General features: G+C 39.1%; 6 protein-coding genes, 1 long non-coding RNA gene and 2 pseudogenes across 12 annotated transcripts; 4 read left to right on the top strand and 5 right to left on the bottom strand.

Moving 5' to 3' along the window:
• Positions 1-168: 168 nt before the first annotated feature.
• On the top strand, positions 169-3,331 carry LOC137726691 (BTB/POZ domain-containing protein At1g63850). The gene is made up of 2 exons (XM_068465628.2): positions 169-1,476; positions 2,623-3,331. The coding sequence occupies exons 1-2, from the start codon at positions 235-237 to the stop codon at positions 2,902-2,904; spliced, it is 1,524 nt and encodes a 507-aa protein (XP_068321729.2). The 5' UTR covers positions 169-234; the 3' UTR covers positions 2,905-3,331.
• Positions 3,332-3,419: 88 nt separating this feature from the next.
• LOC137726692 (uncharacterized protein At1g01500-like) lies at positions 3,420-6,599 on the bottom strand. Of its 5 annotated transcripts, XR_015963027.1 has the most exons (4): positions 5,887-6,599; positions 4,670-5,457; positions 3,916-4,203; positions 3,420-3,732 (listed from the first exon to the last, which is right to left on the bottom strand). XR_015963027.1 is itself a non-coding variant. In XM_088694821.1 (3 exons), exons 2-3 carry the CDS (start codon positions 5,339-5,341, stop codon positions 3,508-3,510), a joined length of 897 nt encoding a protein of 298 aa, XP_088550947.1. In that variant the 5' UTR covers positions 5,342-5,457; positions 5,887-6,599; the 3' UTR covers positions 3,420-3,507. The 5 variants fall into 5 exon arrangements, 4 of the variants coding, with proteins under 4 accessions (XP_088550947.1, XP_088550948.1, XP_088550949.1 ...); XM_088694821.1 differs by lacking the exon at positions 3,916-4,203; XM_088694822.1 differs by lacking the exon at positions 3,916-4,203 and having other exon boundaries at positions 6,218-6,417.
• Positions 6,600-9,373: 2,774 nt separating this feature from the next.
• LOC137724996 (uncharacterized) lies at positions 9,374-13,449 on the bottom strand. Its single transcript, XM_088693296.1, has 3 exons — positions 13,206-13,449; positions 12,981-13,099; positions 9,374-9,874 (listed from the first exon to the last, which is right to left on the bottom strand). The coding sequence occupies exons 1-3, from the start codon at positions 13,355-13,357 to the stop codon at positions 9,855-9,857; spliced, it is 291 nt and encodes a 96-aa protein (XP_088549422.1). The 5' UTR covers positions 13,358-13,449; the 3' UTR covers positions 9,374-9,854.
• A 1,861-nt stretch (positions 13,450-15,310) lies between these two features.
• On the top strand, positions 15,311-19,293 carry LOC137725377 (NADH dehydrogenase [ubiquinone] iron-sulfur protein 8, mitochondrial). The gene is made up of 8 exons (XM_068464038.2): positions 15,311-15,497; positions 16,973-17,051; positions 17,196-17,249; positions 17,363-17,454; positions 17,538-17,651; positions 18,500-18,567; positions 18,647-18,758; positions 18,872-19,293. The coding sequence occupies exons 1-8, from the start codon at positions 15,444-15,446 to the stop codon at positions 18,965-18,967; spliced, it is 669 nt and encodes a 222-aa protein (XP_068320139.2). The 5' UTR covers positions 15,311-15,443; the 3' UTR covers positions 18,968-19,293.
• A 5,488-nt stretch (positions 19,294-24,781) lies between these two features.
• Positions 24,782-25,754, bottom strand: LOC148697061 (uncharacterized; annotated as a pseudogene).
• A 2,014-nt stretch (positions 25,755-27,768) lies between these two features.
• Positions 27,769-31,010, top strand: LOC148697062 (phenylalanine--tRNA ligase alpha subunit, cytoplasmic-like; annotated as a pseudogene). Its single transcript, XR_015963028.1, has 6 exons — positions 27,769-28,124; positions 28,408-28,529; positions 28,677-28,769; positions 29,764-29,820; positions 30,273-30,328; positions 30,460-31,010. The product of XR_015963028.1 is annotated as a phenylalanine--tRNA ligase alpha subunit, cytoplasmic-like (transcript).
• A 2,285-nt stretch (positions 31,011-33,295) lies between these two features.
• Positions 33,296-34,535, top strand: LOC148697063 (phenylalanine--tRNA ligase alpha subunit, cytoplasmic-like). The gene is made up of 6 exons (XM_088694824.1): positions 33,296-33,308; positions 33,518-33,589; positions 33,697-33,761; positions 33,848-33,975; positions 34,164-34,218; positions 34,305-34,535. Exons 3-6 carry the CDS (start codon positions 33,699-33,701, stop codon positions 34,353-34,355), a joined length of 297 nt encoding a protein of 98 aa, XP_088550950.1. The 5' UTR covers positions 33,296-33,308; positions 33,518-33,589; positions 33,697-33,698; the 3' UTR covers positions 34,356-34,535.
• A 16,464-nt stretch (positions 34,536-50,999) lies between these two features.
• LOC137736642 (uncharacterized) lies at positions 51,000-52,693 on the bottom strand. The gene is made up of 6 exons (XR_015963029.1): positions 52,590-52,693; positions 52,163-52,246; positions 51,958-52,025; positions 51,667-51,871; positions 51,488-51,566; positions 51,000-51,397 (listed from the first exon to the last, which is right to left on the bottom strand). It is a non-coding gene; the product is annotated as an uncharacterized LOC137736642 (long non-coding RNA).
• Positions 52,694-53,532: 839 nt separating this feature from the next.
• LOC148697064 (uncharacterized) lies at positions 53,533-55,863 on the bottom strand. Its single transcript, XM_088693438.1, has 4 exons — positions 55,387-55,863; positions 55,003-55,254; positions 54,375-54,707; positions 53,533-53,829 (listed from the first exon to the last, which is right to left on the bottom strand). Exons 1-4 carry the CDS (start codon positions 55,861-55,863, stop codon positions 53,533-53,535), a joined length of 1,359 nt encoding a protein of 452 aa, XP_088549564.1.
• Between the last annotated feature and the right edge of the window lie 14,333 nt (positions 55,864-70,196).

Here is a 70,196-nt window from a genome sequence, read left to right on the forward strand (position 1 = left end):
AAAAAAACAAACACGCGTACTATTAAAATTATTAATTGTACATTGGCATTTGGCAATGAAAGTAAAAAGAAAATAAAAAAAAAAAAACCAAATTAATTGATTTTAAAAACCATTTGTCATGTAAAATAAATTCTATTAAAATCTTCCAAAATCCAAATTAAGTACATCCAAAAAATTCACGGAATTCCACGTGTGCCGCGCCCATCCTTATCCTCCATTTCCTTCGCCCTAAGAATGAGAAATCTAGACTCTCGCTCCCAATTCTCGAATCACCCAAATCCCGATATGGTCACCGGCACCGGCTCCAAAAAACGGCATCGCGCCGTACACCCCGCCAGCTCCGCCACCGCCAGCAGCTCCAGCCGTCCTTGCGTCGCCGTCATCATCGACTCCCATGCCAGAAGACCCACCCATCCCGATCCCAACCCCATCCCGAGCCCGACTCTGAAACCCAACCCCACCACCCCCTACTCCTTCGACGACCCTTCCTCCGCCGACGTCATTCTCCGCCTCTTCGTCGATCCCTCACCCTTAGACCCCTCTGCGACGTCGTTATCTCTATCCCCCGCCACCACCGAGCCTCAGGACGATGTCGTTCTCCACCTCCACGCCCACGCCCTCCGCCGCTGCAAGTATTTCGCCGCCCTCTTATCCGACCGATGGCACCACCCCCACGCCCAAGACGACGCCGTCCGCCACATCAGCCTGCGGGTCCCGCCGACCCCGGGCGCCATGGATGCTCGCATTTCCCTCCTCCAACTCCTCTACACCCCCGACCTCGCCTCGGCCATAACCACCGTGTCGACGGCGCTCGACCTCCTCCCGGTTGCTTCGGAGCTTATCTTCGAGGATTGCGTTCGATTCTGCCTCCGATTCCTGGAGGCCGTCCCCTGGAACCAAGACGATGAAGCTCGAGTGCTCGCCCTAATCCCTCACCTGAGCGAAGACGAAGCCAAAGATCTCATCGCTAGGGTTTCTGGAACCCCCGATTCGAGCGAGGAGATGCTGTACGGTCTCATCCTCGCATTGACTCACAACCCGAGCATGGCGTTCGTCAAGGCCTTCGTCGCAAAGCTGCTGCGGGAGTTTGGGTCCAGAGACCTGGTGGAGCGAGTTCTGGATCGGGCATTTCAGACCACCTTCAAGGTCGTCAAGGAGTCCATGGAGGAGTACACGAGTCCTGGAGTCCGCGGCGACCATGACGAGACCGAGGCCATCCAGAGGCTCAACCTCCACACCGCAATGACCAATGGGAAGCACCTGGTGTGGCTCGTGGAGAGGATGATCGAGCTCCGAGTTGCGGACTCGGCCGTAAGGGAGTGGAGTGAGCAGCCTGCTTTCGCTGCCGATTTGCAGAGGGCTTTTCGCGATGATGCATGGAGAAATATTGTGCCAGGGCTACCTAGCATCCTGCTTCGCTGCACTTCGAGGCTTGCAAATGCCGTCGCTGCTGGAACCATTTTGGTCGATGCTCAGGTACTATTCCCATGTCATCTTTCCTGTTAGAGTAGCTGCATATCTAGTAATTGAAGTTCTTTGTTGGAATATAGAGGTGGTTCTGTTAGTTCTACATTAGGTTATTGATTGGTCCATATGGTGCATTGCTCGATTAGAGTATTTTAAGCCACAATTTTTATGGGGTCTGTTCCTCATTTGAGCTTTTCTGTTTACGTTTTCGCGGTAGTTTTCAAATTACTGGTAAGTTGAACAACGTTGGCAATTTAGAACAGAAGAGAAGCTGAGCGGTAGTTTCCAAATTAGATTATCACGACAGACGGGAGCTAATGAACTCTGATGTTGGTTTTCTTCAAACATTTGGAAAGTGGGATTATTGAGTGCAATTTCAGTGCTCTGTGAGTATTTCTGCTGAACACCTGAACTGTGAATCTTTTAGTATTGACAGAACCAGCAGCAAACAATAGTCTATAAACGGTTATATAAACTTGTAATCTTATGTTCGGATTGAGGGAAATAGAAAGGAAGAAGAAAGGTGGAGGGAAGCTTGAATTTTTTTCCTTTCCGTTTGGATGGTTAAATGTGGAGAGAAATGGAGAGTTTAGAAGAGTCTTAAAGCCTTGATTTGGGGTCATTTTTCACTTGTAAAGGAGATTTTATGTGTTGTTCGATTTTAAATTTTTCACAGATGCCAGCAGTTGTCTTGAAGGTTTTCTCTCCATTTATGTCCTAGTTCCTATCCAGCCAAAAAAAAAAAAAAAGAACAATTGAATAACACACTCATCTGCTTTCTCTCATATTTGTTCTTTTCTCTTCTAGCGTAAAATACATTGTAAGTTGCCTCGTACTGAAGTGTGTATGGGCAAGAACTTTGCTGTATTGTTTTCATGTGCGAGTGGTTATCCCCAAATGGAGCTGCAGTTATGTTTTCCTTTGATTTATCTTTTCCAAATGCTTTATACAAACGTGTTTCCAATTTTTGAACATCCTATTACTTGGATAATGCTGCTTGGTTAACAACACAATGTAACTGATCTTACTCTCATTCTTGTTTGTTAGGTGCCCAGGGGATTAGACAAAACAATTTATTTTTCCTTTACTGTTACAAAACTCATGGCCCGGACAGATGAGGTAACCTAAGGCTGATATTTATAATGTGTTTTTCAGGTTCGGAAGAAGCTTGTCAAAGATTGGCTTCCAGTTCTGATTGTTTGTAAAGATACCAATACTTCCCCTCTGACATCTAGTAACAAACCACTGTACTTGGATCTGGAAGAGATATTTCTCAGAATAATCTCGACACTGCCCATGTCAGATTCACAGGAGTTGCTGCAGCAGTGCCTCAGCTTCTCTACCAGGAATGTGGAGGACTGTCCTCACCTGGTCACGGCATTCAACACCTGGTTCCGCCGTGCGACTCATCCCCCTCAACTTCAGAATCTTTGTTAGAATCACGTGGCAGAATCAAGTACCTCTCAAGCTCAGAATCTTCTGTTAGAATCATGAGGGGTTTGTCTTTTGTTAATAGATGAACTAGTGCCGCGTTGGACTCTTGCCCTTGTGGATGTTTAGCTGTATCTAGCATTGTGCATATTAGCTTTTCCCGGTAAGCCAAAACTTCGCACTAAGTATATATTACTGCTTTTGATAGATTAACGGTGATCAGAGTTCGAGTGGATGTATATCTGGATCCTGAAAAAACATACGAACCGAATCTGGTTGTTATGAACTTACTACAATCTGATGTGTATACGGAATTATGGATTTCAGAATTTTCGGACTAACCAACATAACGAAGCCTAAAACGCTTCAGTGTTGCTTATGTGTGTCGATACCGTTTTGTTTCTTCTGTATATAAGGATGTTTTTGTATTCAATCCTACGTTGCTGCAGTCGTTTTTTTTCCCTGGAGAAGCCATATGTCAGAAGTATTTACGGGACAGAAAACCAGATAGGCTGGACACCTTGTATCGACAACGATATTACTCGTTACTTCTTCCTTCATGGTAGCTTGTATATTTACAATCAGGGGAAATGAAATATTAGAGTAGAATTAGAGAGGCCGGCGTCGAAAGTTGCGGGTGGTGCCTTGGTAGGTTCGGACCAGCAACCCGACTCCAATCCCTACGCCGACGCAGATGCTCAAGCTGATCCCGACACCGACTCTCACACCAGCATTGAACCATGAAAGCTCTCCGTCTTCAACTTCTAAATATGCCGTCCTAGGGTACATGTGATTTTCTCCATTCTCCGGTTTGTAGTCTGAGTACTCCGACTCCTGCCAGTTCAAACAAAACGAAATATGCTCAGACGAAGAAATTTTGAAATAAATAACCATCCAGATTGGCAGCTAAAACCAAATTAGACCAAATTAATTAATCAACTGACCAAATAACCTGACTACACAGTAATTGAAGCGAAGAAAAGGTGTGTAAAATGCTAATATCTCATCATCAAATACCCTTAGGTCTTGTTTGGTGTCGATGATTGGATTGGAATAGATAACTCGTACATTTAATGTATGCTGAATGAGAAAATGGATGCATTCAGTGTATGACAAATCCATCTTCTAACTTCAACGCATACAACATTTGGAGGGTGGAATCCATTTCTTAACTTTTTTACACACACTGAATCGGGTTAGTAATCCATTCCAGTTGAATCCTAGACACCAAAGGAGGCCTTAAAACAAGAGCACGCCATGTGGGAGGTCTGTTGATGATTTGCACCATATAATAGCAAATAAACACTGCTGCACAGAAATGTTACGCATAATATGCAATATGGCCTCAAAAGATAAGTAGACAAGAGATGATTTTATTTCGTCAACATAGTAGCGGTTCCCTTTTGATCAATTATTGATTCACCAGCGAATTTTGGGTTCGGATAATCTGCTGAAAGCCAAAAACGCAGGAGTATCATATGTACATATCTCTACCATAAGCAACTCAAGAACATGTAACATGATAAAAATGAGTTTTGTTCTGTTGACCTGCAGCTTCACAACATGAGCCTGCGCCACTGCAAGAATCGTATTTTCTAGCCAGCGGATCTAACATGGAACAATGTATATACTTTTTCGGTCATTTTGCAATAAGAAAGTTTCACAGGTGAAGCGCAGGATCACCGAGCAATATGCAACAGAGAGCAAGGCAACTCAAACTCAAATTTGAAAATACATAAAGCATGAAAAACACTCGATCGGAAGTAGGTACCTGAAAAGCAAACCTAGGAGGAGGTTTGTTTTTCTGGTCTTCGGTTGCCTCATACTCTGGTATGGAATCCAACAACCCTTTCCTCGCATGCTTCTTCCAAAGACCGAGCTGCAAAGTCTTCGTCAAAATTATTGGAGTGCCCGAGAAGGACCCTGCGATGTATACCTCAATCGAAGGTGAAGTAGACTCTGGCCCCATGAATTGCCTTCCTTTAAAGAAGCCAGTGCTTGCAACTACATCTGATTCACATCTCATGCTCCATCTCTGACCATGACGATCTGTTTCCCCAACAAAACCATTACTATCACATAGTTCTAGAACCCCAGATAGCACGACAACATCCTTGTCGAAAACCTCAAACTTCACACTTCCAGTCATCCTTATGCTGTCAGTGCTCACAAAAGTGGCTTCTTCAGACTTCTTATCTAAGCGATCCCTTCGGAGAAGGGTTGTCGCCCCATCTGAATAGATGCTAGTTCTAACACCATTAACTTCAAGAAGCGTATCAGGATCCAATGGAAAGTGATTTACTGTGAGGAACTCGGGAGCAGAATCATCGATCTCACATTTGCTAATTCTAACATAAAAGACTCTTACATCAAGCCAGGGTAGTGACACCTTGGATTGTCTCGCAACTATGTGGCCGTTTGAAGCCTCATACAGATTACCCATGATCCTCAACGTTTCAATTTTCCTCGATCAAATCCTCCTTCCACCTCCCTACCGCAGTCGAGCTGATGAATGAAGATAGCCCATATAGATGTAATAAACTTCTGAGCATAAAGAACCTGCATGCATATCAATGAAATCAAATTAAACCGATAAGAACAGATACTACACTAGAAATCTAATTAGCCGAAAGTCCGAGAAAGGTAAAATGAAATCAAATCAAAGCAAAATAAGAACAGAACCATCCTAAAAGCAAGTTTTTCTGCAAGAACTCAACTGAGGATCAAGCAGCTATTGATTACAGAGCAAGAGGAGCAGGAATAAGAAAACAAACCAAACCGAAAACGAAAGGATAAAATCATAAGAGAAAGGATAAGATGGGGAAAATATATTGGAAAAAATAAGAAGAAAAAACCACGAGTCTTGAAAATATTAGAGAAAATGTTGAAATTCTTTGGATCTCAGGTTAGTTAAAAATCACATCGAAATCAAAACGAGATTCATAACAAGAGATGACAAAGCCAAAGGATTGAACTTTGACTACTTACAAGCAGAGCGATATAGCTAAAAGCTGCTTTTTTTCGACTCCAAAATGTTGAACGGAATTATACAAGTCTAAAATTCACTAAAAAAAAGTAGTAAACCCAATAAAACTGGTCAATCAGCCTGCAAAAGCAAAACTAGTGACCATACTTCCCGGATCCCAACAAAACGAACAGACCAATTACCAGATCCGCCTATCATCGCCGTCATAACCATAAAAAAGATCATTAAAAAAACGACATGCGATCAACGACACACTTGCCACGCCATGTAATAAGCAGTCAAACTGTGCGTAACCACTAATCACCAACACTAACTTAATACAGGAAAACTCACCACTCACCACAAATATCTTAAAATTATATGCTCCACTACAAATACACAGAAATTAGTGGGCAGGCAAAGCAAATCAAAAGGTCATCGAATCAGGACGAAAACAGAGAGCTAAGAGTCGAAGACCAACCCAACTCCTCAAATTTGAGAAACAACAATGGGTTTCTCTTTATTTTTTCATTTACTTTTGTAATTGAGGATTTGGGATTGAGAAGATATAAATTTTTCGTTTTGTTTATTACAAGTGGGGTCGCACTGTATTGGATATTCCCCGGATGATCATCGGATCTTATCCTGGAAGATTAAGAGAGAGAGAGAGAGAGAGAGAGAGAGAGAGAGAGAGAGAGAGAGAGAGAGCATGCAAGTTCGTTCACGAAGCCAACGTTATAAGAGGGACGTCCAAAACTTTATTTTATTATTCGTGAACCTATTGGAGGATCTATAATATCCCATGACGGCAAACCATAGGCCTCTGGATTTCCACATCTTTTTCTTTCAAAAGTTTCACTGAAAAAAGCTTACATGACCCAAATGTTGCGGCAACAGTATTTTATGCCAATGAAATAAAAACATGTTTATAAGTCTTTGCTCAAATGTTTTTGTTTCACTAGCACAGAGCACCACACAACGATACTTCTATGCCAAATAAGCTATTCCCAGTTTATAGAGAGGTGTTACAAAATGCGGCATAATAATACGATCTCCCAACATTACAAAAGCAAGTTTTACCGCACAATTGAGTATGTCGAGTTTTGGCTTACATGACATGTTGCTTTGTAACATGCATGCTAATATCTTTCGTTTTTGGGAAATACCCCAAAATGGGACAATTTCTTAATCTTGGGACAAAAATATGACAAACCGATCATGCACAAGCTATGCACACTATGCACAAAACCGAAATTACTAAAATACCCACATATAAAGGGTTATTTCCTCCAATTTTCTGATTTCTTTCTCTCTATCTCCCTTCCTCTCTCTTCTCTCACTTTCTCCCTCACGCACTCTCTCCCCTTCTCACTGTGCACACATGTTGCAGTGTCATCCCGACCAACACCGTCCAAATCGAAGCCACCACCAATTTCATCTCGTCCTCACGATTCCAAAACACCTAGCCTTGTCACGAATCACATCCCCGATTGTTGGGATCAAAACTCAAATAGGTCGCGAGTTTCCCGACCATTTTTCGGCAACACGGCATACAACCGAGGCTCAAGACCACCACCACTAGACTCGCATCGAGTGTGGGAACAAAGCATAGTCATTAAATGATGGTATTTTGTTGGATGAATTTTTTTCCAGATTTGCTCACTGTATGTACACGACATGTACATGATATGCTCACAGATCTGAGCCAACCCAAAAATTCAAAGCTCATAGCTCTCTTTTCGAAATCAGAAAAATGACATCATCACTTGTGACATCACCATCATATACACTATATGCACATCATATGTATAGTACATGCACATGATATGCATAGAATTGGAGATCAAGTAACGAGCTTCTTTTCGCATTAATAAGAAACTTTACCAACAACCTATGGGTATAGTGGATACAACAAAAACATAATTGTTACGTATATAAGGTTACAGTGGCAGTTTGAAAAGTCTTGTTACCTACATCAATCACTACTTAATCGTGCACGTGGAAAACATGATACTCCTTGTCCTTATTTCATAGACATGCATGATCATTAACGTCCTCTAAGCTTTTTCTTAATATTTTTTGTTTTTTTTGCTGAGGCCAACTAAGTTGTAGTCATACTCACCAAAATTTCGGGGCACAGCATACGTGCATCATAACTAGTGAACATTCCCGCTTCTCATATTAAGATGTAGCCATGCAAACCATATGCACAACACATGCACATTATAGAAAAAATTTCACAAATTTGACAAACTTTTAGATTGAGCTTGTGTGCAAGTCGTGTACATACAATGTATAAGCAAGCTCAATACTAAGAGAGTGAATGAGTACGCGAAACAATTTCGTCCATATCCTTTTTTCTTCCTTCTTTCCACTCTGACTTCTCTAATTTCCCTCAAATTTATCTCTTTTCCAAAAGGCAACTGCCCTTTAATACGTTTTTTCGTTTAATTGTAGCAAAAGCCAAACCCTATTTTAGTGCTTGTAAATTTGAATCGAGAGAGGGAGCATAGGGTGAGAAAAGACAAAAGAAATAAAAACCCCCATATAAATTACAGAAATAATAAAATAAAATAAAAAATGAAGGATTTGGGTCTCCTCCGAGAAACACCAAACCAATCACTTCAACTCCAAAAATTCATCAATCAAAAAGCAAAATTAAGCAAACCCAATTCACAAGACCTACAAATGAAAAGGTAAAAATCAAAGATGGGTGGGTTAGAGAGAGAGCTCTTGTGCATATTTGAAATGTAGAGAGAGAAAGAAAGAGAGAGCTTGGATGAAGAAGATGGATGGGTTAGAGAAACAGCTCTTGGATAAAGAAGATGGGAGGGTTAGGTTTCTTCGAATTGGAATTGGGCAAGAGATTTTCTCTCTCTCTCTCTCTCCTCTTTGTTTCTCTTTCTGCAAAATGAGAAATGAAGGCTGAAATTTCTGGATAACCCATTTATATGAGATGACAATTTGGTCATTTCAAGGTGTAAGAAAAATCTTATTTTTGTCCGCTTGTTGTGCATAACGTGTGCATATTCGAAATGTCCTATTTTTATCCGAAGATTAACAAATTGTCCCATTTTTGGGTATTTCCCTTCAATTTTTTTTTTTTTTTCACATAAATGTTCTCTTGATGGATAGGTGATCATGAAATTCGTAGTCGCTGGTTTTTTTATATAAAATTCAATAGTGGACGGGTGATCATGAATTTTTGATCGCCAAATGACTAGGAAAAACAAAATGTGTAAGTGGATCGACCCATCAAGTTCCCACTGAAATAGATCCACAAGGCAAAGCACATATTGTTTCGTGGGTTATTAGGGGTATCTCAAAAACGTCGAGGTTGAAATATGATTTTCAAATTAAGTTTTCAATTAGTAGATTCTCTGAACAGGAATGGCAATGACAAACGCAAAAAGGACGATCATCAATATTATTAAAAATCTGTTCGTTGATAACACGCCTGCATTTTGTTAGCAGCAATAATATTGACACATTTTCTCTATGCACCACAGATTCCGTAATCTAATATATATGCTAGAAGGCCATTCTTTCCGCCTTTACAAGACAGAACGAGAACGGAATATGCCGTAACACTTCCAATGACAGAAAAGAAAACATAATTCAGACTGCTAAAAACTAATCTACCCTTTATTAATGAGCATGGTCTGAAGGCCCTCAAACCCAAATAAGCTCATACATCACATGTATCACATGAACCTAACAGGTACGGGCCCTATACTAGTAACCATACAAACTGAATGCAACATTCCTATGCTTCTAGGTTGATAGTCCATTCACTCTTCAGGCCAAGCATTACATCGCGCGCCATTGCAATCAAAGCGTCTGCCACAGTATAAGCAAACACCAAATTGATTGCAGAAATCGAATAACAAATAGCAATTTATATGCGATTGGCACGCAAGGAAGAAGGAGAGCAGTACAGTACAACTTGGTCGAACAGGGGGAAGGTTGCTTGGTTAATTTCGGTTCATGTTCAGCTTCGGTCGAGAAGCCCTATCCAAGAATAATTTATCATTAGCCGATCTTGAACTCATTCAACAAAATCATGTTAAGGCTATCTACTAAAGAAGCACAGGTAAAATTATCACACACAATTTAAGTAACAGAAGTTTGAGTAGTTTAGGCGGAGGTGCTTTAACCCTGATTATTAGGTTTTATTGGAGACTATTACATATCATAGGTGATTAGACCATGCAGTAATAACAGAATGAATAAGGTAATTAAGCAAATTTGCATCATCCGAAATGGTCGGTACAAATAGATGTTCTTCTCCAGCCATCATCGTGTCGACATTTTTTACTTGGTAAATAACTGGCGACGGTCATAGAGTACAAGAGCCACTTATGTGGATAGAACTTAGAACCACCTGGAAGAAAACCTTATGGGACTATCTCATTTCTCTCTCAGTCATTGGTCACTTTGAAACCCATGAAGAACTATTCTTTTGTAAATTCCAAATTTAGTGTTAGTCGAGCAGCCAGAAATCAATTACACACACAAACTGTGTGATTGACCAAAAAACACAGCAAGTGTCCTAGGTCGTCTACCTTAGAAAGGTACTGGAGTAAATGTCAGTGTGCACACTAGCATGTAAACATTCAAGACAGTGGAACTATTTTTTAGGAACGCCTAATGTAATTTACACAATGCAATTGCCAGAAAGCAATGGGAAAAGGAAAAGAACAAAGGATGGAGGAACCAATATGCGAGCCAATTTGGTTGAAAGCTTGAAATGACCGGAGCATGGAGCCTTTGTCACCGAGGAACTGCAGCCTCTAAAAAGATCAATGAAGAAATAGGAAGATCACTAGATGAAGAAATTCTACCGACAAAGAAAAAACCAAATTGATTACTGGTGAGTAGGATATAACATGTTGAAGAAGAGTGTGTAGGCTCCGCGCTCGCAACCACTTAACAGCTAACTTAACAAATTTTCTAATGGTTGTATGAAATGAAGGGAAATAGTAACTAACGTATGAGATTGAAATGTTTTAAAGATATTTTATAAGGTTGCAATTGCAACCAAACCTGAGGGGATAAAATATTAAAATGTAATTTACCCATAGTTTTTTCATGGGTACAGTAATCTAACTGTTTCGCATTCACATTACAAAATATACGCAATAGCCACCCATGAAAACAATATATATTAACACCACAGAAAGTTGCAAAGAAAAATCAATGCATCCATATGGATCATTTATACCACAGTAAGAAACTGCAATTCCATGCATTACTCATGTAATTTGAAAAAAAAAGAGCAGAATAAGAATGATTCTCAAAGGCACCGCTCAACAATCTAACGGAAGTTTAACAGCAACAACTAAATAGCTGAATTAACCGAGCTGGCATAAGCTACGTACGCAATACAGAGTCCAAAATGTCAAAACATGACTCGGAAGGGAAACCCTATGCACTGATTACCTCACATGGCCAGCAGGCCTTTGTCACAACGGTGAAGCAAGAACTATACCACGATGTAGAAACAATGAGTCAGAAATAGACACCCAATGCAGAAAGAAGAGGTAATCATTGTGCCACTAGACAAGAAACGACTAGCTTAAGAGCTATTCGTTGATTAACAGAATGCATCAATCACATCTGCGCACTGGGAACTTGAATTATTATCCAAATTTGATACTGACCCGAGTTTTGATTCTCGAAATTAATGAGCAAAAGGAAGGCTACTGAAGAAAATGGACAGCTTCGTTAACTTTGTTGAGATTTAGGTCTTCATTTGTTTACTCAACCATTCAAAAAGGCCAAGACATCCCAATTTATTTCACACAAAATAAAGGACTACCAAACACTCCCTGCATCCCGTTACCGATATAGCTATAGGTACAACTAACAAAATTAAACACCCACTCCAAAAAAACACAGATAAAAAAAAAAAAAAAAGGAAAAATTAGGTTCCATCCCTATTTTTCCTACTCCATTGATTAAAACCTTATTCCTTTTCAATTTTTTTATCTATGTCCTTAGATTTTAATAAACATCATTAATTATTTCAATAATAAAATATCTTTTATCTCTAAATATATTCATTTAATGTTAGAAACATTATATTTGGTATATTTATATTTATGGCTAAATTTTGTATCATATATTTTTATTTTTTGTTTGTACCCATTTTTAATTTGCAACCCTTTTCTTAATTTGTACCAATTTTCTTTTCAGTTTTAATTTGTACTCATATTAATTCCTTTTTGTGCCCATATTTTAAAGCTTTTATTTGTATTTGTACCCATTTTTAATTTGCTAAATGTACCCATGCTAATTATGTTACATCCCACATCGCCCAGGGAAGTGGATCCTGTAAGCCTTATACGGGATTTGGATCCTCTCGCCCAGGGGAGTGGATCAAGGCACAATGACCGTTCATCAAAGATCGTGCGGCCACAATTAAATGCTTTTTATATTTTTAAAAGTAAAGTAATCTCGTTTTGCGAAAAAAGTATTTAATTATGACCGCACGATCTTTGATGAACGATCCTTATACCTTGATCTCAGGGATCCCCAGGGAGGGGATCCGGAGAGGATCCAAATCCCCTTATACGTATATTCCCATCTCTACCTAGCACGAGGCCTTTTGAGAGCTAACTGGCTTCGGAGTTCATCGGAACTCTGAAGTTAAGCGAGTTCAGGCAAGAGCATTCCTAGGATGGATGACCTACTGGGAAGTTATCGTGTGAGTTCCCAGAAACAAAACCGTGAGGGCGTGGTCGGGGCTCAAAGCGGACAATATTGTGCTACGGTGGAATCGAGCCCAAGATGTGGTAGGGCTCGGGCCGAGATGTGACATAAAATATATCAATAGTTATTTTTTAAAATATTTTAATAATTATGTCTGTACATTATTTTTTTGCTATAATTTTTGTGAAGAACAATATTACTCTAAAATTGATTTTTAAGTATTTACTATATTTTAAAAATATTATTTGAATTTATGGGATCTCGATCAAAATATTCAAACAAACAAGATTTTAGTCTAACAATTAGGTTGGTTAGAGACTAGAACCATAATAACCCGAGTTTGGAAAAAAAACCAACAAGTAAAAATTCAATGACAAATAGAAAATGTGGGTAAGTAGGTTACCAAGAGAAAGGGAGCCCCAGCAGGTGGAATCGACGGCAATGTTGGACTTGAGCCGAGCAGAAGCAATGGCACTGTGAAGCGGCATCATCGATTCCATGCATCCCAGTACCGAAACGAACCTATACAAATCACAACAACAATAATTTGTTAAAATTGGGTTTCTGAAGCCACAGAAATTGTTAAAATTGGATGAGTTGGAGCCTGGAGGGATTGAGAAGGCTGTACCTTGTAGCGCAAGGAATTGTTCTGGTCGTGGAAGCAAATGGGGACGCCATGGCTGCGGGGTTTAGGGAGTTGAGGGAGGTTTGGGTGAGGGCTCTTGAGCGAGTAATGGACCTTGAGCCCGCCATTAGAGCTGATCTGCAGAAGGAGGCCATTTCTTGTTCGGGGGAAAAGAGAGAGAGAGAGAGAGAGAGAGAGAGAGAGAGAGAGAGCAGTTAGCTTAACCCTACTCGTTTCTGAGGCGTTGTGAAACGAGGCCGTTGAGCTGGGTTTCGCTTTCCCACTAAACGCCGCTCTTTCTTCTTCAGTTAGGCCTGATGGGCCGGGTCAAATCATTATGGGCCTTGGGTCATTGGACAGTTGGTTGATGTTGTGGGTGGTGGCTCCGCCTCTATGTATTTGAATTTTTTTTTTTTTTTTTTTTTTTTTTTGTAGATTAGAGTAGTTTAAAATATCGTTTTATTTAAAAATAAAAGTGAGCACACAAGTGAGTGAAGCTAAAATTATTTGGATGTGCACAGTTTGCTTGATTTAAATTTATCAAGCTAACTTGACTTGATTGCATAACAAGCCAAATGTAAGCTTAAAACTCAATAACTCTACATGTGAATTATGTGATTGCAAATTTCATATACGGTTGATTTGAGGAAATTCCACCTGCAAGAGAACAAATATCGTTAACCTAATTGATGAACACTATGAAAAAAGGTAAAACTGTTAGGTAATTTTGTGATCTACTCACAACGTCAAAGGTGAAACCGTTATATTAAGCATATTGTCCACTTATCCTTTTCCTATTGGATGTGGATAATTTATGTCTCCACGAGGTGGTTCACATGCGGCTTACAAAATGCGGTTTCTTAGAAAAAATTTCTCAAGAACAACATATATAAAATTTAACAAATAACTAATTAGTAAAATGCAATCACATTAAGAAAGAGTATTGTCGCACTCCAAAACTATACTCAAGTTTATAAAACTACAATAAAAATATGTATACGAGTGAGTGTATAATATTTTTTTTGGAGAACCAATAATATCCCGATTGAGATACTCTTTTTTTATTTTATTTTGAAAAACATAAAAATTACAAAGAAGATCTTTGACGGGTCTTTAAACTATACATATCAAAATTGATCTTAAGTATGACTTCCTTAGGAAACTTATTAAACCAAATACAAGAGTGATTATATTTATATCATAAGTCGGCGAAAGCGTCAATTGCCATGTTTGCTTCTTTAAAAGTATGTTGAAATATGATATTGGGAATTTATCTTAGTAAATACCAGATATTTTGGATAGTAGATTGAATTCAGCAGCGTACTTGTGCTTTTTGTTGAAGAATTTAGATTAAAATCTTGGAATAAATGTTTGTTTTAACGCTAAAGCTTCAGCCAATAAGACGTTCGAGGTACCAATAGAAAGAACTTGCAAGGTTAGTTTGTCCTAAACAATTTCTAAACAGAAAACCTAGAGCAGCCTTACCATCATATTTCTAATTTTGAATATAATTGTGATTACGTGGTTGCATCCACCCCACCATCGAGAAACATTGTTATCTTACTAGTTATAATAAATGAGAAAATATGAGGGTTAGGACTTAGGAGTTAATTGAGCTCTAATAGAAACAAACTCTTGAGTTGATGATATATTATGCGGAAGGTAATGTAGACACGTACATTTCAGAAAAACTTGACATTAATAATCTCTCTCTTTCTTTCTTTTCTTTTGTTTTTTTTTTTTTTTGTTTTTTTTTTTTTCAAAAAAGAGATCAGCTGGTGGTTTCATGTTGGTCACCCTTTCAGAAGTCGGAAAGACTCACAAAGATATTTCAACATCCCCTGTCCATTATCGTGTGATTCACCAGTGTTAGAAATCGACCCCACGACGTGCCTATGGAATAAGGGTCTGAAATTCGTCCCCAACTACTGTACCACACCATGATGGTTACATATCATAATCCTCTCACCTTAATTTTGAGAGCATAGCTAAGAAGCGCAGTATGATATTCATTTCGTTTTTAGTTTTTATTTTTATATTTTAAAAAACTGAAAACTTATTTGGTTGCTTTAAAAAAAAAAAAAAAAAAAAAAAAAAAAAACTGAAAACGAAATAATGATCAAACGGGTTTGGATGTTTCACTTTGGTCATTCCCCGACAAAGCGCAGCGCTTAGGTGGCCATTCCCAAATCGAACCCGAGTCGCGCAGAAGACGACCCATCGACTCAGCCATCACTGGCCATGGCTGCTATCTTAGCTAGGAAATCTCTCCAGGCTCTCCGCGCCAGACAGCTCGTGAGTTTATGTCTGCGCTAGCTCCCTTTGTCTAATCCTCCGTTTGGTTTCTGAGAAAATTAAAAATCCAAAGCTCCCATCGTGATGCTCACCTTTAGAGACATATCGATGTTAAATTTCCCAACTTTTTTACTCCTTCCAAATTTCTTGGATCAGGAGCATAGTACTGCTAATCTATTTGTTTGAGTAGAACTGAGCTATTTGCTTTGGTTTCTTAGATTTTTCGATTGAAAATCTGAATTTTTATTTATTTATTGTATTGATAGTTTTGGAACTATTATGGCTTTCTGACTGCGATATGTGTTGTGAGCTTTAGATTGTTGTCGTTAAACTCATTTGTTTTCACATGGGAAAGATTGAGAGTGGTTTATGACCTTATTTTTTTCGCATGGGAGGTGTATAATTACGGGTAGAGGAACGGACATAAAAAATTGAAGTATGCCTTGCGATGTCATTTGCTCTGAGAATTAGAGGGGATTGTGGGGCTAATGAAAGGAGAATAGGGAAATTCTGGGTTATTGAGATTTAGAGTATGTTTGTTTCTTGGAATGGGGTTTTAGGAATTTATTCCAGGAGATGGGATTTTAGGAGTTAGTGGAATTCAATGATTCTCATTCCAGTATTTGGAAATGTTGGGAATGAAAGTGATTAGGACACAGATTGTATTTTACTATTCATAAGCGGATGTGTAAGGTAATCATTTTGATTTTTTGAATGTCAACGGCAGAGAATGGGTTTAGAAAGCCCAATTCTTCCTTGGTTAACAAAACTTTCGTTTTATGGGTTTTTGATATCTTGGGAAAACAAACACTATCTGATTTGTTAGAATAACCTCATACCTCGGCACCAGTTGTGGAGTCAAACACACTCATGCTTTTTCTGAGTTCCTTGGCGTTTGAACTATACACAAGTTGAGGTGTAGCTGACTGGTGACTTCAATTATATTTGATTAAAAGTACTAGTTGTGTGTGCTAGATTTGTTTGAGTTGGTGGTTGTTTTCTGTTTGCTATGTTTTGTTGGGCCGGGTTGTTCTTCGTGACTATGCTTCTTATTTCTTTAATATACTCGTATCATTTTCAACAACAATAAAAAAACTGGTTATCTATTTGAATTTGGGTCTTCCATGTACTAGTTTCTGCACCTTCCAAAATAAATGAACTGATCGTTATGCTTTATCCCCGTCAGGATCTTTGATATGTCAATTGTTTAGGAAACAGTCAGAAACAATTCCTTGTTAGGTTCTCTCCTTCAATTCTTTCATCTGCATTCTTTTTCTCAACTTTCAAATGAAATCTAATGAGTCTAAATTACGTCTTCCTTGTTTAGGAAACACTTTCATATATTTTATCATTTCAGCATAATTGTAGGGATAGCGTTATCAGACTTTTTGGGTTTATGTATACCTGTGTCATATTCTATTTTAGCTATTGGATGACACAAGATTTTACCGGTCTATTGTTTGGTTACTGTTTAGGTTGTACCAGGCCAAGCATTGCAGGGTTCTTCCTACTATGGACTGCGATCCAGTTCACAACACTTCTCAACCATAAAAGGTTCGCTTCTGTGGGGTCACATAGTGTTGGAATAATGATTATTCAAGATAAAACTTCTATCTATATCATGTTTGTGTTAGGTGATTCATCATGTTGTGAAGTTATTTTTGAGAATACATTTGTACTTATTCATGCCAACTTCAGAGGATGAGGAAAGAGAGCAACTCGCAAAGGAGATTTCCAAGGACTGGAGTTCTGGTAATCCCCCTTCCCGTCAAAGAAAAAAGATACCAGTATGTTTGTTCTTAATTTTGTGTTACAATATTATACTGCCATGTGAAATAATGGCCTCATTTTGATAATTACTTCAGTTTTTGATCGAAGCATAAACACATTGTTCCTCACTGAAATGGTTCGAGGTCTGATGCTTACGCTTAAGTACTTTTTTGAGAAAAAAGTTACTGTAAGTATCTTCCATCACACATTACCAAGTTTGTTTTTTCTTCTTTTTCTGCCAAATTGTGACTACTATCTTTCGTTTTGCAGATCAATTATCCTTTTGAGAAGGGCCCCTTGAGTCCTCGTTTTCGTGGTGAACATGCCCTACGGCGATATCCTACGGGAGAAGAGCGTTGCATTGCGTGCAAGCTTTGTGAAGCTGTAAGATTAGAAACCTTTCTTTTGGTATTCTAGGTTGTCAAATATGAATTTAAGACAACTTATAAATTTAGGATATAACGGTGAAAGCTCCTGCCTGCTAAAACTGTTTAAAAAATCAGTATACTTGTTTTGGCTTTGCTTTTTATTTTTGTGATATGCATTCCTTGAGCTGCTTTTGGCATCTTGGGCAATACCTGGAGCTTAGAAGACAGACAACGCTGCCTCCGGGTCACATTTAGAAAGCCATATTGAATTTTTGGCTTTGTTTGGCAGTTGTGCCTCATTTATTCTAATTGCTTTCAGGTTTTGATATATTTTTTGGACTTTTCACATGTAAGCCCTTGATAAGTTTACATTATAGAGATGAACACCTCAAACCCAATACTTTAGAGAAAACCCAACTGACTTGGTAATGGAGGAAGGATTTCGCAGCTAACAATCAATTAGAGCATGACAAGGGGATGTATGAGGGTTTTTTTTTTTTTTTTTTTTAATTCCTCCAATTGAGCTCTTGAAAGTGTTTTGTATAAAACTTGTAATTGTTGGGTTGTGTTTTTTTTCTGAATTTGCTGATATTTTTTATGCGCACATGTAACGTATCAGATTATTCTGCGTTCAAACTTATGTCTATATACATGGTCTGCTTCTGCACTTGTGTTCAATCTCTTGCTTTGGATGTAATTCAATCTCTCATAGAATTTGCAGAATCATTTCACTGTGCAAATCCTAAACAGGCTAGGTTCAGATGTTATGTTAATGTTATATGGTTTGAGCAGGAGCAGCTGAATGTAGCATTTTAACTTACAAAGAAGAATTTTTTTTTTAATTTTTTTTTTTAATTTTCTCAGATCTGTCCTGCACAAGCAATAACAATTGAGGCTGAGGAACGAGAAGATGGTAGCCGTAGGACTACAAGGTGAAGCATCGTTCTCCCTTCTTCCCCTCCCCGTTCCTTTCCCTCTCGGTATTCTCCTCACACTTATCTAGTCTTTCAGGTATGACATTGACATGACAAAGTGCATCTACTGTGGATTCTGTCAAGAAGCATGTCCCGTTGATGCCATTGTCGAAGGACCAAACTTTGAATTCTCAACAGAGACTCATGAGGTTAATGAGCATTCTTTCTATTGACTCAGTGCAACTAATCCTATGTTTTCATCTTTATTTTTCTTACTTTGGGTAACAACTGATCCAAGCATTTGTTTCTGCCTTTGTTGCAGGAGCTTCTTTACGACAAGGAAAAGCTGCTTGAGAATGGAGATCGTTGGGAGACTGAGATTGCTGAGAACCTCAGATCCGAAAGCCTTTACCGCTGATTTTCCGCCCATGGTTTCTTTCCTAGTTACCATACTCCCTTTTTCTCGACTTGTTGAGTAAGTGGAAAAATAATAAGATCCCGGCATGGATCTTAAAGAGTTTGTATTGTTTTTTCGCGATATCCTAACCGTTGTCATTGAGTCATTGTAAGTAATGATTCCAAATGCGACGTAGTTTCTTTCTTTAAGATTTTACACACATAAAGCATGCTCGAACTCGAAATCTTTTGAGAAACAAAATGTTGTAGGCACCAGAGAAGCATTTTCATTGTGCTGCAGTCTCTCTAGCTCGTTCAAATGAATTACTAGTTCTTTTGTTCAAGACATTGATAAATCTTCGGGATTGAAATTGTTCTTGAATCCATGGCATTTAGAAACCATTGGATTCAACATGGTTTCCTGTTAAAACATCTGAACAAGCGATTTTGGAGGGTTCTAGAACCATCTCTTCATGTTATGTGTACTCTACTAACACTCAAAAGTTAACGATGTCAAAATTATGCTAATTTTTCCCTTGTTAGTATAATTAATTTTAATTTGCCAACTAAAAGTAATATGTTTTTCGTTTTTGAGTGCTAGTGGAGTAAATGTGACATGAGAAGAAGTGAGAAGGTTGAAATGAGAATGTAATTGATAAATTTTAATATGTTGTAGCCTATTTTATTTGACAAGGAGAAGGGGGCCAGCGGCAAGAGTAGAGAGAGAGGAGAGATGTGTTTGTAGAATCGTAGAGGAATTGTGTATTGAGGATGTGTTATCCTCTTTACGTAGTGCCTTTATTTATAGTAGTAAAAGGAGAGAATAAATCCTTCATCCCAAGGAATACAAGTCCATATAGGAAATAATAACTAGAATCAAATCTAATCTAGGATTTACACAATCACACTTAAACTAGTAAAGTTCACAACACTCCCTCTTGAGTGTGTAAATACTCAAGGTAGATTCAGCATCATGCAGAAGTTGAGGAAGTCGACTCGTCGGCACTGATTCTAAGGAACAACGCTTATTCTCAATAAAGTAGGAACTTGCGTAAAGTAGTAAATCTCACTAGAAACCCTAAGGCTATGGCAAAAACCCCGAGTAGGGACAAAATCCGTAGTCTAAGGAAAAATGCATGAGAAATGCAAAGTCAAAAGAAACGCCTATGGGACGTCGTCCGGGATATGACCAACTCAAGGTGGGTGCCTCATTAAAACCTAGTTAGGTAGCAATAACCTAGTGGGAAAAAAAATGCTCCTAATCGTAGGGAAAAAGAGTATATTAAGATAAAACAAGTATTCTTCAGGATACTCCCCCTGAGTTTGACACAATTCCAAAGAAAAATAGCAACGTTACAACTCAAAAAGTTTAAGCATACCAATTCCTTGAACAAGCTTCTGAAACGTCGCCTTAGGTAATGATTTGGTGAAGAGGTCGGCCAGATTGTCTTGTGAAGGGATTTGCGTGACTTCAATCTTCTGATGCTCTTGTTGTTGATGTGAAAGGAAGAACTTCGCGCAATGTGCTTGGTGTTGTCTCCTTTGATGTAACCCTTATTGAGTTGTTCGATGCATGCTGCGTTGTCTTCAAAGATCGTCATGGGGACATCTACGACAAGGTAGAGATCGCATGAGCTTCGAATATGGCCCACTACTGCTCTCAATCAAAAGCATTCTCGAGTTGCTTCATGTAAGGCGAGAATTTCAGCATGGTTAGAGGAAGTGGCAACGAAGGTCTGTTTAGTTGACCTCCAAGAAATTGTTGTGCCTCCAATAGTAAAGACATAACCTGTTTGAGAATGTGCCTTGTGCGGATCAAATAAGTATCATGCATCCGCATAACCAACAAGGCGAGAATCGACTTGAGAAGTAGAGGGTGCGACATCACTCGAGGATCCGTAGAGATAGAACAAGCCCAAATCCGTAGTACCCTTAAGGTAACGGAAGATGTCTTTCACACCAGTCCAGTGTCTGCCTGTTGGTGCATTACTGTATCTTGCCAAAAGATTAACAACAAAAGAGATGTCGGGTCTAGTGCATTGAGCTAATTACAATAAAGCGCCTATCACATTTAGATAAGGAACTTTAGGCTTCAAAATCTCTTCATCATCCTTCTTCGGACATAAGGGATCTCGTTTTGCATCTAGTGATCGAACGACCACATGAGTACTCGAAGGCTTCGCTTTATCCTCGTTAAAGCGGCACAACACCTTCTGGGTGTAGTTCGTTTGATGTACTAGGATTCCATCCGAACGGTGCTCTATCTCAAGACCGAGACAATATCGAGTTTTTCCTAAATCTTTCAGCTCAAATTCCGACAGTTTTCACGAGCTCTTCAGGAGTTCCGATAAGGTTCATGTCATTGACATATACTGCAACTATCGCAAAACCGGAATTGACTTCTTAATGAACACACAATGGTATAGTTCGTTGTTCACATATCCCTAACTAGTGAAATACTCACTAAGACGGTTATACCACATTCTTCCGGATTGCTTCAAATCGTAAAGTTAACGCCTTAGCCGAATTGAGAATGTGTTCCAGCATTTGGAAATATGTGAACCAGTCAATGTAAGTCCTTCAGGAACTTTTATATAGATTTTCGTATCAAGATCCTCATAGAGATACGCAATTACTACGTCCATCAGCTGCATACTCAGTTTTTTGGAAACTACCAAACTGATAAGGTATCGAAAAGTAATCACATCCATAACGGCTGAATAAGTTTCGTCATAGTCAATCCCAGGACGTTGTGAAAAGCCTTGTGCAACAAGAAAAGCTTTGTAGTGCACAATTTCGTTCTTCTCATTACACTTCCGAACGAAAATCCACTTGTAGCCAACGGGCTTCACATGCGGAGGAGTAAGAGCTACAGGTCCAAACACCTTACGTTTTGTAAGCGAATCGAGTTCAACTTGGATTGCTTATTTCCAGTTTGACCAAGTGGTTCTACATTGAAATTCATCAACGAAACACAGTTCAATGTCATTGCTCAACATGATCTCAGTAGTTACTACATATGCATCGTCAACAATCATCTTATTTCTACACCACACATCATCAACATGAATATGTAATTTTTATTTAATTACTTATGATTGATTGCATGTGCACTTTGAATTACTAATCATCGTGATTAAAACTATCTAATTGTCTTAATGCCTGATCACCATTAGGATCTTTAGAAAAGTAATTTGATGCAATTTTGGTTGGAAGGTTCCCTGAAATTGGCGCTGGCTTCTTGTGATTAATAATTGTAATTTCACTTAAGATGAACACCACATCTTAAGGGCTGCATGGTTTTTCAGAGGGTTTTCATAAAGCATAATGAGTCTTTCATAAATCAGGAAAACCTAACCTTTAAAGTGGCATGTGTAGATCATAAGTAATTGGTAAAAATGCATAGGATTGCTAGGTGATGGTGGAACCCTAGTGCTTTCTTAATTTGCTTTTTTTTTTCAAAACAGTTTACTTTCCCCTTTATCTTTAATGTTGCAGATTAGTTTACTTTTATTACTTATATTCATTTTAATTTAAGTAGGTTATAAAGGCAATCATCTCAACTTTATGCTTTACAATAATTAATTGGAATTTGGTTTGTTTCGAATTATTTAATAATCCCTGTGGAGAACGACCTTGTGAGAACCGTTTATACTACAACAACCTTGTCATTCTTGCAAGTAATATAGGAGTTTTTAACACATTTGCGTGTGTGGTAAAATCCCTAGCTTGATAGACTGAAATCTCACGATTCTTAGGAGGAGGATTCGTCTCTTTAAGGACGCTTCTGTAATCTATAATTTCTTTATGGGTTGGATAGAATGAGTAAGCGACAGTTGGATTCACGGTTGGTTCTTCAGGTGCCTATGTCGTGGGTTTCCTTTTCCAGGGGTGTGAATCATTTGAACCTAGGGGTCTGCCACACTTTTGTGTAAGGGCAGATGATTAACTAGCCGCTAATGTATGTGGATCACCAAGATTGGCTTCCCGAGCTTCCAAGAGGGAAGTCTATCGTACATTTGGTACATCCATCTTTGCAGGTGCATTTGCAGCTGGAATATGTGATCTTGTCACGCACGCTAGATCAGTGAAAGCATCTAGCATGCTCTGAGTTATGCTCTAAATATCTAATATGCGCTGCACTTTAGTTTTAGATTGAGCGGTGCAAGGATCTAAATCATACAAAGTGGGAGTTGTCCATGATAATTCGTATCGTTCTTCAGGAATGTTGACCTTTTTATCTCCCCTTAACGACGGGAATACTGTCTTATAAAAGTGACAATCCACAAAACAAGCAGTAAACAAATCATCTGTCAAAAGTTTTAAATAAGGAATAATTGAAGGATAATCATATCCAACATAGATTCCCATCCTTCGCTAAGGCCCTATTTTTGTACGTAAAGACTGCAAAATCGGCACATAGATCGCATAACAAAAAACGCGTAGATGCGATATGTCGAGTTTGTATCTAGTAACTAACTTAATGGCGCTATAAGGTTGGGTCGCAACAAGCCTCAGGCGGACCAACATAGTTGCGTGGAATATTGCATGGCCCCAAGCAACGATCGGAAGCTTGGTACGTATGACTAACGATCAAGCAATCATTTATACGCGCTTAATGAATGCCTCTGCTAAGCCGTTCTGGGTGTGAACATGACGTACTGGATGTTCAACTTCAACCCTAACCGACATGCAATAGCCATCAAAAGTTTTAGATGTGAATTCTTCAGCATTATCCAATCGAATAGATTTGATCGGATAATTAGGGTGGTGAGCCTTGAGCTTGATAATCTAAGCTAACAGTTTGGAGAATGCAGCGTTCCTTATGGACAACAAGCACACGTGTGACCAACATGTGGAAACTTCAACCAAAACCATAAAATATCTTAATGGTCCACATGGAGGGTGAATCGGTCCACAAATGTCCCCCTGAATTCGTTCTAGAAAAATGGGAGGACTCGAACGAATCTTGTTATAAGAAGGCTGAGTAATAAGCTTTCCTATAGAACATGTTTAACATGCGAGTCCTTGAATCGAACCTAATCTTCGGGTTATTGGATGCTCGTGTGATTATTTGAGGATACAACGCATTGCTATTCGTCTAGGATGTCCCAAACGATCATGCCAAAGTGTAATTTCATGCGTAGTCCCAGAGGTAGGCCCGACCATATAGTGGCTTTCTATATGGCATATGGTCGTAGTATACAGACCATTTGGGATACGCTCCATCTTTTCTAGAATACGCTTCTGGCCATATTCGTAGGAAGTTATGCACATAAATTCAACTCTGTTTTCTACGTGAGTTTCAGCGTGGTAATTGTTATCTCTAATGTCCTTAAAGCTCAACAACTTTCTTCCAGAACGTGGAGAATAAAGGGCTTCATCAATGGTCAAGATTGTACCATTGGACAACATTATACGTGCCTTACCGTATCCTTCAATCAGGTTGGATGGGCCCGAGAGGGTTGTTAGAGGTGCATTCTTAAGTACGAAGTTAGTGAAATACATGAGTTCACGCAAAACGGTGTCGTGGTTGCACTATTTGTCAAATAACTAACTTACCCACTAGTGATACCTAGAATGAAAAATTAATTTGAATTGGTCACATGCATAAAAGTTCTAAAAACAAATATCCATTCAAAATAATTTTAAGTATTCAAGGACGGAAATTAAATAAAAACTTAATATCGAAAAAAGAATCACCAACAAATAATCCAAACATAAAGGAAAATTGTTCAAAATTTAACCAAAAACAAAAGGAGAGGTTCGGCCACTATTGTGGAATTGGGCCCCATGGTCTTATTTCAACTAAAAAAATAAGTTTATGTCTAAGATTCTAATCTTCCATTGGTGTGATAGCCTCCTGAAAGTCAGAAACCTCCATCTTTGTACTCTCTAGATTGTCCACTTACACAAAGTTTGATTCAAACTTCTTACGACGAGAATGATATTTAGCTATAACCTTCTGGGGAGCTCGACAAACACGGGACCAATGATCTTTTGAACCACAACGATAGCATATGTCTACATCCGTGGTTTCAAGTGCTTTGCCTTTATTCTTGAAGTTTGGGGCATTGGGAGCAAGGTTTGGGCGCTTGTGGGCTTTGTTTCCTCCCTTGGATGGGCCTTGACTCTGTTGACCTTGGTAGGATGGCTTCTGGCCCCCCCTACCACGCCTCTTTTGGCATTTTGGGCGTTGGTTTGTGTTATAGTGTGCTTTAGGCACAACAGTCGCCCTAGTAGGTTGAGCTTGATGATTCTTCATCAACAGTTGGTTTTGCTTTTCAGCGAGAAGTAAAATAGAGATCAAATCCGAGAACTTAGTGAACTTCTAAACTCTATATTGTTGTTGCAGGACAATATTAGTAGCAGATAAGGTCAAATAGGTTTTCTCTAGAAGATCCTCTTCGGTCAAAGTTTCATTACAAAACTTTAGAAGTGATCAGATTTGACAAACTTCAGAATTATATTCATTCACAGACTTGGAAGCACAAATGCTGCCAGTCATGTCTTGCTTCAGGCAAGAAGATGTCATTTTGGTGATCAAAGTGATCAGCCAAAGCGACCCATAGTGCTTGTGGATCCTCCACAACAAGATATTCAGTTTGCAAGGCGTCGTGGATATGTCTTCAAATGAAGATCATAATGGTGGCTTTCTTAGCTTCGCCAACAGGGTTGTCCGTCTCATCTTCAATGGTAGGACAAAAATTCTTTGCAGTGAGGTGGAGCTTCACATCTTGCACCCACTTGAGGTAGTTCTTTCCAGAGACCTCTAAAGTGATGAAGTTGAGTTTGTTCAAATTCGACATGTTCCTATCACAAAATAAAGGACAAGATGTGATTAGTGCAATGGAGAAGAATAATCAATCCATTCACATAGGAGTAGAACATTTAGGTTCTAATAGACATGTATTGGTTAATATTCGCATGAAAAACTTCGGGTTTTCATGGGGTGATGTTTTTAAGTGAAAAACTTTAGGTTTTCAAACAAGGCATGTTTATAGAAACTTCAGGTTTCAAAATAATTATGAACTTCAGGTTCATATGCTCGTATAGACAAATGCAAATATATACACAGAAGTATGCAACAAGAAAATATGCAAATAGAACTTTAGGTCTAAAATTATAATTGAATTAATTATCTGGACTTCAAGCCAAATTTAAAGTGTGGGTGAAAAAATATAAAACCCATTGGGCCTAAAAATAATTAGGCAATTAAACTCGCGGCCTAAAAGAAAGGCCTCAGCCCATAGGTGGACTGAGTAATTAGGGACGTGCAGCCTAAGCCCAAAAATTGGGCTGGGTTGTGCTCGGCTGGGCTGCAGGTCCAAACAGAGATGGCACATATATGGTACTGTGGGGATACAGACACCAAAGCTGCATGGGCTGGTGTTGGGAATTGGGCCGAGCCAAGTTGTCCGGCCGATGCAGGTGGGCCCTTAAAAAATATATATATATATATATATATATATTTTTTTTTTTTTGTTTATATGGTCGAGTTGGGCTCGGAAAAAAAACAAGCCCAAAGAAAAAAAAAAACTTTTTTTTTTCCTGGCCCGAGATCATACTAAGGCCCAAATTGGGGTCGGTTGGACCAAGAAGTCCTAGTAGAGCTATGAGGTGTCGCTGGAGAAGGTGACTAGCGTCGCCACTGTAGGTGGCCAATTCTTGGACAGAAGGACTCGGAGCGCCCTTGTTGGGTGTTTTTGACCACAATTACGAATCGGAGATTAGGAAATCTCAACGATTTAACCAAACCCCTTAAAATTAAAATCTGAATTTCAAGAAATCCAATGAGATTCGAAGGAATCTTCAACCAAGGGACACTGTGGAAAATCTTCAGGTCGTTCGGGAGGTAGCTGAGGTGCCTGGGCATGGCTGCAAGCCATGCAACACGGTGGTTGAAAGGTGGCGACACCTTCTGGGTGTCGGGTACTAGGTTTTGGGCAAGGAGCAGAAGCTCCACTCTGAGTTCTTGGCTCGGGGGCCAATCTACATGGATGGGTGATGGAGATCACGAGAGAACCCCTAGGTTTCCTGATTTCAATTTTTCTGTTTGTTTTTTTTTTTTTTTTCAATTCAATTAAATGCATAATCAATTCAAAATTTTGAATGCATGTACATATATTTGATGCAATTCATGGCAAATATCAAATTCACATAATTTACCAATTATGAATATAATGCATACACAATTTTTGTAGAATCTAAAATTCGAAAAGCGTAAAGTTGGGTCATGCATTATGATGAATGTTCATGCTATCAAGGCTGCAAAAATATCGAGATAAAAACCGTTTGTTTTGGAAGAACCTGATTGCGTGATGATATGGATGAACTGGTTTGATGCAGAAAAAAACTTCAACGTCAGATTCCTAAGCGTAGCGGTAAGAGTGTGCTAATAATGTGTTGTAGCCTATTTTATCTGACAATGAGAAGGGGACCGGCAACAAGAGTAGAGAGCGAGGAGAGATGTGTTTGTAGAATCGTAGGGGAATTGTGTATTAAGGATGTGTTATCCCCTACGTAGTGCCTTTATTTATAGTAGTAAAAGAAGAGAAGAAATCCTTCATCCCCAAGGAATACAAGTCCATATAGGAAATAGTAACTAGAGTAAAATCTAATCTAAAATTTACATAATCATGCTTAAACTAGAAAAGTTCACAACTTATCAGTTATTTTAAAAATGCTTTCCAAACAACTGAAATGGTCAAGGATTCTCTTCCTCTTTATTTTATTTTATTTTTTGCCTTTCTGTTTCACGCTCAAGATTTCATCTTTCTAGAGAGAATTAAAAAAATTGCTAGAGGCGGGGAAGGGGGGGAGGGAAAAAGGGAGCGAGAGAATCCCGTCCGCCAAATATAGGAAATAAAAATAAAACCCTAAGCCCACAGGTCACCCTTCATCTTCGTCTTTCACTTTCTTGAAGTTCTTCCTCCCTCGACCCATCTGCTTCGACAGCTAACACCCGCCGGCTTCTAACTATAACAACAACACTAGCTCAATTGAAAAGAGAGAGAGAGAGAGAGAGAGCGATGGCGGAGGAGGCAATTCTAGGATACCTGGAGTCAAAGGATGAAATATCAGATTCCGGTCAGTTTGCTTCTGAACATGGGCTCGATCACAACGAGGTTGTCAACGTTATCAAGAGCCTCCATGGTTTCAGATACGTTGTCGCACAGGTTCTCAGTTTTGCCCCTTTTTTCCTTTCTTTATCATAATCTGCCATTTAGTAGACTATAGATTGTTACAAGTTACTCATGCCTGAATATGTTTTTGCCCAAAACTCATAAGTAAATACACACAGGAAAAATCCCGCATTTGTGGAATGTTTGAAAGGTTTAAATTCTTGGGTTTTTTGTAACTTAGTTGAAATTAAAACTACTAATTCTGAATTATAGATGTAAAATGGTGGCCTTGGTGAGTTATTCTGTTGAATACTTTTCGACAATTGTTAATCTGCAGGACATCAAAAGAGAGATGTGGATGCTTACGATGAAGGAAGGGCATACACTGCTACCGGGTCACCGGAAGTGCAGCTGTTCCTGGCCATACCATCAGAGGGTATCCCCAAAGAAGAATTGCAGGTATGATTCTTTCCTATGGCTCTCACCTTTGTTTAGAAATTCTGATCTGATGCATTATCCATTGGTTTTATTCAATGTGTGTTTGCGATAGATTTTTGTTTTTTTATCTCCCGTGGCGTTGATAGTTGAAAATGATGTTTTATTCAGAAAAAGCTGGATCCATCGGTTTTCAAAATTGGGAGCGCCCAGGCTGCAAAGAGAAAATGGGTGGAGATGGGCAAGCAACTAGTAATTCGAAAGGTAAAACCTTGTTCATGAAACCAAGGATACTGTTATTATGTTACAATTTTATCTAAATAAGTAGGCTCTCTGTTGATTTATTTTGGCGTCACAATGAAACCAAGGATACTATCAGTATGTTAAAATTTTCTCTCATGCATATCTCTTGTTTGCAATTGTAAATACATTTTGAATTCCTCCTGGTTTGCGAGCCTGAAACTTGTGGTTATTTGATTTAAAGTTTGATGCAGGGGCAGGTTTTGAAGCGATTTCAAATGAAAATTTCACTTAGACCTCATAATTATCCTGTAAAACTAGTTACAAATCCTGGTCTATCGTTTACTTAAGCAAGGATCACGAATTAGGATTGTAGTTTCAGCTTTCACTTTGAACACTCTCTTGAATCAGGAGTCCTTCACGTTGTCATCCAACCAAAGGACATTTTTTTTAATGTGTTTTAGTTCTTCCCCTCATTGTTCAGTGCCGATTGCTTCTCAATGTTTGAGTCTTTTCAAAATTTAATATTTTGTGTCAAATGGACTCTGATTTTATTGACTGTTTAATTATGCGGTTCATTGGTGTTTTAAACATTCATTTGCACCTTTTATCTTTGTGTATGCGTTGTTTATGAATTTTCAGTAGCTTCATCCTATTGTGTGTATCTTTGTCCTTTTTCTTTTTTATGGTTCTGGCTGTACTTGGAGCAGTTCTCGTTAGTTTGGAACTCTGAGTGAGTGTCTCCATAGGGTTCTAGCGTTGTGTTATGTAATGGCCATTTTGTTATCAAATTTAGTTGTGTTTTCTATTCCTGCAAAGTTGCACCTTTTTCTGTCTTGCTCAAAATTTGCTGTACATTGCCAAATCACATACTTGGAATTAGGCCTGCACTGGACTCCTGCAAATGTCGTCCAAATATCTGATGCTACTATAACCAAGTTTTGCCTCAGTTATGTGTGCATGATGCCTATTATTTATATACATACTCATCATAATTATCTTCTTGTACGTTCTGCAGATCCAACATGTGGAGGATGAAGTAAAAAATTTGCTTCTACAGATACAAGACGGGCAGGTGGATAATTTTTTTTCAACACCAATAATCTCACATTGCATGCAACTAGATACACACATGCACATATGTAGAATGTTTGGGATATACGTTCAGCTCCAGGCTTCAGTGATGTGTACATAGGTATTGGTATGCGTGTCTGTGTTCATCTTTTATGATGGGCTGGGGCCTGATCAAAACACATCAGGTTTAACATACTAGAAAACGACTGCCTTGTGAAACATTCAAGTGGGATGGGGCCTGTTCGTACTTTAAATGAGCTGGGGGCACTCTGTTTATACATTATCATGCATGAAATGAAATGAAATGAGATTGTTTTTATTTTTATTTTTCAATACCACATTCCCTCTTATTTGATGCACATTTGCTATCCTTGGGTACCCTTGTATCTTTTCTTCTTATATATCTTCACTGGCAACTTATTTGGATTTTCTTTTCATTATATGTGATTGCAGGCCATCAACCAAGATGAAATTAAGGCTCTCAAAGCAAGAAAGCTTATTGTTCCACAGTAAGCATCATATAATTTTTATACCCTTTGCTTATATAGTTCCGTTGTTTTCTTTTGATGCTGAAGGGGTACCAATAAAATTTCTTCGACTACTGAAGACAATTTATTTTTTCTGTTCTCTCGTGCTATAGAACATGGAAGGGCTACTCGGTGAAAAAGGGCCCCAATTATGCTCCAAAGAGAAAGAAAGTAGCTACAAATTTGACTTGAGAGAATCTTCAAAGGTACATATGTGCTTGCTAATTGCTATGAGTATAAATCTTGATCAGCAGAATTTTTGGCAACAATAGTACTAAAGTTCTCTGAAGCATAGTTAACTTGGAATCACCAAAGGGCCCCAATCCCGATATTCACCGAACACTAGGATAGGCACGTGCAGGCCAACACCCGAGGGTGACGAAAGCCATTTATTGAATGCAAATGCTGAGAACAAGAAATAAATAAGACTTATAAATTTAAATGTAATGAATATGAATTTAAGGAACGTGTTTAGAGCACACGTCTAATCTAGAACACTAAAAGAATTAATATAAAAATTGAATGAACAAGGAATGGGTCCTACATCGAGAGGACTCGAAGATGCCGATGCGGAAGTGCCTTGACATCGGGATCGTACGCCTTGAATCTAAATCCTAAGGAGGCACAAAACAAACATGAGTGGACCAAGTTGATATATATATATATATATATATATATATATATATATATATATAATAAAACAGTTATCAACATACTAACTCTCAAAGTTCTATGAAAACTAATAGCATAATATGTGGTAGGTTTTCTGAAAACCCTAGCATACCACAAAACCTTTCATAAAACGTATCTCGTATATAGTGTGCTAACTTTATATAGTGTGCTAACTTGTGATATCATAATCGACCTGAAGTCCCCTACATCACTCGACCTGAAGGCCTAATGTATAAATCTTCAATCGACCCGAAAGCCCCTACATCACCCGACCCGAAGGCCAATATAATATCATTGCCTGGAAGCAGAACAGTGACCACTAGATACGCACAAAATATTTGAATATAGCCTTTCCAAACATAGGTACATATATCTCAAATTCATCTTCATAGTATAAAGCCATCCATCATCTATACTATAAAGAAGTGTGTGAAAACATATTCTAAATAGTTTATCGTCATCCATCAGATACCCTACAAGAACATGGGTTCGATAGAAAATATGGTATTCCAAAATAAGCTCAGTATAGCATGATAATCAATGTCTCATAAAACATTCACAAAACGTATTTAGTAAATCATGCTTTTCATGTATGCATTTCTAATATTAAAATATGCATTTTAGAAGGGGTCCACTTATAGTGCTTCGCCATCGAAAAGCTGCACAAACTAGCGAGAATGGAATCGCCACAATATATGCACCTAAGCACATAAAGGGTTCAATTAATAACTATATTAAAATGATTGAATTAGGAAAAACAGACGTCAAAAATGAATTCAGGACGTCGAATTACCCTAAGAAGGGTCCCGGGTAAATTTCTAAAAAGTCAACACAAGAATATTCAAGAGAATATTCCCTAACGGAATATTCCCTATTCCATTGGGTCTGAAATGGGTTGGGCCGGTCCTCCTTGGGTTTGGGCCGAAGGGTCCTAGGCCCAAAGGCGTAATTTGAAAAGGATTTTGGGTTAGGCTTTAAGGGGTTTGGTTATAACTTGGGCTTGGGTAATAACTTGGGTTTGGGCTTGATACTAATTTGGGCTTGGGTCACAAAGGCCCAAGGTTTGGGCTGGGTTTCTGATTCGGGTTTGACCCGTTTAACTTGTGGGTCGTCGGACTCCACGAAGAAGAAGGCCGGATTTCGGCCGGAAAATTAGACAAACTTTAAACGTTTATAACTTTGTCAATACTCAACGAAATCGAGTGATTTAAAAATAAAAATCATAGTTCTCGACGAAATGAAGAGAATGATACCTCGCACGACGTCTAACTCATCGTGGTTTGGCCTGAAAACGCCTCGAAAGCCACGGAGGTCGGCAGCAACTGGGTAAGATTCAAATGAATAAAACTTCTTTAATACTTAACGAAATTGGGTGAAACAAAAAGGAAAGTTGTAGTACTCAGCGAGACGAAGAGATTGATGCCTTGGGCGCCGGCCAACTCGCCGTGGTTTGGCCAGAAATTGGCTCGAAAGCTGTTGGACTTGCCGGTAAAACTGGGAAAACACCTCCCCGAGTTGTTCTGCGTCTAACCAGTGTACACAAGCAGCAACCCTACCCTAACTAACCTTAAAACACACCCCACAAGGTTTTAGAGTCTTACCCTTGGCCGTAGACGGCGGAACAAGTCGGCGAAGGTTGCACAGTGACGTGAAAGAGAGGAGCTTGGGGGAGGGATTCCTCCATCAATCCTGGGTTCGTGGGACTCGCAGAGGATGTGGGGAAGCGTGAGGTCGCCGTGTTGTGTGAGTGTGCATGAGTGTGTGTGTATGGGAGCTTGGGGAAGAGAGGGAGCACGGGGAAGATGAGAGAAGAGAGAAAAGTGAGGGAGAGGAGGAGAGAAAGACTTGGGCACTGAGGGACAAAACTAAAACACGTGAGCCCCATGGGCACACACATTAAGACCCAAAACAATTTTTAAAAAATCGGGGGTGGGGTTTTACATTAGAAGTATCCCTGTCAAAGAAAGGGGAACGTCCTCTTGTATCCCAGGCATATTTAAACTAGAAATTTATTTTTCCAATGGTATTTGAAATGTATGTACATATTCCTATGTACCAGTCATGTTTTGGTAGATGTGGGGATCCAGAGTATTTGAGGTTAATAGCTTGAAAACTAGTGTTATGTTCTTTCTTTTCTGAGACCTAATGGCATGCCCTTCTGCAGGCTATCGTGAGAAAAAAAACAAAAACTGATGTGTTAGATAATATAATTTAGATCAAGTACATATGTCAATAGTATTCACACTTGCAAAAGAACAAGTTGTGTAACTTGTGTTCCACCAGATAGAAGGTAGTGTTCAGTTTATTTATATATGTCGAGGGTAGCAGATGTTCTTTAACACCCTAACTACGAGAGTGAAAGGAGTAACATTCAGTATAACTTGGAGTTTTGTAAATCTGTCGTGCACTGGTGTTGGTCGGCTATGGATGTAATTGAAACTAGGTTAAGGTGGTCTGTGTAAATCAGTCGCCTCTCTGAATTTCTGCTTCTGGTTTTAGGTTTGGTATGTGATCGAGGACTTGCTCTTGGTGACTTGTTAGGAGTACTCAAAGAATTCTTCCCACGTCTGGGTAAGATATTGGCTGGCATTTTGCCGCTGTCTTGGTTTTTGTGCTTGTGATTTTGGATATTGGGTTACTATAATGGTTAACTTATTGGTTTCTATTTTTACTCTTAGGCATGTCGAAACTACGATTCAAGCCAGCTTATAATCCATATACTGAGCCTAGCATGGAGATTTTCAGTTGTAAGTTTATTCTCAATAAGGTGAAAATGCTATTTAGTGTGTGTAGTTGAAAGCTGATAAACAATTTCATTTTTGCTCAAATAGTTATCATGAAGGCTTGGGGAAATGGGTAGAAATTGGAAATTCAGGCATGTTTAGACCTGAAATGCTGCTTCCTATGGGACTCCCGGAAGATGTTCGTGTTATTGCATGGGGCCTCTCTCTCGAAAGGTAAGAACAAATTATTTTGTCGATACTGTTTTCCTCGGTGTCTTTTTTAAAAGTGAAGAGTGAAGATTTGATGAAGAGCACTCTTTAACTATGCTTTGGAGAAATCCAATTGGCGGGTGGGGAACTCTTGCTAGAAAAATACTCTAAACTATAATTGCTTTCTTATGTGGATCTTAATTTGGCACCAGACCGACGATGATTCTCTATGGGCTTGATAACATCAGAGATCTTATCGGACACAAGGTAAGACTGACATCCTTATCTTCAATCTTTTTCGTAAAATTTTCATTCATCTGAGTTGGGTTTCACCTGGTTCTCTTATTTTCCAGGTCGATCTTGGTCTCATCAAGAGAAACCCAGTCTGTCGACTTGGATTATAAGCGTTTTCTGTGGCCGTTGCAAGATTTTTGTTGTACTGCAGTTTGCTCATTCGAAATACAAATATACTGAGAATTTACGGCAAGGCGTTACTTTTGTTGATAGAAAAAAAATAGGCTTCTCTTCATTTGATGAAGACTCACGATTTGCCATATTTATGCAACTGAATGGTTATTGTTTTTCCCCTACTTGTTTTTGGTGAAAGCTTGAAAAAACACTTCTATTCGACCAAAAGGAAAACGCGACTTGTTGAGAAAATCAGATCCTATATGTATAAAATTGAAACCGGTTATCTATGTATTCCGCATAATCGATAATGTTGGGAAGAGGTTTTAAGTTTGAATTCCTAGGTAATGAAATAGTAAAAAGAATACAACATGGTACATTAAAAGCGATGGGCAAGATGGACTATCCCAGAACAAGAAGGCAAATTATAATCGTACCAACGATAATTTTTTGTCTACGCTAAATTTTAGTTTGGTAATAAATTTTATTGGGGAAGATGGTGAAATTTCTTACCAGTCGGCATTTAAGTTAACATATTAACGTGAATTAATATCGATCGAGAAACAATGTTAATTAACGTGAATTAATATTGCTGAGAGTGAATTCTACATTGGAAAAATGTGAGATTCTTACTTTGAACAAATATTGATCGAGAAAACAAAGATAATGAAATTTCTTACATACATAGCCGTTGACATTTTTTTTTAGGGCTTGGCCAATAAATCTCTGATGTCTAGTCAGTTTTTCTAAAAATAGAATTTAGGGCTTAATTGCGTAACAAAAACTTACTAGAATTTGAAGGAGAATGGGGGATTTATAGAGATAGGGCCAGCCACATGTGTAGGGTTTTGCCTTGACATGTGTCGGCATCCGATTGGCCAATAAGTTATCATATGTAGGATGGATGGGGAAAAAATTATTCCAAGATATTATTTAATAAATAATATCTTAGAATTATTCTGTGGAATCCCTTATTGGATTTGATTATGATTCCTTACTTGATAAAGTTGACCTTTAATTAGGAGAGTATAAAGATAAGACGTAGTAGTTAATCCTATCTTTAATACCTTTGACTTTTCTCCCATGGCAGGAGAGCTTGATGAGATTGTAGTTAGCTGGTCAAGCCTTCAGGGATGTTAAACTGTGTGTGGATTAAATGTGGGCCTTGCCAATTTAATAAGGGCATTCTTGTCTTTTGCTGGGACAAGTTCATGTGTCAGCTTTAGGATTTTTGGAATTATTTTTGGCTCTACGAATGCCTCACACCTGCTGTGCTCCATGCAGCAAAGGGCAGGAGGTGTAGGAATCTCAAGTTGAGTAGGCTAGCAGAGAATTATATCCTGATTTGCTTTAAATTTTGGGCTTTGAATTGAAGGTAAAGTCTTATGGTGAGGGAAACTAACTGTTTTTAAGATTTATTTAATCCTAGCTTAAGTAGAGGATTAAATAAACTTAGAGAACAATTATTCTCCCATAAGAAAATGAAAAAACTAGAGGAAACTATATCACATCCCCTAGTTTTCTTCTTTGCTTGCCATGCGAAGCGTTGATCGTCATTGTCTTCTTCTCCATGCACACCAAAGATAAGAAAAATAAAAATGTTACTTTTTTTTTTGTTTCCTACCTGAAGCCGTGCTTGGCTTTATGGGATGGCTCGACTGGGGCCGAGGTCTGGGACAACATGGCTGGGAGCCATGGTGCTGGAAGAGAGTCGGCTCAGGCGGCTGGCGTGGGCCACATGCTTGGAAGAGGTGGGCTGTTGGGCTTTTCTAGCTGGGTTGAGCCAAGAGAAGGGGAAGGGAAGCCTGGCTCGAGCTGTTGGGCTTCTGGAAAAATGGGTCTATGGGCCAGCTGGAGGGAGAGAAGAAGAATGGGCTGTCGAGACTGGGCGCTGGGTTACTGACTACTGTGGTCCTGGGCCGTCGGGTGGCGCGCTGGGCTGTAGCCTGGTATGCTGCTCCCTGCTTCTTTTTATTATTATTTTTATATATCTTCTTCGAGTAGTGTTTGTACAGCCGTAAGATTGACGAATATCCTCGGCCAAAGTTTCGTTAGGTCGGGTCTGTCAGTAAAGTCGGCTACTTTAAGGATGATGATGTTAAGATAGGTCCCGAAGAGCATGCAATCCTGTCTGGAGTCCGCAACTGAGTTTCTGAGCTTGGGTTTCCTCTCTGAAGCTAACCTCTGAGGTTTTAGTGATCTGAGCGTGTAAGCATGCGGTGGAAGCTTACTTCCATAGAGGGTTCTCTCTAACGGGAGCTGACAGCTTGACTCAAATAGGTGTCTTGTTGCTAACATAACACTTGTACGAACACACAGCCCTCTAACTAAAACAACTAGCACGAGGGTGTTACATTCTTCCCCTCTTGAAGGAAATTTAGTCCTCTGAATCTCACGCACCTTGTGAAAACAATTATCGAAACTTTTCTCTGATTTCATCTCCATTTGCTCCATTTGCTCAACTTGTCTCTTGGACTGAGTGGTCTTGCCACTCTACTTTTACTAGAGAGATAACCTTTGTTCGTAATACTTGCTCCCCCGATCCAAAGTCTAACATACTCATTAATCTCAATCGGACCGTAGTCTGTAACATGTGACACATCTGGTTCATACCTCCCTAACATGGATATGTGAAAAACAGTATGAACATTGATAGCTTCAGTGCTACCTTTCTTGATCTCATTTTTCAGCAAACAACTCAGAATCCAGCGAAATTCCGGCCGATGGACGGTCGCTTCTTTGACGGAATATCCTAATCTACCGTTAAAACGAAGCTATATTTCGTTAACCGAATATTCCGTTATGTCGTCGGATGATCCAAATCTGGAAGATTCCGACCACAATCAACATAATATTCCTCCTCCAGCAAGTGTGGCGCGTGTCTGGGCGTGACATCACTTGACAGCTCCGACTGGCGCTGGCGGCGTGAGTCATTTTTCAATTACTTTGAACCCCCGAATTGAGCAAACAAAGGCATTTTGTCGATATTTTCCTTAGTATTGACTAGGTTAATGATTAGTATAGTGGTTTCTCATGTAGGATATAGGAGAGACTTATTTAGGCAAATGTAAAATGTTTATACATTATTATTAATGTGATTTATGAGCTTTGTGAATCCGACTATGGCATGACCATAGATATATTTTATCTGGTTATTATATGTGTCTGCATGGTTTCTACAGTACCGTCCAAGGTTAGGACTAGCTTCACATGTATGTTCATATGCATCATTACGTTCACATTGGATCCATTGCAGGTGATAGCATGTACTAGTTGTACTAAGCAACTAGAACCTGTATGTGATGCGTTTAGCGCCAACTTCACATGTATGTAGTACCTAGTCTGTTCATGTAGCTACTTTCTACATGTACTTGTATGCTTGTGTGTTTTTTATGAGCATATCATATTATTATTGAGATATTGGTGATGTACCTGTACCTTGAGACTACTACTATTGTGTTGTGTACCTTGATTTTTCATACTTATGATTCAGTATGATTTTGAAAACTATACGGGATTTTACAACAAGGGGTTACTATTTTTCGAAAAGCAAACGGTTTTAGAAAACTATTATTTTTTGTCATTCACGTTCTATTTTGTGCCCTTTCAGGGGGGGGCATAGTGGCTGTATTCTGGTGGAGATGAGGATTATTGGCACTCACTGACCTTCATTTTCGTAATCTAGGAAGTTGTTTTCTGTTATTTTGTATTAATATCCATCTTGTCCAGGATGAGAATATTTTTTTTTTCAATTCTATGACATGTACCTATTATCTGACAAACCACCTCCAACCCTTGGGTTAAAAGCCAAATTTTTTAGCCCGAAAAATTTGGCTTTTAGCCCAGAAACAGCTTTTCTGCTCCAACCCTTATGGCCTAATATTTTAACCCAGAATTATTAAAAAATGAATTTAGGCTATTTAAAAAAAATAAAATAAATATGTAGACTATCGTAAATTGATTTTATGAACATTTTAATATAAAAAAATTTAAATTCCGATAAAAATTGAAAAATCACTAAATTTTTCACAAACAAGCCTTCAACTTTCACCAATCTTTCAACTTTCACCAACTGTTCAACACCAAACTTTCTACTTTCATCAACCGTTCAACACCAAACTTTCAACTTTCACCAACCGTTGAACAATTTGGAAATGGAAAGAAATAGTAGAAAGATAAATTAGAAGAATTGTAGGAGAAATTTGAGTTTTGTGTGGATATTTGAACAAATACATAGGTATTTATAGTGTTTTTGGGTAAATTTTGAATTAAATAATTTTTTTTAATTATTTTAGCTGTTAGATTTAAATTTGGGCCGTTACATCTTTTTATTTTTTTTTTATTTTTTTTTTTACTGTTAGATTTGATTATATTCGATCTTAGCCATTGGATTCAATGTATTTTAAAATAACATATTTTTTAAAAATGAAATTTGAATTTGGACCGTTGGATCAACCAACGGTCCTTAAATGATGACCGTCGGATGCGGAAAAGAGCCGTTGGGCTCAGGGAAGTGGCCGACATGGCCTTGACGATGGGCCCCCACATTGTCAGGACGTGATTGCAAGTAGCCCACGTTACTACAAAATTATCTATAACTGGCGGTTCAAAAACCGACAAAAAAACGTATATTAATGACGGATTTTAAGCAAAATCTGACAGAAAATGAATGCAGTGGCATATATAATAAGCGACAGAATTCCCGGCGTCAAGAAATGAATTTTCCGACAAAAAATACTCTAAAACCGACAAAAATTGTGTCAGATATAACCAACAGAGTATAAATTAATAAAGAATAAATAATAGCATTTTTTTTGTCGGATAAAACCGACATAAAATATAAAAAACAGCCAGCACTTATGTCGGTTATAACCGATAGGAAATATATTAATAATAAATAAGACCATTCTCTGTCGGATAAAACCAACAACAAATAGATTAATAATAAAAAAAATATAAAAAGGTCTTGACGGCATTATCCCTTCTCCTTCTCCTTCTCGTTGAAAGTGAAAGTGACTACTCCTTGTCTGTCCTAACTTTTAATCTTGTATTCCCTGGAGCGGTCCTAATTCTTCTATGGTAAACTCTGTTTTACATTTTCTTCTTTGTATTCTTCTTCTGGTGGTGGTGGTGTTGCTCCTGCTGTTGACGATGATGATGCCCCAACTCTTCAAGAAAAGTATGATGTGTTTATTAGTTTCAGAGGTGAAGACACATGCCCTACTTTTACCAGCCATCTTCATGCTGCTTTACTGCGCAAGAAAATTGATGCATACATAGATTACAGACTTTCGATCAAGAAGTCAAGGCTTTTGATCATCATTTTCTCCAAAAACTATGCGTCTTCCACATGGTGTTTGATTGAAATGACCCAACATGCTTGAACCAGATTTTGCAGCTGCAAACCAGATTGAGCTAATAAGGTATACCATATTCTTCACTTCCTACAATTCATCCTGAAAATACAAAGCAATGAGGATCAAATTGGTTGACCATCTCCGGCCACTGATTGATGGAATGGCGAAGAGTATGATTTGGCACCATGGATGGATCGTGAAGCTATTGCATTGTGATAGGACATGAGAGATTACCTGAGAAAAGCCATTTTTCGATGCTCGACTTGTCGTAGGTTTGGCCTGTGCAGACAGTGACTGGATCTTTGAACAAGTCCACACTGATTGGGCATTTGAACAGATGGGGAATTCTCATTTCTTCAACTTGTTCTTTCATATATGGACAATGGATGAAAACCCAACTCAAACAAATTTACAAATGCGTGCGTGTGGGTGAGGGAGGGGGAATAACATGAATTAAATCATAGGTGGAAGCATGTGGAAGGACTTATAGCGCTTTGCTTGTCTTTGTGCTCAAGGGCTTGGATAGCTTCTGCCTTGTTCATCCATGGTGATTGAACCAAGAAGGTGAAGGAAATGAGGAGAAGGGAAAAGGGGGAAGGGAGAAGCACCGATGCAAGGAAAGAGATGGAGGGGTTTTATTTTGGAATATTGTCATTATTGTCGGTTAAAACCGACAGAAACATCTTTTTTATTAAAAATGGACAGAAAAGTTTCATTACTGTCGGTTCTAACCGACAGAAACAAAATCGTGGCAAAATTCCCTCCGAAAATTTTAAATTCCCCCCAAAATGGATTTTTAAATTCCCCCCAAAATTTTGTTTTACGATTTAAAAAAATAAAATAATAATTGTTTGGTTTAATAAATAAATAAATAATATGTATTTAAATAGAATACATTTTTTAAAATTAAATAAATAATTGTTTGGTTTAATAGATAATTTTTACACTTTTGGTTTAATAGATAATTTTTACACTCGTGGTAAAAATATTAAAATATAAATTATACTATTGTGTGTGTGTGTGTTAACATGGGTACATTCTTCAAAATCACAAAAACTTATTGTATCAAAATATGGGTACATTCTTCAAAATCACAAAAAAAAAAAAAAAAAAAAATTAGGCTTAATAACATTAGTAAATTTCTTCAATTAAACTTGACATAAATACATTCTCAAATCAAAGAAAAAAGAATGTACCTATATAAGTTTAAAAATAGATTAGAAAAAATTGAATAGATTTTATATAAAAAAATGGTACGTTTTACGTATAACAAAATGATATATTTAAGAATGAGTACATTTTAAGATTAAAATTTTGAAAAATATACATGAATGGATACATATAAGATTAAAAAATTGAAAATATTTAAAAAAAAAAAAAAAAAAAAAGCTAATAGGTACAAACTTTTTCTAATTTTTTATTTATTTTGGAAATGTTTTGAATTGAAAATTAGTTAGGAGTTTAATAAAGGTTGAGTATTAAAATTCTAAATCAATTATTAATTTTTATTTTAAAAAATTATGTAACTGACATGTAAATTTATTATTACATTAATGCTAGGTACTTGGATTAAAATCTGAAAACTAATAAGGTTTCAGTCAATGAACATTAGTCAAGGTTCTAAAAAACGCTAGGCGCTAGTTGGGCCGTAGGCTGACACCTAGTGCCTAGGCAGATTTAGGTAAATTTCTTGTATATTTTGTATATAAGTGCATATTGACACTTACAAAAAAATTATACTTGTATAAAATCCATGGATAAGATAATAAAAGAATGATAAAATCAATGTTCTAAAAGACGTTAGGGGCTAGTCGGACGGCGAGCTGGGGCATAGCGCCTAGACGGGCCTAGACAGATTTACGTAAATTTAATATAAATTAATTAAATTTACTATATAATATATAAATAATATGTCTTTTCTTTTAAAATAATAGATGTGATGTTAGGGTTTAAATACGTACTAATGAAAATGGTCTTAAAAGAAAAAAGAATAATAAAACAATAGATCTTTACTAGTTTACGTAAATGGTCGTAAAAGAAATAAAAGAATAAAAAATTGATAAAGAAAGTTATTGGGACCAGGACCTGTGCAATCAAAAGAGAGGAGATGGTGGGGCCATAAAGAATTCACCTCACTCGTCCATTTAAATTGAAAGTTAATATGGTGGTCCCTACCCTTTCATCTTCTTCCTCATGACCTATAACATCATTTTTCTAGATAAATATTTTCAGATCTCGGCGTCTTCTCATACGCCCGCCTAATGATAGGTGCATTATTTATCATATTTTTATATTAATTATCCCTAAGTTTTGTTAAGGAATTCATTATAAAAGAACCTTATTACTTTCATTTTCTCAGTTTCAACCATTCTGTGCACTTAGGACGTTTTTGGTGATAATTTGACTTTCCAGAGGAGTTTTGATGCAAAACTAATCGGAGAAGGAAGCTAAGATGCTGAAGATCATTGTATCTGAATTTCATACTTTTCCATGGAGCCATTCATTCCAGTTTTACAAATCAATTCCGCAAAAGTTGTTTTCCTCTCAGAATTACGCAACTGTAGGAGAATGAAGATTTGAGGGCTTTACCGATTTTTCCTATTGATGTGCGATATATACTTGGAAAGATAAGAGATAAAGCTACGTTTTCCATATTTTTACCGAATTTTCCAAAAGAAAAATCGACCCCAAATATGGCGTGCAAATCAGATGCTGTGTTCCCCAAGTCAAGAAGGATTCTTTCCTAGTTTGTCTCATTAATTATTTAGGAGTTTGTTTTATTTTAGGAGACTTTCTCCCAGACCTTTTAGGGTTTTTCTAGTATATAAGGTCCCTAGGCTCTCTCTAATCTATGATCCATCCATCCACCCCTGCATAACCCATACCACCGCACCATACTACCATTCACCATCTTCGCAATAAGTGAAGAAGAGCTTAGGGACATGCTTTGGCATGGATTCTGGGTTCTATCTTTCTTTTATTTTTATTTCTATGTGTAACTAAGTTATTTTCTAAGGTTTATGATGAAGCCATGACATGAATATTTGCAAAATACTTTGTTAGTTATTATCCGATTACATGCCATGTTAGATTCTTAATCTTTGTGGGTATTTTATTCTAGGTTCGAGTTTCTAATGATTGATCACCTTTAGGAATTTTGCATCTAGAGATTTAGATAAATCTATGAGGATGACCAATATCAATTAGGTTTATTGGAACTAAGATTAAGAAGAGTAGACAAACTAGTGAGGATGACCAATATCAAGCTAGTCCTACTTGGTTGAGATGATTCTTCTATGCTTAATGGGTTTCTATGTGTTTAATTGTATGCCTAACCAATAGGATATAATTATCATGTAAAGATACAAGAGTTGATGTCTGACCACGGATTAATTCATACCTTAGAAAGAACAACCTTTAACATTGGCATGGTAATTGGATAGTAATTGGCTCTAGGAAAAGTAAATAGGATTGTTATTGGTGGATTCATAACCTTAGGTTTTCTTGTATCGTGTGTTTGATTTAGGTAATTGTCTTTTCTTTTGCTGGTTAATTTTAGTTTTAATCAATTACTCAATTACTCAATTATTCAATTCAATCTATCCTTTATTTGTTTAATTAAGTCTAGCGTGATTAATTGGTTAAATTGGTGTTAAAGCAATCCCTGTGGGATCGACCTTGTATTTGCATATATTTCTACAATTGTTCATGCGCTTGCAAGTTTAATTTGGTTTAAATTAATCTATTATTTAGGTTAGTTTAAATATACATCAAGTTTTTGACGCCGTTGCTGAGGATTGCTCCTTAATCCCAATTTGTTGATTACGCTTTACTAACTTTTATTTTTCCTTCTTTCTATCTTCTGTTTTATATTATTACAAAAAAAAATAAAAATAAAAATAAAATTTGCCGCAAGTGTTTAGTTTTGAAATTCCTTATTGCGCCTTACTAAATTTGCCGCAAGTTTTAATGGTTCCCTGTTAGTCATTAGGTTTACTTTCCATTCCTCTGTTAATATTTCCCGGCAGTTTTTATTTTTTGTTTTATTTTTAATTTGTTAGTTTTTTTTACTTTTTGACTTGTTTTCTGTAGGAGAAAAGAGATGGCTTATCAACAATTTCCAATGGAATATTGGCCTTCTAGTTCTCAATTTTCAGAATTTGTACAAGAAGCCACACCCGTGGAATCCATGAAGCCTTCATGGGTAGAAACTTTTTCATTGATGGTTCAAGCTAATACACAACACCAACAATCCGCCTCTCAAATTTTGCAAGCTCTCTAACAAGGGCAGTGAGCGTTCCAACAAGAGTTCTAACAAGAGGAGCAAGCACACGCTCATGCAATAGCAAAATTGGAGAAGCAAGTTGGACAACTTGCTGCGATATTGAGAGAAAGAGATAGAGAAATATTTTCAAGCGAACCTGAAGCTAATCCCATTGAGCGAAGTGTGTGCCATGTAACAAGTCAATGCAACTGAAAAACTCGAAAGTGAGGAAAAGATGTACAACCAGCTTGGTGAACTAACCAAAATGGCAGCAGAAGACGAAGACAATGATGCCACACCACTTCCTAAAATTCCTTCTTATGAAGAGGAGTTTCCTATTCTGCAAGGCTTCACGAATCCACATAGAGAGGAGCCAAACATCGAGTTAGTAAGCCGAAAGGAGGGAGACGACAGAGATAGAGACAAGGGATGCGACAAGTTGGATTTTCAATTGTTTGAACCAAGTCCACCTCTATCAAGTGTTACAGAGTGCTACATGATAGATTCCATTGAACCAAATGTTGATGATTCTTTCATTCTAAGTTCTTCCAAGGATCCTTTTGAAGTCCACTGCTCGAATTATGGAAGAGAGTTTGGAATTGAGCCAAAAACTGAAGTTATGCATGCTCAACTCACTTTCAGTCCGTTGGCCAAGATATGGTGGAAGAGACAACCAAAAAAAGTGAAGAAGAGAATGAAGTCTCGAGCGTTGAAATTGAAGAAGAAGCAAAAGTATGCAGTGCCTCATTGCCTTGTATCAACACCAAATTTCAAAGCTACAAGATGGAAGAAAAGGAACAAGAAGAAGATTCATGGAGTGGTTCCTCATTTGAATGATCCGCCATTCTTGATTTAATTTCAGCATGGTCTAGCTCATGACTATAAAGAAGCGCTTCTTGGGAGGCAACCCAAGTTTTCTAAACTTTTCCTTTATTTTTGTAATTTTTCATTTTAGTTTGTTTTTTGTTGGAATCAGTTTTAATTCCTTTAATGCTCTCAGGCACGGTAGTCTGCAATGATCCAGTTTTTTTTTGTTGTGGGGGGTGGGGGGGGGGGGGGGGGGGGAGTACGTTACAAGGCATGACGTCTCATGGTCAATGTTGTTCATTCATGCTCCAATGAAAAATCCGGGGAAGTTTTCACACCCTCTCTTTAGATGTGTTATTTGTTATCTTTTCTTTGTTCTAAACATTGAGGACAATGTTTAATTTAAGTTTGGGTGTGGGGATTGTAGGTTTCAAAACAATAAACAAAAATATTTTCGGTTTGAAGGTCACGTAAGTTTTAAGTTGGATATCTTTCATGTGCATGAATTTCAAATTGCTGGACCTTAATTAGCTTTTGGTTGTCCTTTTCTTTTATTTAATTTTGTCTTTAGTTTCTTTTGTTTTCTTTTTATCTGCTAGTTTAGTGTAATCTTAGTTATTTTTATTAGCAAAAAATGTCAAAAATTCAAAAAGATTTTATTTTTCTTCAGTCGTTTTCTTTTAGTTTGACATTCCATAAGTCAAAGATAATAATTTGCTTTCTTCTAGGTTACAAACTTATTTGAATTGGTTCTTTTTATGTAAAATTTCAATTGTTTTGTATGGTTAATCAGATTCTTACATGATCATTCTCAAGTTTATTTTATACAAATAACCAATGTTAGTATGATTAGCTTTTAACTTAGATAATTATACGTGGATTTTAAGTGAAAACTTATTGAACCCTTGTGAGATTTTGAGCCTCTTACATATTCTTTCTTGTGAGTTTCATGACAACATTATTATTCACTAGACTTGCTTCAACATCACTCGAGGCGAAATCCTAAGTCATGCAACATTAGAGAGATGATTAAGGCCATGTTTGGATCGTTTGAGCCTTTCTAACCAACTTTTGTGTTATATTATCCCTAGTTACCTTTTGAAGCCAAACACTTAGCCTTTTCTTTCATTACCCATATTTATCCTTACCTATTTAACCTATATTAGCCATACCCATAGCTTAGGAGATATCAAGTGGACGTCAATGAAGATGAAGGTTGGGTTCTACATAAAAAAAAATGGTGTGTACCGAGGTACCATGTGTAGTATTATCTTTATTTCCGAAAAGAAAAAAAAAAAACTTTGTATATATATAGCAAAGAAGTTAGGAAAGAAGAGTTTTAAATTGTTTCATCCCTACATCATGAGTCCTGGACCCCAATAATAGAAGATCCAAGTTTTAAAGAGGACCAACCGAAGTACATAACGAAGATATCTTGGTATTTCTTAAGCTTTAGATTTTCCATATCCTTTCTTTGATATCTCATACCCTAGCCTATCGTTACAACCCTTGTAAAGACCTTTGATCTTTGGTGTTGCATTGATTTACATTAGTGGAGAGTTGATATGATGAGCAAGCTTATGGGGTTTTATATTGCTTATCATGATTTGAGTGAAACACTTTGCCCTTTAATGTGTGATTTTTTTATGTGAGTGATATTCATGGTAGAGGATTTTAAATTGAAGCTTTGGTTTGCATATACCTATCCGGGTTGAGTAAGTTGTATTGATATTGGTTATTTCACTCATTACACTTGAGAATGTTGTGTAGGGTTTGGTTAATTTTATTCTAAAAAATGTTTAATTTTCTTAAGTTTGGTGACTGTCTCTTGATTGCTTTGAGGCTAATTTATGGAAGGTCTATTGTTTTCCTTGTCTTTTATTTTTGTTTTGCTCGAGGACTAGCAAAAGTTTAGTTTGGGGGTATTTGATAGGTGCATTATTTATCATATTTTCATATTAATTATCCCTAAGTTTTGTTAAGGAATTGATTATAAAAGAACCTTATTACTTTCATTTTCTCAGTTTCAGCCATTCTGTGCACTTACGAAGTTTTTGGTGATAATTCGACTTTCCGGAGGAGTTTTGATGCAAGGCTAATTGGAGAAGGAAGCTAAGAAACTGAAGATCATTGTGTCCAAATTTCATAATTTTCCATGGAGTCGTTCATTCCAGTTTTACAAATCAATTCCGCAGAAGTTGTTTTCCCTTCAGAATTGCGCAGCTGTAGGAGAATGAAGATTTGAAGGCTTTCCCGATTTTTCCTAGTGACTTGCGATATATTCCTGGAAAGATAAGAGATAAAGCTATGTTTCCCATATTTTTACAGAATTTTCCAAAAGAAAAATCGACCCCAAATATGGCGTGCAAATCAGATGCCGTGTTTCCCAAGTCAAGAAGGATTCTTTCCTAGTTTGTCTCATTAATTATTTAGGAGTTTGTTTTATTTTAGGAGACTTTCTCCTAGACCTTTTAGGGTTTTTCTAGTATAAATAAGGTCCCTAAGCTCTCTCTAATCTATGATCCATCCATCCACCCCCGCATAACCCATACCACCGCACCATACTACCATTTACCATCTCCGCAACAAGTGAAGAAGAGCTTAGGGACGTGCTTTGCCATGGATTCCGGGTTCTATCTTTCTTTTATTTTTATTTCTATGTGTAACTAAGTTATTTTCTAAGGTTTATGATGAAGCCATGACATGAATATTTGCAAAATACTTTGTTAGTTATTATCCAATTATTTGCCATGTTAGATTCTTAATGTTTGTGGGTATTTTATTCTAGGTTCGAGTTTCTAATGACCGATCACATTTAGGAATTTTTCATCTAAAGATTTAGATAAATCTATGAGGATGACCAATATCAATTAGGTTTATTGGAACTAAGATTAAGAAGAGTAGACAAACTAGTGAGGATGACCAATATCAAGCTAGTCCTACTTGGTTGAGATGATTCTTCTATGCTTAATGGGTTTTTATGTGTTAAATTGTATGCCTAACCAATAGGATATAATTATCATGTAGAGATATAAGAGTTGATGCCTGACCACGGATTAATTCATACCTTAGAAGGAACAACCTTTAACATTGGCATGGTAATTGGCTCTAGGAAAAGTAAATAGGATTGTTATTGGTGGATTCATCTTGTATCGTGTGTTTGATTTTGTTAATTGTCTTTTCTTTTTCTTGTTAATTTTAGTTTTAATCAATTACTCAATTATTCAATTCAATCTATTTTTTGTTTGTTTAAATAAGTCTAGCGTGATTAATCGGTTAAATTGGTTTTAAAGCAATCCCTATGGGATTGACCTCGTATTTGCATATATTTCTACAATTGATTCGTGCGCTTGCGAGTTTAATTTGGTTTAAATTAATCAATCATTTAGGTTAGTTTAAATATACATCACCTAACTTCTGCCCAGCCCCTTCCAGACTTGTATAGCTCCGCCTAGACCCGTCTAATCCCACCTGGGCATCTGTCTAATACATTTTCTGATTTTGCAACCGATTAATAGTTAATCGCGGCGGTCGGTCACTGTCCAACGCCTAGGTGGCCACCTAGGCTAATTTTTAGAACACTGACATTAGTAACTAGGGACCGGATACTAATTTTTCCTATATATATTAAATAATAAATATATTAATATACTACACTATTAATTCAATTTATGTATATAAATTGCATATACGAAAAAAGTTCGAGAATATCCAAAAAGTTATATATATATATATATGAATTCTAAATTATGTTTCAGAAATTGTGAAATAACTCCAATAAAAAAAAAACTTTGAAAATGGAAAGCTGGGTCTTAGTTCTAGTTTGGAATTGTTGTGGTTATTTAAAAACTACTTCTGTTGTGTTTTAAGAATAATTAGTTCTAAAATAAAGCAGTTGAGCGTTTGATAAACGTATTTTTAAAATTATTGTAAGTATGAAAAATAGTGTAAAGTATTCAGTAAATTTTAATGTACAAGTGATATAATTGTATAAAATGACAAAAATGGAAATGATAGTGTGTGATGACGATGACAACGGTGGCGAGGGCAATGGTTGTGGACCTATGGTGGTACCAATAAAGAGGTGTGGTGGTTGAGCTGCAGAGGTAACAATGGTAGTAGGGGCAGCGACAATGATGATGGTGGTGGTAGTGGTGGCAGTTGTGTTTGTGGTGGTGGTGTCGATGGCGGCAACGATGGTAGTGGCAGTCGTCGTTGTCATTATGGTCGTGGCGGTGGTGTTGGCGGCAACTATGGTAGTGGCAGTTGTGGTTGTAGTGGTAGCGAGTACTGTTGTGATGGTGGTTGTAGTGGTGTGGTGGCAGAGCGATTATGGTGTGGTGTGCTGGCAACTATGGTTATGATGGTAATGGCAATGGTGGTGTAAGAAGTTAGGGTCTGTTGTGGGAGGTGGTGGTAGTCACTTTGTTCTCTAAGGACACAATGTGTCTAGAAGGATAAATAATGTCATTTTTTAAATTAATGAGGGTATTTCAGAAAATAACAAAATTCATTAAAGACTCAGTTCCTCTTTTTATTAAACCAGCTTTCAAAAGCAACCTACATGCTGCTCTTAAAAGCTACTGTTTGGAGACCATTGTTTTTAAAATAAGTAAGATATTTTTATTTTTGCCAAATATTTTTTTAGTGATTAACTTTAAATTAAAGTAGTTTTTAATAAAAAAAGGTAATACCAAACGGGACCTTAGGATATTTATGTTTATTCTTAGAATCCCCCTCTTTGCAATGTAGACTCGTAAACAGTAAAATATCGTCTGCAAATTAAAAGAAGAATAGATATTTCAATTTGAAATTTCTACTCTCACGTTCACAATGAAAAAAAAAAGGGAAGCCTATGTGATACACAAGCTCTAATTAAGTGTTATATACATGTCACCACAAACAGTAATGTTACGAGGAACTTAAGCTAAATTTAGCAGGGACGCTCTATAAAAGTTTGACGTAGTGTTTAATACTAACCTTTGTAATTCTTGAGAAGTTCATTAATTGTTAGTTCCTTGTAGTGTATTCGTAACAAATAAATCTAAAATTCATTGCATGGAACATTGAAAGTTCTTGGTCCAAACATAAACATAAAGAAAATAATGCATATTATCTTTATGTGCGTCATATTTCATGCTCTGTTTACTAGTAAGTATACTTGTAGAATGACAAAGTGACACAAGGGAGGTCATATATTTGTACGTTATTTTAACATGACAAGTAATGCTTATAATTAACACCAAATAAGATAATTGGTCATCATAAAAAAGTAATAATTAATTAATTGACATGCACACATTATTATGTGTTACGTAATACTAAAAGTGATATAAAAATATGGTTTCCTAGCGAACATTGTTAGCGTATGACATTGTGGAGTACATGGTGATAAAAATTCTTAGCACAGAAGAGAGAAGATGATATATGGAGAGGCCATCTTTCTTCTTCTTTTTTGTTTTTTTTTTTTTTTTTTTTTGTTTTTGTCAAAAGTAAACTTTATTAAAGATGAATAGAAACGTTTACATTTTTCGCTAAAATATTAAATAAAAACTCAGGACTCAGAGCATCTCAACGAAAAGTACCTCTAGGTGAGGCAACATATGAGGCCACAGCGTGGACAGCAGCAATTCCATTCTGCTTAACAAACAAAAACCTCACCCTTCCATTTTGAGATACTAACTGGCTGATATCATAAATAAAGCATTCCAACGTAGCATCAATCCCATAAATTCCATTGATCATTTGAATTAGCCATTGAGAATCAGACTCAATCTCCACATCATGAAGGGCTGGTTTGGTATTGCTGTGCTTTGAAAAAAAGCTGCTTCTGTTGTGCTGTGAAAAAAAGCGGCTGTGAAAAAAAGCCAGCAGAGTGTTTGGTAAACTTTTTTGTGAAAGTGCTTTTGGAAAAAAAAGCAGTATGATAGTGTTTGGTAAACTTTTATGTAAAACAGCTGTGACTGTGTAAAATGACCAAAAAGGGTATAATACTAGATGTGCCATTAATTTAATTTTCTTAACCAATAAAGGTGAATTACTAAATATACTTTATTTGTAAAACAAACATATTTATAAACTTTATCTTAAATATTAATTAGTATGACAAACTACTTCAATTGAAATATTTTAGACTGAATAGTTAGAATTCATTAGTACAATATTGTTAATGTACTTAAAAGTAATCTAATTAGATGCATTCATCAAACTTGCCGCTATTCTATTTCTTAATAACGAGCTCAACTCGCAAATACAAATCATCCAAAATTATAGGGGAATAAAGAGAAACTGAAACAAGTGTGGCTTCCATCTGCACTGCTTTGGCTGTAGAGGCACAAGGACGATCCCTCTCTCTCCCTATCTACAGATAAATATATCTTATAACCGCTGTTCAATGCTTGGTAAACTTCCTGAGGACTTCAAAGTAATCGGGGAATGTTTTTCTGGTACAACCGGGATCCTTGAGAGTAACTGGAACGTCTCCACAGGCAGCAAGAGAGAAAGCCATGGCCATTCGGTGGTCATCATACGTGTCTATTGCTGTCACGTTTAATTTTTCTGGCGGTGTGATTATGCAGTAATCTGGTCCCTCTTCAACAGTTGCTCCCAGCTGAAATTTAGGTCCGAAAAATGTTAGAGAAGTAATAAGCATATGAAGGTGTGGGACTATCAAGTGTGAGGGCAGCCAACTAAAACGAACCTTTCTTAGTTCAGTGCAAAGGAGCTGCCATAAGCAAAGCAGTCAAGTACTGACTACTAATTGATCCAGAGAGCTTCACCTGAAAACAACAGATAAAGTGTGGATTGAATTGATTAAGTGCATCAAAACTGCAGGCATTACAGAACAACCATAAATATACAAGACAATGCAAACCACACCTTCCCCCCTGGAAGGCCTCCCTTTCCAATCACACGGACAGGAGGGCAGTTTGTTCCAAGAAAACAATCAGCATCCACACCAAGCTGCTTAAGACCATCAACTAATTTCCTTCTTTAGCTCAAAGAAAATAACGAACCTGAGCCTTCAACACAATCCGTCCATCTTCGCCATCCAGCTTCGAGACAACAGTAGAGGTGCTTATGCCTGTTCCAGTATTATCGCCAAAGGATTAACCATTATGTTCATCAAAACAGTACTGGAAATCAAACACTAGTCAAATATCGACTTACTCTTCTCGACAGCAACTCCATTGCTCTTGAGACTCTCAGCACAGCAATTGTGATCAGAGTAGGAATGGCTGTACCAAATAACTTTCACAAATTAGAACAAAATGCTGAAACTTGATGCAAATTAAAACCATGGCTGCTCTAATTAACACTAAGAAATCTGCAGCCAATATTGTCGATGACGGAAAAATAACATAAACAAATATACATGGGAAGGAGGAAGATCGAACAAGTTGTCGGTACCCATTCCCAATGCAGAGAGCTCAACTGCATTGTACTGCTTGATGTACCTCTGCAACCGAATAACAGATTCAAGAAAGCTCCTTTAGAAACATCCAATAACCAACAAACGTCGATTAAAATTCTTTCCCACAGTTTCTAGGCAACCAAACACGCAATAACCAAGAAAGATAGAGAAAATGTAAGGACATTTTAGTGAATAATGAACAGAATCTATGTTAATCAGATCAAGAATCAACAAAAAAGTGCAAGAAAGAACCAAAACCTTAACAGACGACGATCAATTTTATTTCCCGGGGTTTTTACTTTCTAGGCAACCAAACACGAATTACAGCCCAGAAAGCGAGATAAAATGTAAACGCATTTCCGTAGTCCTTTCGTGTGTGTGTACATACCTTGGCAAGATTGCAGTAGAAGAAGAATGGACGCTTGGTGTGCGAAACGTGAATCCGATTCTTGTTCTTCAGCTTCTTCGTCTTCTTATCCCAGCATTCTAAATCACCAAATTTGACTAAAAATTGAAACAATATCCTAAAAGAAATTGAATCCAGACATCACCAACCCATAAAAGTAAGAGATTTTCAATAATCAACAGAGTCAACAACAAAAGAAACATTAAATTAACAAATAAATGAATAATTAATCAGTTATGTACGAAATCGGAAGTGTAAAACACACCTTGAGGGGTGGGTGGGGGGAGGAGAATCGACGAATGGGAGGAGAAGAAGAAGAAGGAAGAGGAGAACAGGGAAATGAAGAAGAGAACACAGGCGAGAAAAGGGCAAAATCGAAAAAATGGAAAAACCAAAATAAGGGTATGAAATTTTACGAGAAACAAAATCTGGGATAAGAAGAATTGCAACGCAGCAAAAGAAAAGAGCAGCCAAACCCTAACCTAAAAATTTAATTAATTAATTATAGCAAAAATTGAAAGCAAGTCCAGTAGTTGGTACCTGGAAGGCGACAGCGGTGTGGCGTTGAGAGTGACGGAGAGAAACGAAAAGGAGGAGGAGGAAGAGGTGCAGCGGCGGGAGGGAAGAGGGGTGTAGAGTGCAGCGGCGGGAGTTTTTTGCAACAGAGAAGGAGAGGGTGCAGAGTGTAGGATCGGGAGAAGGAGAAAGGAGAAAGGAGGGGGCAGTTTTGGTAAATTGAAAAAATTCATTAATTGGGTACTGTAGCTCCGCGTTTTGGAAAAATAAGCGGCTTCTCAAAGCTGCAAAATGCAGCTTCCACTTTTTGGCTTTTTTTCATGTGAAACTTTGAAATAAAGCTGTTTTGGGATGTTTACCAAACACCAAAATCCTTATCAGCTTTTTTTCATGGCAACTTTTTAAAAAATCACCTCAACCCCAAACTGGGGCGAAGTCCCATCTCACCACAAACCTGCGCAGCACGGATGGCAGCTGCCTCAGCCATTGCCGCTGATCTGAAAAACAGCCCTCCTGCACCACCAGCCGCGTGCAGCAAGCCAACAAAGTCACGCAATACCCACCCATAGCCGCCTTTACTTGTTTTCTCACACCATGCCCCATCACAGTTGAACTTTAATACACCAAAAGTAGGTCGCCTCCACCTAACTAATTGCCCCGCGAAACTCCCTTCATTCCCAGGTTGATGCACACTAGCTTCCTTCCTCTTCACAACTTGAGCCGCTCAAAATTCAAGGATTTGCTTCTCACTAAATGAACCATCTCCATTGGATCAAACAAGACTCCGTTAAAAATCATTTCATTCCTGCACTTCCAAATTCGCCAAAGGACAAAAAAACACTCTTGTAACAATTCCTCATGTCCTTCTCGCGAAACCAAGTACAAAGAATCTGCCAATACTCCCGGAAGTCCCTTCCTCTCACACTTACCATGTCTAATTGGAGTGAACAACAATACCACATCACACAGCTGAATGCACATTCAAAGAACAAATGGTGTTCCGTCTCCTCCACTTCTCCACACATAATGCATAAGCTATCCACATGCATCCTACGGCGGATCAGATTAACCCACTCTGCTAGGGAATTATTACAACAGCGCCAAATAAAGAACTTTAATTTGTTAGGCACTATTAACCCCCAAATATTAATCCAACAATGGTCAACCTCATCCCATCGACTACACCCCCCAAACCCCACCTACAACCCCCCACCCCGGCGCGTTTCCTTTCCTCCCTAGCTCTCCATTGACCTGCCTCTCCATAGCTACTCCATATCCCGTTAGAGCCGTATAAGCTCCACTAGTAGAATAATGCCATATGAGTCTATCCTGACAGCCCGCTAAACTCACAGGCCACCCAAAGATAATATCCCCCTCTTCCTTATCAAAGTAGGTCCGAACCACATCCGTCTTCCCAACCCCCACGTTGGCATTGATCAAGTCCGCCACCATCAATGGCATGTCACCTTGTTGCGATCGAACTTTAAAATTATGGGGTCTCGGAAGCCAAGGGTCCGGGCGGACCCTGATACTCTTGCCGTCACCCACCCTCCACCTTAAGCCTCTCTCCAAAACCCTTCTCCCCTGAAAAATTCCTTTCCACCCCCAGGAAGAACGTGTCCCAAGTTTAGCCTCTATAAAAGTTCAATCCGGGAAATATTTTCTTTAAGAATTTGGCCTAATAAAGTATCCGGATTAAGCATAAGCCGCCACCCAATTTTTGCGAGATAAGCTAGGTTGAACGCCAATAAATCCCTGAACCCTAACCCACCAGTCTTCTTACTCCGCTTCATATTCTGCCATGAGACCCAATGCATTCCACCTTTTTCCTTATTCCCCGGCCACCAAAATTTAGCAATAGCCGTTTCCAACTCCTTACAGAGGCCCACCGGGAGCTTAAAAACATGGCATAGTTTGGCAGTGCCATTTCTACTGCTTTAACAAGAATCTCTTTACCTGCAGGGGACAAGAATTGCTCAGCCCAGCCATTGATTCTCCCTTCTAAAGCCTCACGAACCCCCTCAAACACCGTCTTCTTGGATGCACCAAAGTCAGCTGTAATCCCCAAGTACTTGCCAAAGTCATCTTGTCCCATAATATTAGCACACCTAGCAAGTTGTTTCCTCCGTTTCTGCGGGCAATTATCCCCAAAATACAACGAGCTCTTCTCCCTATTTATAATTTGACCGGAAGCTTCTGCATAACACTACAACACGCCCAACACCACATGAACCTCTTCCTCCTCAACCCTACAAAAAATAACCGCATCGTCTGCAAAGAAAAGATGTATTAGAGGCACGGCACCAGGTGCCACCTGCACACCGTGTAACACTCCCTGCTCCTCCTTCCGGCGTAGCAATGCCAAAAACCCCTCAGCACTAATCAAGAAAAGGAACGGAGACATAGGATCTCCTTGCCGCAGACCTCTATGTGGTTGAATATATCCAGTAGATGCTCTATTAACCAAAACACTATAAGACATCGTAGTGATGCACTCCTCGATTCGTTGACAAAACTCACTTGGGAAGCCCATAGCTTTCATCATCACCAATAAAAAACTCCATTCCACACGATCATGAGCCTTCGCCATATCCAGCTTCATTGCCACCGAAGCTTCATCACCGTCTCGGGTTTGATTAAGAGAATGTAAAATCTCATGCACCACCAATAAATTATCCTGAAATTGTCTCCCAGCCACAAAGGCCGAATGGTTTGCACTAATAAGCTGACGCATAGCCATCTTCATACGATTTGTTAAGAGCTTGGCAATCACCTTGTAAACCACATTACACAAAGATATCGGTCATAACTGTGACATCATTCGCGAACTAGCCACCTTGGGAATAAGAACCAGGTGGGTGTGGTTCAATTTCCATAATAGTTTCCCAGAAAACCAAAATGCCTTCACCAAATCCACAACATCCTTCCTTACAATACCTAATATTCATGGTAAAAGCCTCCTGTAAAGCCATCTAGTCCAGGTGACTTGTCAACTGGTATTTGGAAAACAATCTGCCGCACCTCCTCCTCCAATACCGGCCGCATAATATTGCTTCGAGCCGCCTCCGAAAGCCTAGTCTCAACACAATCCGTAATATCCAGAACTCCACACGGGCTGCAAGACATGAAAAGTTTTTGAAAATAGCCAACTGCGATCGCATCCACTACCACACACCCTGATCATCTTCCAAACCCATAATTTTATTACATCTACGCCGTTTCACCATCTGAGCATGGAACAATTTAGTGTTTTTGTCCCCCACCTGAATCCATTGAGTGCGTGATTTAAGCCTCCAATATCTCTCTTCCTCCTTGAGCACCGCCTTAAGCTCCACCTCCTTATGGCGAACATTAGCATTTGCAAATGCTGGAGTTTTATAAGCTTGCCGTAGGTCTTTCTTCAACATATCAATACGAAGTTTTAAATTACACCCATTACATTTCCTCCATTCTTGCAATCCACAATGAACCCATTTCAATTTTTCCGTAACCCTAAAAGCATGAGAACCCACAAACCCACGGCTCCAATTTTTCTTTATAACCCCACGACATTCCCCCACCTTGTTCCACCGTGGGTCATAAATAAATTGTCGCTTCCTAATCGAGACCAATGGCTTTGTGTCCAAAATAAGCATGGAATGATCAGACTCTAAGACTTCATGAAGAATTTTCGCCTCAGGATACACATCAACCCAACCACATGTTGCTAACCCACGGTCCAAACGTTGCTAGATAGGGCCTTCATCCCTTTTATTCCTCCAAGTAAATGGGTACCCTGTAAAACCCAAGTCAAAGAGCCTGTTGTTGACAGTAAAATCACATAAATTTCTTCGACTTGCGACAGACCTATAATTCCCTCATTCTTTCTCCGAATCATCAATTATGTCATTAAAGTCCCCAATAAGCAGGCATTTATCCCCTGCAACCTCAATCCGACGAGATAGCATTCCCCATTGCTCCTTCATTTTATTGTTATCCGTACTCGCGTAAATTGCAAACAATCTCCAATGCTCATTCCTTTACCCATCGCAAACCTCAATGAAAAATCAGCATATTTCACCAATAGAACATGATCATAATTCCTCAAAAAAATGCACATACCACCAGCAATTCCCCTTGGTTCAACAACATGCATAAATTCCATCCCAAGCCTCCTCTTCAAATAAACATAGCGATGACTCCTGTTTTTAGTCTCCAACAGAATCACTATGTCAGGGGTATGGAGCCTATTATGTTCCAGCAAATCATCAACTATCAGGTCACCCCTGATACCCTGACAGTTCCAGCACATAAGCTTCATGGGGACTTGGGAGACCCTTTAAGGCTGGTCTCCTCCACCTCATAAAACAACGATGATTGTTTGGGTTGGTTTCTTTGAGGTTCAAAACATTCAATAGGTTCCTCATATTCCACCTCATAATTTGGTCTTTTCCGTCCTTTTTGGTTCTTCATTACTGCCTCAATAATAGGAACCAAATCAAAGCCCCTCTTGTCACTCAAAGGCACGCGACGTGCACTACCGAGTCCATTCCCTTGCCTCCCAAGTCATTCTTCCCATTATCCCCAAATTGTACCACAATATTTAGGTCAATCTCCTTTCCATTCTCCTGCGATACACAAACATAGTTAATGTGGCTATCCTCAACGGGCATTGCATGAAAGACCACATCAACTGCTTCATCCATGATCACACCCCCCTTCCCCCCCCCCCCCCCCCCCCGGGGACCGATTAAACCTTCATCAAATGCCTTATTTCGAGCTCTTCTTGCTTTCTCTTCTTCCATTTGTTGAGAACGGATTTGTGCAACAAGGTTATTACCCTGTGGTGCTTGATTAGGCAAATTTCCCCTATCCTCGCTTGAAGATCTGCTCATATTCCCCACTTCGTCATCTATACAACTACCCATTTTGCCACCATATTGATCTCTACCGTCCCTAGAAGTAGGTGTAATCCCATTATTTGATGTTTTAGAAGACCCACCATTTCTATTCAAACCATCCCAGTGACTCCTACGTACACTCCTCCTCCGTCCTGGACTAACTCGGCCCCCAGTTGCAGGACCTGATTCCCCACCCCGAGTGTTCAATCTCAATGCTTTACCGCGAAGGTCCACCACTACGTCTAAGCCCTGATACGCCAAAGCATCCTCCTAATCCCTCACGTCCCTACCAACTTCCATATCAACTTCCTGTTTGTCACGACAAACTCTTGTTGCATGCCCTAAAAACCCCCAAATTAGGCAATAACAAGGTAAGGATTCATACTTTTTTTTTTTTTTTTTTTTTTTTTTTTTTTTGAGAACTAGGAATTCACATTCCAGGGCAAAGAAGCCAAACAGGGACAAGAAAGCCTACCAAAGGCAAACACAAAGAGAGAGCCAACCAAGACCAAAGAAGTGAACAGGGATACAAACTACAGACACTTCCACAAAGTAAAAGAGTCACCCCGAACACCACCAAAACACAGTTAATGAGGACAAGGAAGACCGTCGTTACATAAGACATGGACTAACGAAGATGGAGGCCTATCGACCCAAACACAATTGCACATCTCCGTAATACCAGCCGATGCAAGAACATTCGCTGCACAATTGGCTGATCTTGGCACCCAAGACTAGCGACAGACTTGGAAAGCCTCACTCAACCGAAGAACCCGATCCAAGAGAGGGAAAGCCTCCTAACTGCCATTATTAATAGGACCTCTGAGACAAGAAATCACTTCAAGAGAATCATATTCGAAAATGATAGAATTAACAACCAAAGAAACACCCAACTCGCAACCTCATAAAATAGCCAAAGCCTCAGCCACTATAGAAAATGAGGCCTTAAGAGGGTATCTTGCAGCAGCCAAAAAACACCCTCCTGCCTTCATAGCAACCACCCCCGCAAAACCCAATCTAGATACTTTGGACCAGCTAGCATCCACATTAACCTTTATAAAAAGAGCAAGAAGAGGACACCACCGCGAACCCAAAGCAACCGGAGCACCAATCGGAGAACAGTGATGTTCCAACTCCTTCCTCGCAAGAACAAAAGCTCTAAACGCATTAGACAGAGCAAACAACACCTTAGAGGGATTTATAGAGACTTTATTGAATACAAAATCGTATCGGGCTTTCCAGATAAACCAACATGTGAAGGCAATATAAGACTGAAACCAATTACGGTTAACCGAGGTCCCCTAATTAGACATGACTGCCTGTAACCAAAGAACCTATGAAGGGATACCATCTCTGTCAACTTTGTAATTAAGGGCTCCACCAAACCAAAGAACCTCCACCCACGGACACCCCAGAAACACATGCTCAACCGTTTCATCATCGCAAAGACAAAGAGGACAAGTAGGGGATGGGGATAACCTCCTAGAAAAAAGAATAGCTTTAGTTGGTAAGCCTTGGTGCACCCATAACCATAAGAAATGACAAATTTTAGGAGGCACCACCAACCGCCAAATTAATTTCCATAATTCCTTCGAGACCAAACGAGCTCTAGGCAGCCGATGGTCTCTAACATCTAAAGACCTCAATTGAAGCCATCGGTATCCCGCCTTAACAGAATATTTCCCATTCCTGGAATCAGCCTAAACAAGACGATCCTTCCCCGAACGGTCTTCAATCAAGGTTTCTTTAATAGCCTGTTGATCCTCCTGAGATAGGAACAGATGCAGAAAATCAATCTCTCATTCACGGGAAGAAGAGCCAATAAGAGAACAAACCTGCAAATTTTTTGTAACCGCTACCTCACCAATCGGAACAGGGTGCCCACCAGGTAAAAAAGGCAGCCATTTATCCACCCAGACACGCACCTCCTCTCCGCCTATAATCTGCCAATGGGAGCCACTCCTCAACAACTCCCTGCCTGCGAGGAGACTATACCAAGCCCATGAGGCCTTGCTCCCCTACTTAGCTTCCCAAAACGAACAATTCGGGTAGTACTAGGCCTTAATAACTTGAGCCCAAAGCGAATTTGGCTCCACGATTAACCTCCAACACTGCTTGGCAAGTAAGGCGTCATTGAATTCTTGAAAGTTCCTGAAGCCCAAACCACCCAAATCCTTAGCAAGGCCAAATACCTCTTTAGAAACCCAATGAATTTTCCGTTTATCACTCGTGCTGCCCCACCAGAAATTAGAAACCATGGCATCTAATTCTTGGCAAACAACCATGGGAAATTTAAAAATAATCATAGGATAAGCAGGAATAACCTCGACCACAGCCTTAATAAGAACTTCTCTTTCGGCTTTAGACAAAGTATTTTGTTTCCACCCTTGTAACTTCACCAAGGTACACCCCTTCACGTAAGCAAGAACACGCTTCTTCAAATGACCCCAAATGGCAGGAACACCCAAATACATTCCAAAATTATCCACCACTGGCATCCCAAGAATGCAACTCAACTCGTCAGCAATCACATTTGGCACATTCGCTCCAAAATAGACACTAGATTTATGAAGATAGACTTTTTGCCCAGAAACATCGCAATACCGTTCAAGAATATTAACTAAGTTTCTGCAATTTTTAACATCTGCTTTTAGAAATAACAGAGTGTGATCCGCAAAAAACATGTGCGAAATGGTTGGCCCCGAGAAGCCAAGACGCACCCCTTCCAACCTCTTAGCCTCAACCGCTTCCTGGATCACTCTCGAGAGGACCCCCCCCCCAACCAAAATAAATAGATAGGGAGACAAAAGATCTCATTGCCTGAGACCATGAGAAAGAGAAAATTTTTCGCCAGGCTGCCTATTTATGAGGTCATCAAATTTGACAGAAGATACGCAACCCACGATAAGCTTTATCCACATACTACAAAAACCCATTCTCTCCATGACCGCATTAAGAAAATCCCATTCCACTATATCATAGGCTTTCTGCATATCAAGCTTAATACCCAATTCAAACTTACTTTTTGTTGTCCTCCCTTTCAGAAAGTGGAACATCTCATGAGCAATCCCAATATTGTCTTGAATTTGTCTACCCGTCACAAACGCATTCTGAGAAGGAGATATAAGATTTGGCAAAATAACTTTCAACCGATTTGCCAAAACTTTTGACAAAACCTTGAAAGAGTGATTACAAAGACTAATAGGTCTGAATTGCGACACCGACTCCGGGTGGGGAACCTTCGGAATCAACACAATATGGGTAGCATTAATCGAGATTGGGGAAATCATGCCTTGCATTAGAGCACTCACCAACACATTGACATCCTCGTGAATATACTCCCAAAAGGATTGATAAAAAATCCCTTGGAAGCCGTCCGGACCAGGAGCTTTTAGACCTCCCATCTTCAAAGCCGCTTCCTTAATTTCAATCTCAGAAACCGGCATCAAAAGAGTCTCATTCATTTCCTCTGACACACTTGGATTAATGCCGTCCAACAACAAACCCTAATTTCGAAACCCTTCAGAAGTGAAAGTTTGTATGAAATGATCCTCCATCAATTTGCGGACACGACAAGGATGCTCCACCCAACTTCTATCTCCATCCTTAATTTTGATAACCTGATTCCTCCATCTGCGTTGAATTGTAGATTGGTGAAAAAGCTTAGTATTCGCATCCCCTTCTCAAAGCCATTTGACTCTAGATCTCTGCAGCCAAAAACTTTCCTCCTGCACCCACAGATCATCAACCATTCATACTTTGGGATCCATATCTTACCATCTTTCTTCTTCGCTTCAGGTTTTTCTGTGTAGGTCATAGTGAAAGCATGCAAGGGCTTTTATAGGCAACCGAGAACCTTCATTTGTATCAATTTAACACTTAATTAATCCTTCTAATCTGAAAGCATAAATATGATGTAGACTTTCTGTCCTTAATCAGCGGTTGATTTGTTTAGCTGATTAATGAATGACATCTACTCTTACAATTAATAAAAGACCATACTTTAGAGTTTAGAGCAAGGCGAGGAGTGTAGCACAAATACTCACGAGTTTTTATGTGGATGCAATTTTCGCCGTCTTCTCATTTGATGAAAATGCACATGCAAAATAATAACACCTAAGATTAAGGCCAAAAATCTCACACGTCCACGATGAAGGGGGGCTTTGGCCGAAGAATCTCCGATGCCAAAGTTAGAATTCTTAAAAGAATGTGTTTAGGAGTTTGTGGGTAGCTAATGACTTAGCTTTTTAGTGGGATAATAAGGCTATTTATAGGGGAGTGGCCGGCCCTATATGGAGTAATTGGGTGAATAATTGCAAGATATTATGTGAAATAATATCTTGCAATTAACATGGCAATTAATCCTAATTTAAATACGAAATTTGGGAGTTACCTTTTGAATAAGGATTTGATGAAGAGTGATGAGAGGGATTTGAATAAATACCATTTTGACCACCTTTGACTCTTCCTTGATTGAGCCGTTATTATCCGTTGCATGAACGTGGGAATCCCGGTATGCCTCGAGCGTAATTTTGTCCTTTTTACCCAAAAGTCCACGTGTCACCTCGATAATTTTCTTGATTATTTTTTGGCTCCACAACTGCTCCCACACCTGTTGGACTACACGCAAGAAAGGGCATCAGGTGTAGAGATCTTCCTTTGCTTTAGGAAACATAAGATTGTTTCCTATTTTGATGTAGATTCCCACTTTAATTGGAAATTAGATCCTTCCAGGAAAGGGAAATAAATTACTTCCAAGTCTATTTAAGTCTACCTTAAGTTGATGATTAAATCAACTTTAGAGAGCAATTTATTCTACCTTACAAGAGAGAGAAAATTAGAGGATATTTGTTCCCCCTCCCCTAGCAATCTTTTTCACTTGCTCGTGCAAAAGACCGCCTTTTGTTGCTTTCTTCGTCTTCACCCTACACCAAGGTAAGAAAAATTAATTTTCCTTGTCTTCTTAATTTTTTTGGAGCCTTGGGGCATGAAAGTTGGCTTAATAGAGGTCGAGGAGGTGTCAAAAATGGCTTGGAGAAGCCACGACATTGTTTTCGTGGGTGGCTTGGGGAAGCCACGACATTGTTGCCGTGGGTGGCTTGGTGCGGTGGCGGCTCAGCTTGGGCCGAAGGCTAGCGATACGAGCTTAGGGCTTGGCGTATGGCTGGCTTGGGCTAGGTTGCTGGGGCGTTTGGGTCTAGACCATTGTGCCTGGGCCCGTGTTGAAGAAAGGAAGCGAGGCTCAGGCTTCCTTCCTTGGCTGGGCTCGCGGGCCATTAGGCTTGGCCTATGCGAGACGTGAGAGAGTGAGAGAATGAGGTTTTGAGGCGCCAACCCCCTTCCAACTAGATTGGGTTGTGAGGTCTGTGGGCCAAGAGAGAGATGGGCCAGGCTATGGGGCCTAGGGCGGTTGCTGGGCTCTTGCGGTATTGGGCCATTTAACAACTCTTCCTTGCATCTTTGTAGAATTTCTTCGAGCATGTCTTCTTCAAGGCACAAGAGTGATTATGGTGTGCCGCTGTTGTATTGTCAAGGCAGGTATTTGAGTAAAGTGGGATACTTCAAGGCTGCTCACTTCAAAATTAATTTCGATGACTTATTTAGAGATTACCTTAAAGCATACAGGTATGCCATTCCATCTGGGATGCGTGTGAAGTGTGTCAAGGAACGGAGTAGCCGTGAGCCATGTAGTGGGATTCAGAAAGCTATCAAGTTTCACCCCTACTACTTCGTGTTGGGATTTACTTTTCCCATGATGCATTTCTTCTAAGAAGTTCTTTGCTCCATGAAGTGTGCCCCTACTCAGTGTTCTCCAAATACGGTCCGCTTGATAGTAAGATTCCTAAATATAAGCCAAATTTTTTACTTGGATCTGACCGTCAACAAATTCTGGTACTTCTTTGACATAGACCATGTTGATGGAGTTGGGCAGCTACGATCCCGCCATAGGTTATTGGATCATTTGAGCAAGGGAGATCTTGATTGGGCCAAGGAGACTTTGGAGATAAGTGGAGAGTGGGTGTCTGATTCTTCCTCTAATATGTGTGTTCCGACGATTTTCATCACCGGTAAGTAGACTGCTTGGTCTTTAGGCTGCTTTATGATTTTGCTAAGCTGTTATCTGATTTGTTGATTGTCTTCCTCTATATATGTAGATTCAGAATTTGGCTCAACTCTCATGACTTCTCCAAATATGAAGAAAGTGCATGTTGCTTTAGGTATCCTACTGAGTACCGTGAATGGCATTGGTTGATCAATCATCTTCGCTAAGAAAAATATGGGTTGCCCCTTATAGAAGAGATAAAGCGGATTAAGGCGGATGCATTGGTTCTTTTGATCGTTATCGTGGAGCCTGCTATGAATGAAGATGGAAAGAAGAGATCTTCCTTGCTTGCTTAAGAGATGTCGGTTGAGAAAAAACTGAAGGCTTTCTCCGCTACTCGTGAGGGTTCGCCTGCTGTCGAGAGATTTGTGATTAACCCGACTTCTTCCAAGGGGAAGAAAATGAGGCTGCTAGATCTGAGCCTATGACGTCTGCCATGCCAAAGATAGTTAGTATGATTGCTGTCATGATTGCTCAGTGTAGAAGTTTCGGCGTGCTCTCAGTGCCAAGTCTGTGTTAAGACGTCCGTTGAGAGCTAAGTCTAGTACATCTTTAGAGATGCTTACTACTATGAAGAGTGATAAGGTGGACTTTGTTACTAAAGTGGTGCCAAGGCTTACTCATTTTGTTGCTAGGACTAATTCGCCTGCTAAGAAAAAAGAGACTACTCGTATGGGCAGTTGCGAGAAATCTACCAAGCCTGCTTCTGGAGAGTATGCTAAGATCTATGCGCTTTTGAAGCCTCATCTGCTTGAAGACATGGATGCATGTGCCAAACTTATTGATGACATTAGAGGGGTTGTTTGCCTAAGTTCCTTTGCGAAGCATAAGACCTAGTATAGGAAGACTGATATGCTTGCCATGATTCAGAAAACGATGATTCTGGTAGCCGAGTCTATATTCCTTGACCAAGAGGATACCAAGGCTGCCATGGTGATGGTAATGGAAATGGCAGCTGAAGTTTATTCTTCTACCAAGAAGATCAAAAAGTTGGAGTCTGAGCTCATCGCTTTGAAGAGGTCCAATATCTCTGCCCCCATTTCTCTGCAACTTGAGACCGCTAGCGAGGAGATCATTGACTTGAAGACTAGGCTTGACATGATCCAAGTTAAGTATGAAAGTACAAAGAATGAGATTGGTCGTTACATACCTCAAATTCAAGATCTTGAACGTGTCACTTCTAAGCTTCGTTCTGTTACTTACACAAAGGATGAAGAGTTGATTACTACTTATAATCAAGTGATCCACTTTAAGAAGATTGTTGATAGGCTTGAACCCAAAGTGTTGGAACTCCAAAGTGCGTTAAATATCAATGAAAATTTAAAGAAGGAAGTAGATAAGCTACAACGCGTCTGTGTTGGCCTGCTCGAGGAGAATGAGCAGCTAAAGGGTTAGAAGGCTAGACTCGAAGCTTCACTTGTTTAGAGTCAAGCCAATTTCTATAAGCTGGGTTATGTAGATCATCTCTTTGGTAGATCGTCTGACTTTGAGTTTGTTGGGAAAGACTTGGAGACCTTCTCTATTTCTATTGGTGAAGTAATCGAAGAAGTCGTTGCCCAGGCTAAGGCAGCTGGAGGTGAAGCATTGGATATTGTTGTTGTTAAGAGTTTGGTGGCTACTGAAGGTATGGCGATCGAGTAATAGTGGGATGTCCAAGCTACTGAAGAGTAACCTTCTAAGTAGCCTTTAGGATTTTCTTTGTTTTCCTTGTTGCTTTTTGCCTTTGCTTGAACTCTATTGGCTTTTGCTATTTGTCTATAAATTTTGCTAGAAAATTTAATGAACTTGTTTTCTTCACTTTTCTTCATCTTCACTTCTTTTGTTTACACCCAACCTTTGACCTTTAGACCAGCGGCAGGCGTGCTACTTTTCTATAAGCAAATAGGCCCCGTAGCCTATATAGTCATAGGTTTTGGTGTAGAACATTTGTAAACTTGTTAGCCATAAGGTCAGCGGCCAGACGCTTTAATTACAGAAGCAGACGAGTCCTTGTGACCACTTTGCTATTAACTTTAGCTTTCTTCAATCTTTTGAGATATTTGGCCTACATGAAAAGTACACGGTTGTATGGAATTTCATAGGCAAAGGTTCGAAAGAACTCCTTGCTCTTTATGTAACCAATTCAGTGGGTTGCGTAGCCAATATCATAACACTTTAGGAATTAGTGTAGATCTGAATGATCATTTCGCGCTTTGCAGAAATGAAGCTTATCGACTGCATAACATGTTGACAGTGGATAGAGCTTCGTATACGCATGCTAACCGTTTAACCTTTTACAAAAATGTGCGGTTTTATAAGTTTAACGTGGCTTACTGCTCAAAGGGCAAGCCGTAGGCAGTCTTCTGGAAACTGTACGCTACCTTAGTGCACTCAGTGGCAATTTTAGGGTTCCAGGGCAGCTGTCCATAAGGCGTACTGGGTAATATGCCTCATCCGTCTCTGAGGCCTGGTTCCCCGCGGATTAGGCCAAGAGACCAAAAATCCTTCAGTTAGCTAAGCCTTGAAAAATACCAATATGGTTATTTCTAGGAATCCCAACACAAGCCATCATGCACCTAGTTACACTAGGGCAACCCGACTAATCTATATCTGGATATTCAGTGTATAGTTTATCCTCTCACATCGGAGAGCAAACCCGTGGGGGGGTGGGAATTAGTTTACCCTTTCACACTAGAGAGCATGGTTGGTCCCCAAAGGGGTGCAATTCTTGCAATAAGTCCCGAAAAAGATCGTGATTTTCTTTTGAAGTGCATAAGTGATTAGTTGTTGTAAGCATGCATCCGAGCCAAGTTGTGAATAACTTCTGAATTCCTCATTGAAAAACAAGTGAAACGAATGAACACTTAGATGTAAGGTAGGTGCTGTATAACAACTGGATAGTCCTCAACTTACGAAGTGGTGCCCGTCGAGCTGCTTGAGTCTTCGGGCATTAATGTAGTGGAATGTCACGCGTGGTACTTCCTCAGATTGTAGCCGTTCCACTGCCTTTCATTCTATGTGCCGTTCATGGTGGCGAGGGTGTAACTACCATTACCGCCTACTCTGCTGATCTTGTGCAGACCTTTCCAAATAAGATCTATCTTTTTGGAGCTTTCTTTGCGGGCAGTGATGAAGGCTTTTCTTAGGACTAGGTCTCTGAGCTAGAACTGTTGATTTTTGCCCTTTTGTTATAGCTGGAGAGGAGTTCTTGCTGGTAGGTTATGATGCGGGTGATGACCTTCTCCCATTCCTCCTCTAGTAGATCTAGATTTATGGCCATTTTCTTTTCGTTCTACTTAATACTTGGTAATAGAGTACTGATACTTGGCACAATGACATTAAGATGAATGATTGTTTATGAACCAAATGCTAAAAAGAAACGGGTCTTATCGGTTGGCGATACGTCTATAGACATCCGAGAAGTTTGTCTGGCCATTTTCTCTTTTTGTCGAAGAAGGATTTAATGAGGCAGTCGAGAAGCGCCTTGTTGGATGCTTTGGCTTGCCCATTGCCTTGAGGTTACCACGGCGTGGAGATGTTTTGCTTGATGCCATATTTTTGGAAAAACTTCGCCAACGAATTGCGGGCCATTGTCTGTGGCGATGGATTAAGGGATTCCAAATCGGCAGATGATGTTCCTCCGTATAAAGCGTTTTGTGCTAAGGATTGGCCTCTAGAGTGATTGCCACAAACGCTTTCATGGATTGAACTTAGAACCTTTAGGTCGTCAAGAGGCATTAGGCAGCAGAGATGTGGTCCAATGTAGGATCTTCGGACGAGAATGTCGTTCTACATGTAGTAGTATGCTACCTTCGTTTGGAGTTTTCTATAATCCAATATTTCCATGAGGAGTGTGTCATTGACTAGGTAGTCTATAATGGAATCTTGCCAGTTTAGAGTTGTATTAACCTATGACACTTAGGTTGTTGGCTCTGCCTCTATGCTTGGTTTGCCCAAATACTCCACCGAAATAGAAGGTTTGAGTTGATGGTCAATGGCAGAGCTTAGGCTGGCTAGCACACCCACGTGAGCATTGTCTGCCCCCGGAACTTGAATAAGGGTGTAAGTCTGAAACGCCTTAAGTTGTTTTCGTACCTTCTCTAGGTATTGCACCATCTTTAGATGTTTTTCCGTGCACTCCCTAGTAGGTTGGTTGGTGATTAGCTGGGAATCGGAATGAATTGCAAGCTTTCTCACCTCCAAGTCTTTTGCCATTCGGAAGCCTGCTAGTAAGGCTTCGTACTCTGCTTCGTTGTTGGATGTTTTGAAGCCTAGAGTGATCGTCTGCTCGAGCATCGAACCATCATGGGTAACAAGACCATGCTTGCTCCCAAACCTTTGTAGTTAGATGTGTCGTCAATGTGCGAATTCCAGAAGTCTCCATCGGGTGAAGCATGCGTGGCTATGGTGTGTTCGGTTACCTCTGAGGCGTCGTTGGGCCATGTTGTTGCGTCGCTTAGGCTAGGTGTGAATTCTACTATGAAGTTTGCCATATGGGGTCGGTAAACTAAGCTGTATTGGCCAAGTTCCAACACCCATTTCATTACTCGTTGAGAAGTATCAGGACCATGTAGAATTGATAATACAGGATACTAAGTCATGACGATGACTATATGGGCTTGACAATATGGTCTGAGCTTCCGAGCCGTAACAACTAGTGCCAAAATTAGTTTCTCAATCTTCGGATATCTAGTTTTCATATCAAGAAAAGCTTTAGAAGTGTAAAATACTGGCAGTTGGGCCCCAAGCTCTTTTTGTATGTGAGATATTTCTTCAAGTCTTGGAAAGCTCTTTCGCACTCATTATCCTGTTTATCTCAATATGCCCTTTTAATTGCTTTGAAAAAAGGCTTGCATTGATCGGTGAACCGCAAAAGGAAGTGATTTAGCATGGTTGCTCACCTGGTCAAGCTTTGGATCTCCTTCAAGGTAGTTGGAGACTTCATCTCTAGGATTGCTCGGATCTGCTTGGGATGTTTTTCAATTCCTTGTTAGGTTACTAGGTACCCTAAGAATCTGCCTAAAGATACTCCGAATATGCATTTGGTGTGATTAAGCTTCATTTTGTACTTTCTAAAGATATCGAAAGTTTTTGCCAAGTTACCAATATGGTTTGATCGCTGCTTGCCTTTCACCATGATGTCGTCAACGTAGACCTCCATGGTTACTCTAATTTGCTTCATGAACATCATGTTTACCAGTTATTAGTAAATGGCTCTCATGTTCTTAAGGCCAAAAAGTAGGTGCCTCACTCGATGACGAACACGGTTTTCTCCTTGTTGAGCTCGTCTATGGCTATTTGGTTGTAACCGAAGTATGGTCCAAGAAACTGAGCAACTGGTTCCCAAAAGTTGAATATACAGTTGATTTAGAGAACTGGATATGGATTTGTCGGGCATGCTTTGTTGAGGTCAGTGTGGTCCACACAAACTCTCTATTTGCTCTTCTCTTTCTTCATTACTAGCACGACGTTGGCAAGCCATGCTGAGTATGCTACCTCTTCTATGAATCCAGCCTCAAGTAGCTTGTTGATTTCTGCTTGAATGATCACCATTCGTTCGGGTGCGAAATGTCTTCTCTTTTCGATCACCGGTTTGGCAGCAGGGTTGACGTACAGCTTGTGGCAAGCTATCTTAGGGTCGATGCCGAGCATGTCAGAATGTGACCATGCAAAGATGTCACATCCCAATCTCGACTCCGCCGTAACACGATATTGTCCACACGGTATTGTTTCTAGGAACTCATGCAAGAACTTCCTAGTGAGTCACCCATCGTAGGATTGCTCTCGCCCGAACTCGCCTAACTTCGGAGTTCCGATGGAATCTGAAGCCAGTGAGTTCCCAAAAGGCCTCATGCTATATAGAGGTGGGCATGTACATATAAGGCACATCACCCCCTCTCTGTTGGTCGATGTGGGATGTTACAATCCACCCTCTTTAGGGGCCCAACATCCTCGTTGGCACACTCGCACCACAAAGCAAAGTGGCTCTGAAACCATTATGTCACATCCCAATCTCGACTCCGCCGTAGCACGATATTGTCCGCTTTGGGCTTGGATCACTCCCTCACGGTTTTGTTTCTGGGAACTCACACGAGAACTTCTCAGTGGGTC

The sequence above is a fragment of the Pyrus communis genome, chromosome 5 (genome assembly GCF_041283825.1).
Source record: "Pyrus communis isolate YQ-2024b chromosome 5, ASM4128382v1, whole genome shotgun sequence".
NCBI lineage: Eukaryota > Viridiplantae > Streptophyta > Magnoliopsida > Rosales > Rosaceae > Pyrus > Pyrus communis.

Coding starts and splice junctions, on each gene's coding strand:
- LOC148697063 (XM_088694824.1), top strand. CDS start 33,699: ATGTCGAAACTACGATTCAAGCCAGCTTATAATCCATATACTGAGCCT. Junction 33,762..33,847: donor AGCCTAGCATGGAGATTTTC/AGTTGTAAGTTT, acceptor TTTTGCTCAAAT/AGTTATCATGAAGGCTTGGG. Junction 34,219..34,304: donor GAGATCTTATCGGACACAAG/GTAAGACTGACA, acceptor CTTATTTTCCAG/GTCGATCTTGGTCTCATCAA.
- LOC137724996 (XM_088693296.1), bottom strand. CDS start 13,357: ATGGCCTCCTTCTGCAGATCAGCTCTAATGGCGGGCTCAAGGTCCATT. Junction 13,100..13,205: donor ACAATTCCTTGCGCTACAAG/GTACAGCCTTCT, acceptor TGATTTGTATAG/GTTCGTTTCGGTACTGGGAT. Junction 9,875..12,980: donor CTGGGGCTCCCTTTCTCTTG/GTAACCTACTTA, acceptor ATTCTTGGATAG/GGCTTCTCGACCGAAGCTGA.
- LOC137725377 (XM_068464038.2), top strand. CDS start 15,444: ATGGCTGCTATCTTAGCTAGGAAATCTCTCCAGGCTCTCCGCGCCAGA. Junction 17,652..18,499: donor CGTGCAAGCTTTGTGAAGCT/GTAAGATTAGAA, acceptor TAATTTTCTCAG/ATCTGTCCTGCACAAGCAAT. Junction 18,759..18,871: donor TCTCAACAGAGACTCATGAG/GTTAATGAGCAT, acceptor CCTTTGTTGCAG/GAGCTTCTTTACGACAAGGA.
- LOC148697064 (XM_088693438.1), bottom strand. CDS start 55,863: ATGGCTATGCGTCAGCTTATTAGTGCAAACCATTCGGCCTTTGTGGCT. Junction 55,255..55,386: donor TTTTCTTTGCAGACGATGCG/GTTATTTTTTGT, acceptor AATTGCCCGCAG/AAACGGAGGAAACAACTTGC. Junction 53,830..54,374: donor GAGTAGCTATGGAGAGGCAG/GTCAATGGAGAG, acceptor CAAGTTGTGAAG/AGGAAGGAAGCTAGTGTGCA.
- LOC137726692 (XM_088694821.1), bottom strand. CDS start 5,341: ATGGGTAATCTGTATGAGGCTTCAAACGGCCACATAGTTGCGAGACAA. Junction 3,733..4,669: donor CTCCTAGGTTTGCTTTTCAG/GTACCTACTTCC, acceptor TTGAACTGGCAG/GAGTCGGAGTACTCAGACTA.
- LOC137726691 (XM_068465628.2), top strand. CDS start 235: ATGAGAAATCTAGACTCTCGCTCCCAATTCTCGAATCACCCAAATCCC. Junction 1,477..2,622: donor CCATTTTGGTCGATGCTCAG/GTACTATTCCCA, acceptor TGTGTTTTTCAG/GTTCGGAAGAAGCTTGTCAA.